The following is a 72,089-nucleotide window of genomic DNA, read 5'->3' on the forward strand; positions in this document are numbered from 1 at the left end:
GTGGTGGGATGCAGGTTCCATCCCTGGCCAGCACAGTGAGTTAAGGATCCAGCATGGCTGTAGCTGTGGTGTAGGTCACAACTTCGGCTTGCATCTGATCCCTGGCCTGGGAACTCCATGTGCTGCAGGTAGGCCAAAACATGAAAAAAATAAAAAGGAGAAGAAGTTAAGAAAATAACTCTGTGAACTTGGCTCCTCTGAACCACAACGAAATTACTTTTTTTTTTCCAAACCAGCATTAAATTGTCATAGCCCAATGGCTCCCATGATTATGTAAAATAATTGAGTTATGTTGGCTCAATCTAGTAAAATAAACTTCTTATGCAAAATGTATTGATTAATAAAAGATGAGCATTTCAAATTCCACTGTCCTTGCCCATCTAAATCCTAATAATTTTTATTTATTTTACTCACACAAAGCTTTTTTTTTTTTCATTTTAGTTTTTGAAATGTAATTACGGTCTAGTACCCTCATGGACAGTTGTAAGACAGCAATGCTGGTCACGTCTTTTCCAGTTATGATTTTCCAAAAGCATTTCATTAAAATGAGTTTTGCACAAGGGTTCACCCAATGAATTGAATCTTTGACAACAGCATAATGGGCCACCTGCACCCTATGCTGGAAAGTTCTGGAAAACATCCTTGTCCCTGGAGGATGGGGAGACAGGGCTCAGAGGGTGAGGAATACAGAAATAACCTCAGGACAGAAAGAGCCCCTGAGTTCTTTTTAAAGAATGCTTTAAACTTTCTGATTTTTGATTGCAAAAAATAATGAAACCTTTGGTGTCCTAGAAAGAGCTTGGGTGCAAGAAAATGGCTTCAGAAGTACCCATTTGTGAGGTTTCTTTTCTAACAGGGTAGTCGTTTGGCCAGATGCAATATTCCTAAACACCCACCTGGCCCAGTGCTTCCTGGGAAACTCCTTAGAGCAGGAGTCACCGGGGAAACCTCTGGGCAGAGGGCAGTGCCTCTTAGGAAAAGATCATTTCAGTGAATAAAAGCTTCTGTGGGAGCAAATGGTTTACGTGTGACCTCTTAGAGTGTGTGCTGCGTGCCCAGAAAACGGAGTGAGAGAACCGTAAGATGATATTCATTTTCCCTCTAGTTTAAAAATCTTTTGCAGTCGATTGCATCTCTAGACTCCGGCTTTGTCATTCTCAGGATAACGCTTGGTTTCATTCTTGGTTGCACACTCCCCACCATCCAAGTTGGGTGATTTTCACCCTTCTATTTTTGCATCCTTGCGACAACAAGCCCCTGGTGGGGAACCACGCTTCTGGTGAGAAAATGCAGGTACAAAATTGTATTTTCTCCTCTCTTACGAGAAGAATGGGGGCAAACACGCATCTGCATTGCTTTTTCAAAATGAGTGTGTTGGGGGAGTTCCCATTGTGGCTCAGTGGGTTAAGAACCTGATGGAGTCTTTGTGAGGATTCAGGTTCAATCCCTGGTCTCACTCAGTGGGTTAAGGATCTGGCATTGCAGATGCGGCTCAGATCCTATGGGCTGTGGCTGTGGTGCAGTCTGGCAGCTGCAGCTCTGATTTGACCCCCAGACTGAGGACTTCCATATGCTGCAGGTGCAGCCCTAAGAAGAAAAAAAAAATGAATGTGTTGGGGTTGCAAGAGATTTATCCAAGGACTATAGGGCAGAAGCCCAGCAATGCGTCCTGTAGCTTCACAACTGGCATGGGAAGTCAGGTCATTTCCACAGCTTTGCTGTCTGTTACAGGATAAACTCAGAGAGGACTCGGGACAGTAAATTAATGATGCAAAGTGGGAGGTTAACACAATTTGCTATAAAGTGCAGTTTGCTACATAGGCGATCAAACATATTTTTCCACGACAGTTATCTTAACAAACATCCCTTCCCCTCACAAATATTCATCATCTCAGTGTTCTAAGTCAGTGGTCCCGCTACAATTGAAACAACCCTTTTTAATATCCAGGAAACCTCTTTGCTCTTCTCTAGAAAGGATTTCAGTTAATCTCGATTTTATGATAATAATACACCTGGTTAAGTTTCAGCGTTGATTTCATGGTAACTGGAGTATAAATATTCAGGAACGTGTCCCTTATCTCTACAACATGATGTCAACTACAGCTTATAGTTGGCCCTCTCCAAACACCTGAGTCACAAGTTGCCTCAGTATCCGAGGCTTTTAGAGGTTGGCTTTCACCCTAACTTCTAGCCAAACTGAATTAAAGGATATGGAGCAAGCTCATCATTTTCAGTTTCCCCAAAACACTGAACACAATCTTCAGACTAATCTTTCTGAAAATGTCACTCATACCCTGGCATAATGCTGGTCTTTGTCTTGCCATTGATCCGATGCCTCTGTCCTCATAAAAGAACATTAAAAACACAGATTTGAGGAGTTCCCGTCGTGGCGCAGTGGTTAACGAATCCGACTAGGAACCATGAGGTTGCGGGTTCAATCCCTGCCCTTGCTCAGTGGGTTAATGATCCAGCGTTGCCATGAGCTGTGCTGTAGGTTGCAGATGCAGCTCGGATCCTGCGTTGCTGTGGCTCTGGCGTAGGCTGGCAGCTACAGCTCCGATTCGACCCCTTGCCCGGGAACCTCCCTATGCCACAGGAGCGGCCCAAGAAATGGCAAAAAGACAAAAACAAAAAAAACCCCACAGATTTGAGATTCCCAAGGCCCTTCTCCCCACCCAGTCCCCAACATCTACCATGTGGTGGGCCACTAAACATATTTAATGCTCAATTTCTTCATCTGTAAAACAACAGTAGTAACTACATGGTAGGGTGGGTGAGAAGATTGGAAGATTAAGGAGATGGAAGAAAGTTCTTAGCAAATCATGTGGGATTTGATCATTTTTGTTTGTTTGTTTTTGTTTTGTTTTTTTTTTTAATGGTTTCACCTGCAGCATATGGAAATTCCTGGGCCAGGGACAGAATCTGAGCCACAGTTATGATCTACGCTGCAGCTTCAGCAATGCCAGATCCTTTAATCCACTGCACTGGGCTGAGGATCAAGCCTGTGGCTCTGCAGCAACCTGAGCCTCTGCAGTCAGATTCTTAACCCAATGTGCCACAGCTGGAACTCCCATAATAATATTTTTACTTCTGGCACATAGACATTTGTAATACAGGACAAAACACTCATAGCCGGCAAATTCAGATTTTTGCTGGAGAAACAAATGAGAACTTTCATTTTATTTTTAATCGGTCCAATGAAAAATAAGAAGGAAGGGATAGTATTTTTTTGGGGGGGGACTTTATTTGCATATGTCTATTGTTTGTTTGGGCTTTTTTTAGGGCCACATGTGCAGCATATGGAAGTCCCCAGGCTAAAGGCTGAATCAGAGCTGCAGCTGCTGACCTACACCATGCCACAGTAATGCCAGATCCGAGCTGTGTTTGCGACCTATACCATAGCTCATGGCAACGCTGGATCCTTAACCCACTGAGCAAGGCCAGGGAACGAACCCTCCTTCTCATGGATACCAGTCAGGTTCGTAACTGCTGAGCCACAACAGGAACACCATGTCTATTATTTTTTAAATTGACATTTATCTCTGAAAATTGTCTCACAGTTGAAGAAATAATAATATGAACAGGCTCGACATGGGGATCTTAATATTTTTAATCAATTTAATATTCTGAAAAGAATTGTTATTCATGCTGCAAAGGTCTGTTTTTCAATAGCTGAATTTGATTAGGCTAAAAGCTTTTTAAAGGTTGATTATGAAAGTTTTGCCTCTTAATATATTGCTAAAAGCAGTGGGAAAAAAAAAAAAAGGATTGATGTGCCTTTTCAAAAGCTATTAGAAAAGCTAAAATTTACCCAGCTCTGTCTGTAACCACATCCATACCTGATTCTAGCATCATCTCATGGTAATCTGAAGCTTTTAATCATAAGTCATTGAAAATCCCATCAACCACCACTAACCTCTATGACCTCATTGGTGCTGAGAACATAAAACATGTTTCTACATAGGAGTCATTTTTATTTATTTATTTTTATTTACTTATTTTATTTATTTATTTATTTATTCCACTTTTCAGGGCTGCACCTGAAGCATATGGAGGTTCCCAGGCTAGGGGTCTAATTGGGGCTACAGCTGCCGGCCTACACCACAGCCACAGCAACACCAGATCTGAGCCTTGTCTGCAACCTGAACCACAGCTTATGGTCCTTAACCCACTGAGCGAGGCCAGGGATCGAACCCACAACCTCATGGTTCCTAGTTGGATCCATTTCTGATGCGCCATGACGGGAACTCCTATAGGAGTCATCTTTCAGTTTCTGTGATCTCTTGAGCTTCCTCAAGGACTTGACTTAAACCAGAGAATACCATTCATAAGAACATGGTTTAAAAGTTGCTCAAAAACAAACAGAAAAAACAGCAAACTCACAGAAAAAGAGATCAGATTTGGGGTTACCAGAGACAGGGTGTGGAGGGGAGAGGCAATTAGGTGAAAGCATTATAAGATAAATACTGCTAGAGATATAATGTATAACTTGATAAATACAGTTAACACTGCTGTATGTTACATATGAAAGTTAAGAATAAATCCTAAGAGTTCTCATCACCAGGAAAATCTTTTTTTTTCCCCTATTTCTTTAATTTTGTATCTGGGTTAGATGATGTTCTTTTGAGTTCTATATCTCACTACAACTGGAAAAAATGCAAAAAAAGCAAATAAAATTTAAAAAATACTCTGTAAAATTGCATTGGATTATCAAAAAAAAAAAATGTTAAGGGTTGATGTGGTTTAATTTTTGTTTTTTGTTTTTTCGTTTTTACCACTGCACCTGAGGCATATGGACCCCAGGCTAGGGGTCAAATCAGAGCTGCAGCTGCAGGCCTAGCCACAGCCACAGCAACACCAGATCTGAACCCCATCTGCAATCTATGCAGATTGCAGCAATGCTGGATACTTAATCTATTGAGCAAGGCCAGGGATCAAACCTGTATCCTCAGAGATAACATTGGGTCCTTAATGTGCTGAGTCACAACAGGAACTCCTGTGTGGTTTAATTTTAATGTGATCACATTCTTTTGGAGAGAAAATGTCCCATGCTGAGGATGCTCAGAGACAAGTGATTCCACATTGATTGGCAGTAAGCAGAGGTGTTTCTGTCTGCGAGGAGGATGTCTTTATGTTCAGCTGGGGAGGCAAGACAGGACTCACAGAGGAGCTGGTCCTTTATAAACCACAAGTTTCTTTGGGTTAGGAATTGGATTCAACCAAGGGAACTCAAGGATTTCCTGATTATAAAGAATATTGCCCACAGAAATATGGAACAAAGAGAAACAAAGTAATTCTTCACTGTTCACTAAAGGTGAGGATTTGGAAGGCTGATAAGTGAATGAATGTGAGCAGAATAATGGAGTAAGGATTATAAATGCTTTGCATGTAGAAACTAAGGAAGTTTGGGGGTACTGATGATTTGCCAATTAGGCATTCTGGTCATTTGCAGATAATATAAATCTCCCTCCAAATAGGGCTTTATTTTTCTCTCACATATTGCGGAGGCTAAAGTAGGTAGTCGGGTTAGGGCAGTGGAATATATCCAGTAACTACACATGGCCTGTCTTTATCTTTTCTGGCTTTAAGTCTCAAGCTTATCTCAATATCACAAGATGGCTACTGGACACCAGCCATCACTTCAGTATTCCAGATAGAAAAGGGAGAAGATGAGAAAAGCCAAAGGATAGCCGCCATTTGAGTCTGATGTTTACTACAGTTTTCTTTGGATGTCTCATCTAACTTCATAACATTCATCTTCTTGGTCAGAATTGAGTCACAGAGCAAGAGAAATTGATACATGTGGTTTTTATTTGTTTGTAGGTGTTTAGATATAATTTTCCTGCTCCCCCAAGTTAGGACACTGTTAGTGAGGAAGAAAGAAGAAATAGATACTAGACAGAAAGATCTGATTTTAAGACCAGAAAGGTTCTGAGAGAGCCATGTGCAGTGTTTCACAGAATAATTCCAGTGCATCTCATCAACTTTTATCAATCAACACCAGATATTGAAGAATTCTGAAGTCTCTAAAACACAAACTACTTGGCAGAAAGAACACCTGTGGATTTGAGCATCAGCTACATGCCCAATACTGTGACTGGTAATGCATAAACATTGGTCCTCTTTTGTAAAAAATATTTTTTTTCTTTATAGGCCCACACACGCAGCACATGGAGGTTCCCAGGCTAGGGGCTGAATCGATGCTACAGCCAGATCCGAGCCACATCTGCCATCTATACCTTAGCTCCAGGCAATGCTGGATCCGTAACCCACTGAGCAAGGCCAGGGATTGAACCCACAACCTCATGGTTACTAGTTGGATTCATTTCTGTTGCGCCACAAGGGGAACTCCAGTTAAAAAAAAAAAAATTATTAGAGTAGTATTGTACAGTAGTATAGTTGGTTTACAATGTTTCTGCTTTATATCAAAGTGACCCACACTTGACACACACGTATATATGACTATATATACGTGTGTGTGTGTGTGTGTGTGTGTGTGTATTCTCTTTAGCATATGTTTTTAAAGCTAGTATGGTATCTGCCCTTGTGGAATGTAGCCCCCCCACAAAACCACCTCTTAATGGCTGATTTGTTAGAAACCACAAGAAGACACCCAGCTCAAGAAATTTCCAGCGTAGGAAAACGCCTGTGATTCACTTGAATAAAAGCCCACTGATTTCTAAGAATGAGTCTTGTGGCTGATGAGTCACAGTTTTCATCCATTAAAAAGACCCTCTCTGTCCATTTGACTCAATCCTTCCTTAATGAAAGCATCTTATCTCTCTTCTCCGGATATGAGACCATTTAATTGAACTGGCAGGGAATAAGAACTCCCAGAGTTAAAAGAAATTTTCAGTGGCTTCCTGAAAAAATGGATGCATCTTGAAGTCAGACTCGATTGTCATTTGGTGATATTGCCAAACACATTTCTGAGTGTCTATTTAGGGTTTTGAGATAGTCCATGAAATATTAAAAAATACAGCCAGACTGTGGGCATTTAGCATGGATCCTGGGATGGAATTTGGTACTGAAATTCTCATTAAGTTAATGGGAACTACGCCCACACAACAGTGAGGGTGTCTGGCTCCTGTTAGGAGGAAGGGTTACAATTATATTTTCCTATTATTATTTTTCTCTTCTTGAACTTGTAAATCAAAGCTGAGGTTTAAAACTTTCCAAAGCCAAGTCATGAAGGGTGGAAATATTTCCATTTCTAAGACCAATAATGTCTTTATTAGTTGGGAGTCATTTGTGTACTATGTCTTATAGTCAATCCTTGAAATGTATTCTTCCATTCCTCTGGGCACAGTCAGGAGTCTGTCTTAAGTAGCGACAGGTGGTCCCTCTGGACTTGAGTTAGGAGGGTTGTGAAAAATACTTAGAACCAGCAACTGTCAGCCCCTTCAGGCAGAACTCAACAGTGGGAGAACTCATCTGGAGCAACTCAATGCTGATTAAATCCAAAACCAACTCCTAAACATGGAGGTCTCAATCTGCTCTCTGGAAGGTATGTTTCCCCCCACAAGACCTGTTTCTTATTTTTTTTTTTTTTTTTTTTTTTTTGGTCTTTTTGCCTTTTCTTGGGCCGCTCCTGCAGCATATGGAGGTTCCCAGGCCAGGGGTCCAATTGGAGCTGAGCCACCAGCCTATACCAGAGACACAGCAATGCAGGATCCGAGCCACGTCTGCAACCTACACCACAGCTCACGGCAATGCTGGATCCTTAACCCACTGAGCAAGGCCAGGGATTGAACCCACAACCTCATGTTCCTAGTCGGATTGGTTAACTACTGCGCCACAACGGGAACTCCACATTCTCATGAATTTTTTTCCTTTTTTCTTTTTTTTTAGGGCCATACCTACAGCATATGGAAATTCCTGGGCTAGTGGTCAAATCGGAGCTACAGCTGCCAGCCTACATTACAGCCACGGCAACACCAGATGCAGGCCACCCTAAGCCACAGCTTGCTGCAACGCCAGATCCTTAACCCACTGAGCAAGGCTAGGGATCGAACCTGCAACCTCATGGTTCCTAGTCAGATTCGTTAACCACTGAGCCACGACGGGAACTCCGACCTGTTTCTTATCTACTTGCCTCATGCAGTGTTGAGCCACAAAACACTAAGAAAAAAGTGACTTTTTGCCACATTTAAAAATAAAGGTATTTGAGAGAGTTCCTTGGTGGCTCAGTGGGTTAAGGATCCAGTGTTGTTACTGCTGTGGCTTGGGTTGCTGCTGCGGTGTAGGTTCGATCCCTAGCCCTGGCACTTCCACATGCCAAAAATAAAATAAAATAAAAATATTAGGTAACAAGTGCTGCCAAGAGTGTGGAAAAAAGGGAACTCTCCTATACTGTCGGTGTAAATGTAAATTGGTGCAGCCACTATGGAAAGCAGGATGGAGGCTCCTCCAAAAACTAAAATGGAATTACCATATGACCCAGCAGTCCCACTCCTGGGCATAGATACTGATGAAACTATAATTTGAAAAGATCCTTGCAGCCCTCTGTTCATTGCTGCACTATTCACAATAGCTAAGACATGGAAACAACCTAAATGTGCATCCACAGATGAATGAATTAAGAAGATGTCATATATACACACCATATATATATGGAACAATTACTCAGCCATAAAAAAGAATGAACTAATGTCATTTGTAGCAACACGGATGGACCTAGAGATGATCATCCTAAGTGAAGTCAGAAAGAGAAAAATACCGTATGATATACTTTATATGTGGAATATGACACAAGTGAATTTATCTGTGAAACAGAAACAAACTCACAGACACAGAGAACAGACTTGTGGTTGCCAAGGGGGAGAGAGTGTTGGGGAGGGAAGGATTGGGAATTTGGGGTTAGCAGGTGCAAACTAGCCTACAGAGACTGGATAAACAACAGGGTCCTACTGTAGAGCACAGGGAATTATAGTCAATATCCCGTGATCAACAATAATGGGAAGAATATGAAATCATATATATATATAAGAATATAAATACATATGTGTATATAAAAGAATATAAGTATTTTATATATATATATATATACACACACACACACGAGCACTTTGCTGCCCAGCAGAAATTAATACAACAGTATAAATCAACTAAAATAAATTTTAAAAAAATAAAGATATTTGGCATCAAATTCCAGATTTCAGATACCCCTTGGTTAAGTCTGGGAAAAGTGGAACACACTTCATCATAGTAACAAACAAGAAGTTTCTTGAGCAGTGTCTGCATTTCCTGAGGTGGCCACAACAAATGACTAAAAACGTGGTGACCTAAAACAGTAGAACTTCATTTTCTCACTCTTCTGGAGGCCAGAACTCTGAAATCGAAGTGTCTGGGGGAAAAAAAAAAAAAAGTGTCTGCAGGACAAGCTCCCTGCTAAGGTCCCAAGGCTGAGTCCCTGCCATGACTCCTTTAGCTGCTGGTGGCTGCTGATGGTCCTTGGCTTGTGGCTGCATGCTTCCAGGCTCCACCTCTGTTTCCACGTGGCCTCCTTCCCTGTGCCTCTGCCTCTCCCAGCCCCCTCTTCAGTTGTCAGGACACCACTTGATGAATGTGGGGTCCACTCCAAATCCAAGACTGTCTCACCCGGAGAGCTTCACATAATTCTACCTATAAAAGTCCTATTTCCAAAGAACTATCACGGGCACTGCGGCTTAAGAGTGGGACCTACCTTTTTGAGAGACACTTTAGCCTACGGTGATAGAACGAGGGGTCTCCAATATCTCATAGTCACCCCCATTCTTTATTTGTTCCATCTCTGGCCATATGTACCTTGCCTATCTGGTCCCTGCTTACCTCTGTTTCCAATGTATCTTACAAAGGGCATGGTTTTGCACAGTCAAGATTAAAAAAAAAAAAAAATTGCTCTGGACCAAGCAAAAAAGGCAAGGAAGACTTTATTCCACACGATGGTGATGGGCAGAGAGACCGGAACTCAGAGCTCAACTTCACTGAAACAAGGAGTGGAAAGGTTTTTAAGAGCCGAGGAAGGGGGATCCTCAGTCATCTGTGTTTGCTAATTGACTTTACACAAGGATATGTGGGCTTTTCCTTGTCTTCACGGTAGGAGGGAGGGACACAGCTCAGAGGAAGCCTCCCACTCAAGTGTGGCTTCTTCCCTCCCACAGAGGCAGAGAGCTTTATCTTGCTTGATGTTACCTTTCAAAGGGCTGGCTCCCAGCTCCTTGAGAAAGATGTTCTTCTTCAGATGAAAAAATGAAAAGGGACTTAAAAAAAAGATCTACATCTCAAAGGAGCAGAGAAAGAATTTCCAATTACAAATTTTCTAAAGTCAATGCTCTAAGAAAAGAGATGTGGTGGGGAGGGGCCAAGAGGCAAGAAGAGCCTCTGTAACGTTCAGTCAATCAGAGGGAAACATTAAGGCCATCTTGATCCGAGCTGACCCATCTTACCTGGCCCTTGACAGTGCATGGATTCAATTAGATGATTTCCAATTTCTAACAGCAAGTTCCAAGACACTTTGGAGTCCCATGTCTTTCATCTCTAAAATAGAACAATAAAGTTACTTAACCCATAGGGCTGTTACTTATCTTATAGTGCATAAGATCCTATAGTAAAGCATGGTGGGGACATGGGTGTGTGGGCATGTGGCATCCAGATGCCTCTGGGTCATTTCAACATGACAGTTATACTCCTTTTTTACTTGGCCTCCTTTGAAGATGGAAGGGATCATTCAACCAATTGAGGGCAATAAAACTATCTCTGTGCAACATTTCTTGGTAAGCTTTCGTTTTTGGATAAAAGGGAACACATGACTGGCATCACTTCCTTTTGCCTCTTTTTTGCCTGGATTAGGATGTGATGGCTGGAGACACGGCAGTCATCTTGCAACCAAGCAGGAAAAAAGATTGCAAATGGATTTCCCTGAATTTTTTTGACTGCTAAATTAATTCCAAAGACTTCTAGATATTTTATTAGGTGATAAAAAAATAAACCTCTAAGTTGTAAGCCACTGTGATTAATTTTACTGTTACTCGCAGATCAACTCATGTCTGCTTGATAGGAGATATCACAATGGTTTTCACATATTTCAGTGGGTTATACCTTGTTATGAACATGTCTTCTACTATATTGAAAGGTCTTGGAGATCTTAGTTTCTGCCCTCAAGAAGATTGCAGGGAGTGCCCATTGTAGCTCAGTGAGTTAAGAACCCAATAAGTATCCATGAAGATGACCCAAGTCTTATGTACTTCTGAATTCTTCAGAGAGAAAAGGAGAAAGAATTTCTGTTATATACTTGAAAAGAAAGCCTTAAGAATATCTACAATTTTCCCCAAAATTATTTAAAAGAAAAAATTCATCAACACTGACTGTGCCTAGTTCTGAGCATTGAAGATCTAAAAAACAAAACAAAAATCATAATCTCTGCCCTCAAGAAGATTACAGGGAGTGTTCATTGTAACTCAGCGGGTTAAGAACCCAACCAGTAGCCATGAGGACACAGGTTCTATCCCCGGCCTTGCTCACTAGATTAAAGGATCCAGCATTTCCACAAGCTGTGGTGTAAGTCATAGATGCACCTCAGATCTGGCATTGCTGTGGCTGTGGTGTAAGCTGGCAGCTGCAGCTCCAATTCGACCTCTGGCCTGGGAATTTCCATATGCTGCAGAAACAAAGGAAGGAAGGAAGAAGGGAAGGAAGGAAGGAAAAGGAAAAGAAAAATGAAAAGGAAGAGAAAAAGGAAAAAGAAATGTCTTAACTCCTTCGTCTTGGAGTATACTTCAGGGGAAGATGTGTTAATTCTGGGGCTGGGACTCTAGGTCCTGTCATGGGTGCCAGAGCCCAGCTTTCACAGCTGGAGAGCTCAGGATACCATGAGCCTCTTCCATTAACATCCGCCAAAGAGGAGCGATCCAGGCAAAGGCTGTGGTTGGCTCCACTTATCTTTGCTGAAATATTTATGCAGATTTCATTTTATGCAAATGAACCCCTTCCCTCTTGGCCCCTTGGAGTCTGCGAAGGCCGCCATATTGCCACGGTGCCTGGAATTTCTGGTTGGAAAATGAATTATTTTAGAATTAAACACAGTCCATTCAAAGGCTCCTCCTCCCACAAGGCTGATGCTTTCTGTCGCTTTCTCAGAATTCACAACGATGCTGCCTTCGGATGTACTGTCCTCTCCATAATAGCTCTGGGTTCTAGGTCAAACCACCCAATCTAAAGCATGCCTTTTTCATTTCATCCCATGATTGCTTCCTTTAGACTTCATGAGTTAATATTCCTTCCAGAGCTAACTGTGTCAACTGGGTCATTTAAAACGTTGGTTGTTTTCTATTCTTCAAGGGACAAAGCAATCATAAATGGGGTAGATTTGGAGGAGATTTTTTTCTGAGTGAGCTGTAAGGCGGGGAACATGCTTAAATGATCCTTTTTGTAAATATTTTTCTGCTCCAGTATTTCCCCTTTGGGTCATTAATCATAAATTTGATTTCAAAATCTGTAAGTTTGTTTCTGTTTTATCAATAAGCTCTTTTGTATCATTTTTATTAAATTCCACATTGTAAGTAGTACCATATGATATTTGCCTTCCTTGAGAACAGAACTTTAGTGAATCTGCTAGCTCCACAGTGTCTGGAACAGAGTTTGATGCATCACAGTGTCTCTCAACTTATTACTTGAATAAAACAAACGGAGAAGTAAATCCTACATCTTGTACTTTTAAACCCCATTCTATAGAGTCAACATTTCCCCATGCATCTGTTGCCGAAATATTGGCTGCCTCTATACACTGATGCCAAATAGAAATGAGGAGACAGACTTGAAAGAAACAGAGAAAAGCAGCTCGAATTGCTAGGCAAAGAGGAGACAGGTCAGGCTAGTGTCTCAAGAACTCTGGCCCCCCTACCCCACCTTGGAGGGGATAGGAAGGAGTCACAGCGTTTGAGGATCGGGGCGTGGTCAGCTCAGGAACTTTCTCCTGATTGGTGGGTAGTGAGGTCACTGGGAGTCAGCGTCATCAACCTTCTGGTTCCAAGGAGTCTGGGGTCTACACGTTTGTGGGCAGCATCCAGTTGACTTCTTCCACCCAGTGGGGCTTCAGCGCCTGCAAAACAGCTCTAAGGACATGGCTCAGCATAGTATCTGTAATCTTTGAAAAAGAACTAATTAAAGGTCCTTGACTTTGTCGAATGGCTAAACTGTCTTGCTTGACTGTTTTCCTTTTTCTCTCTATTTTTTCACTTCTCTGATTACATTGGTTCTTTGATTAAAATTTTTCTATAGATAAAAAGGCAGGTGGAGGACATGAGTGGGGAGGTTCACTCTGGGAAGCCCTCCCAGAGTCCTTACCCATCCTCTAAGAAATTTAAACAAGAATGATACTGTGGGTGTTGATCCTAGCCAATGAAACCCTTTATCTTCAGTTTCCTTATTTCTGGAAAAATAAGAAGGAATCCATATCTCCTTTAGCACACATTTATGATGAGGCTGACGTGTGATTAACCACATGGCAACCATTTGACCACCATTAAGTATTCCAGAAATGTCAGTTGCGGTCACTATTTCCATCCAGGCTGTTTTTGTGCGAGTTATAACTTTTCTTGACTCTGGCCTAGAACCCAAAGGCAAAGGCCCTAAGCAGTTCTCGCAGAATGGAAAAATGAGAAATATTTATGTCAGTTATATTTGTCCCTTTAGCATCTCTTGGCAGTGGAGTATATGGCTATATTGGTCATATTGGCTCAGTTTGTTCTTACTAATTGCATACTTAATGTACATGGTCCAAGGACAATGTCCTTGGGGTTGGATGATTTCTAACTGCCCTCCAAAACTATTCTTTGCCTCAGTGGCCCCCTGCACAACTCTGAATCCTGGAGGCTGAAGGATTAGCTTGGGCTTCTGGGTAGGTGTCCCTCCCCTCCCCCCTCTCTTCCCTTTCTCTTCCCCCTTCCTTTCCTTCCCCTTCTCTCCCCTCCCTTCCCTTATCTTTTTAGGGCTGCATCTGCTGCATATGGAGGTTCCCAGGCTAGGAGTTGAATCAGAGCTACAGCTGCTGGCCTATACCACAGCCACAACAATGCAAGATCTGAACCACATCTGCAACCTATACCACAGCTCATGGCAATTCCAGATCCTTAACCCACTGAGCAAGGCCAGAGATCAAACCCACATCCTCATCGATACTAGCTGGCTTCTTAATCTGCTGGACCACAATGGGAACTTCTGGTTAGATTTTCTAATGGGAGGCATTGGGGTTTGGAGGTCAAGACGAGAGAGCGGTCAAGGCCCTCATTCTCTTCCTACTCATCCATGATTTAGCATCATCCATGTTCCTTTCCCAGAAGCCACAGTTCCCACGGGATGAGAGCTTCTTGTTGCTCCAGGTCTCACTGCCCTGGAAACTGCTCTCTCCTCTTGGCCCTTTGGTTGGGGTTGGGGGTGGGGAGTAGTGTCATGGCTTTCCTCAGATGCTAGTTCCTGAGGAGCTGGGGCACCCCTATTGACTTATCCTGACCAATTCATTTAAATACTACCTTTCTTGGAGTTCCAGTTGTGGCACAGTGGGTTAAGAAACTAGTATTGAAACAGAAGAAAGGGTGGGGGAAAAACTGTAATTGTAATGTATACATGTAAGGATAACCTGACCCCCTTGCTGTACAGTGGGAAAATAAAAAAAAAAAAAAAGAAACTAGTATTGTCTCTGTGAGGATGTAGGTTCCATCCCTGGCTTTGCTCAGCAGGGCTAGGGGTTGAATCATAGTTGCAGCTGCCAGCCTACACCATAGCCAGGGCAACACCAGATTCCAGCTGCATCTGTGACCTATGCCGCAGCTTGCAGCAATACTGGATCCTTAACCCCCTGAGTGAGGCCAGGGATTGACCCTTCATCCTCACAGATACTATGTTGTGTTCTTAACCGCTGAGCCACAGTGAGAACTCCAGGACTTTGTTGGTGGAGGAGGACTTTTCTTATCCAAATGTGGGCAGTGGGATGGAGCACATGGTCTCATTTTCATCAGGGGCCATTAATTGTCAGAATGCATGTTCAATGTCACTAGCTGAGAGCCTCCAGCTCACACAGTGAGGCCTTCAATTAATCCACCAAAAAGCTCTTTGGGCCACAGACGTCCATGTACTTGTTATGGTGTGATTACTGCACCGGCTCCAATTTTCTCTTTCCCAGATGATGTGAAAGCAGGCGGGAGCAGGAATGATTTAGGCACAACGGAGTGCATTACGCAAGCACATTTCCACGTTAATAGGAGCAATAAAAGACTTCACAGCCATATTTACTCCCAAGCCTTTCCATATTTTAGAATAAAGGCAGGGGATCAAAGCAGTTGGTATATATAGCTCACTTATTATTGCTCAAAGCTCTCTGAGCCTGCCTGCAGGATGATGGGCTCTGGGGGAAAAGACACACACAAAAAAAATGGAAATGGCTACTGTCACCAGTCAGGAATTTTGTTTTTTAATTATGAGCTATATGGGACAGCAAATCAGGTTGATAACAATAGCTCTTTTGGATTGTATGTCCTCACACTTTTAGAGCTAAGAATAGCACTCATTTATTTAGGAATGAGCAGAGATTTGTATTAATATAATGTGTGTTTTAATCGATTGAGTCTATAAGAACCCTAGCAGATAGGTCCTGTTTCAGTCCCAACTTGCAGACAAGGAAACTGAGACACAAGAGTGTTATTTAGGAGTTCTCTTGTGGCACATTGGGTTAATGATCAGTTTGTCTCTCTGTGGAGGTGCTGGTTCAATACCCCCCCATCCCTACTCCTGACTCTCCCTCCCCCCACCCCCACCCTGGTACAGTGGGTTAAGTATCCAGTGCTGCTGCAGCTGTGGTATAGGTTGCAGCTAAGGCTCGGATTTTATCCCTGGCCTAGGAACCTCCATATGCTGTGGGAGCAGCCGAACAAATAAAAGAAAATAATTAATTGATTTTAAAAAAGAAAAAAAAAAAGATTATTTAACTTGAATGGAGTTAAGCCACTGGAAGTTGAACACAACTTTACAAAACAGGCTCCAAAACAAAGACGCCTCTGTGCTTGTCAAAATGCAGTCTCTATTCTATTCAGGCCATTACATTCTCTACTCAATGGTTCAGCTTTTGTTTTGCTTTGTTTTTCCACTTGGCTCACATGAAAACCTCTGGATGTGCCAGCCCTAAAAGCTGGATTATGCTGTGGCCATTTATCAAACCCAACACAGAGTCTTATGCTGTCCTGAGTGACAACATCACTGGATCTCAACATCAGTGACCTGACCAAAGAAAAAGGACCAGCAGGTGTCAGAAGTAACTTACCATGACTTTTGTCCCAGGCTTCCTAAAGAGGTCTGGAGTTAGCAGATTGAGTTTCCCGTGAGAGTTATAGCACCCCACCTGCCACTGGAACACCTCTCCCCATAACCAGGTCAACCTCCCACAGGTGACTCCAGGAAACAATGGTACCCAGAGTTCTGGCAGGGACAAAACTGAATCTACAGCATCAAACACATAGCTTACCTGAATAATGGAAATAAATTAAAGAGAAGTTGTTATTACTAATGATAAGTGTGTGTGTGTGTGTGTGTATGCACAGTTTCACACAGTTGTGAATACACAGGCTGTAGAGTTAGACTAACAGCCTTAATGTAATTCTAATAGTATTAGTATTATCATCCACATTTTATATAAGGTCAACAACTCTGGGTAGGATTCTCCATAAGTTCCATTTCCTTGTAAAACAACCCTTTAAGACCAATGCAACTACGACATTTATGTTACTGAGTAAAAACTGTGCAGAAAGAGAAAACTGAAGCAAAGAGTAAAGGCTCTATCAGTTCACTCAGGTTGTCAATGGCAGAGCTTGCAGTTTGAACCCAGAGCAGTCTGAATCGAAAGCCTGAATTTCACAGTCTTGTATCCAGTAGGACCATCATGGAAAGCTGGTTTGGCCAATGAAAGAATGACTGAATGATTGAGAATTACACCTGCCACTTCCTGGGAACAAAGAAAGTACAGGGCTTCACGGCTCTGATAGGCAGATCAAATCATCCCCCTTTAATAGATGATGGTGTGGAGGCCAGGGGGCCGATCTTGAGCGAAGCCAGGTATCAGCGGAACTAGGATTTAGAGCCCAGATTTTCCTAAAAGAGGCAGAAGAGAGAGGCCACATCTATGACTTGGTGATCAGCTTATATTTCTTCTGGATGCCCATGAAGAACAAGAGCCACAGAAATACCATCCCAGAGGGACAGTCCGAAACCATAGCAGAGAGGCGATGGGAGTGACAGATTAAAGGCGACCACACAGAATCCAAGGATGTGCATGGGGGACACTCGACCAGATCAGTGAACATCAGGGAATGAGTCCAGCATGGACCCGGAGGACCCAGGCTGCCTCTGCCTGTGCAAGGGTTCTGGAGGGGCAAAGACGTTGTCTCCCATGAATAGGAAAATTGTGCAGAGTAATGTCCAACAGAAAGGGAGGGAGAGGGAGATCGAGATGGGGAAAGAAATCCAAAAAGACCTTTCTTAAAAAAAAGGAATATGTGGAGTTCCTGTCACGGTGCAGCAGAAACAAATCCAACCAGCATGCATGAGGATTCCGGTTCGATCCCAGGCCTTGCTCAGTGGGTCAGGGATCCAGTGTTGCCATGAGCTGTGGTGTAGGTCACAGACATGGCTTGGATCTCGAGTTGCTCTGGCTGTGGCTGTGGTGTAGGCCAGCAGCTACAGCTCTGACTCGACTCCTAGCCTAGGAACCTCCATATGCCACAGATGTGGCCCTAAAAATAAGCAAAAAAGATAAAAGAAAAAAAAAACGAAAAGGAATGTCTGTGAATGTGTGTGTATATATATTATATATATAATATGTACATATATATAAACTGTGTCACTTTGTATAGCAGAAATTAGCACAACAGTGTAAATCAACTACAGTTTAATAAAATAAGTAAATTAATTTTTTTTCAAAAGACCCAAAGACCTTCCTTCCATCAGAGTCTCTCTGGGAAAGGAAAGTTATCGTACCCAGACGCAAACCCCTGTTTCTGTGGTTTAAGTGTGTCTGCGTGGTGAGGGGGGAAAAAATCTGACTCCATATCTGCTTCTTGTACTGTAACCTTTGTATTCTATTGCTTTTGATACAAGTTAATCACTAAAGGGATGTTGCCTATATGCTTAGATATTTTACATCTCTGGGAACCTTGCCTCCCAGGTAATAAGCATTAAGCTAAAATACATTTGCTTAGCCCATAGGAAACCTCCTGACCTGTGAATGACTGCAGGAAGGAAGAAATTAACACAGCCCCTCTGGAGGCTGACCAGAACCAGAAATGTTTCACTTTCGGCCTTCCCCTTTCAGTTTCAAAGAATCCTGAATTCTGACTCAGGCAAGATTGTTCTTTGGGACTTTAGTCCATCACCTTCTTGGTCTGCTGGCTTTCCAAATAAAGTCACTATTCCTTGCCCCAATACCTCATCTCTCGATTTAATTGGCCTGGCAGGCAGTGAGCAGGGTGAGCTTGGACTTGGTAAAAATCCCCTCATGCAGAATCGATCTCTCTCTCCAAAGGATGAACAGCATCTAAAGAAAGGTAAGGCACTGGCCTTTCCAGTAGGTGAAAGGATAATACAGATGTTTTTCCTGTTAGCCCAACCTTATCTTCGTAGGGATTTCATCTCCTGAGGCACTTATCCCAGGGGCCCAAGCCCAACAGATTTCCAGTTGAAGTCTCTGCTTAAAAAAAAAGAAAGAAAAGAAAAGAAAGAAAGAAAATGAGCCAGGTAGCTTTTTTTCTCCAGTCTCTTGAAATTGGAAGGACTGACAATGAACTCTGAAGGGTGCTTTCTCCCCTTGTCCCATTTTCAGAAGCATAGTTACTTTGTTGGTAATGATACTTAACCTGCAAACTCTAAGTATGTGTCTCATTTTGTGCCATAATGAGAAATCAAAGCGTATTTCAAGTAGCTTAGAAATAAGAATGTGTACTTCAGGGGCCCTAAGTGGCCAGAGATAAATAGAGATGCTGTTTCTCACACTTTTTACCCAAGGAGAATAAAGAATACATGTTATTCCTTGTTTGAAAATATTTATCCTTTATTTGGTATTTTTAAATGTGCTAAAAGCAGTCATTTAACCCACGTATGCTGAGCATCTTCTGTGAACCAGAGATGGTGCCTGGGCCTGTGATGCAGGGGAACTAAGTGTCTCGTTTCCCATTAGGAGCTATGTCATCCAGGGGGGTGACACCCAAGCTTCCATATGCCTCAGCTGCGGGAATAAAATTACAAAAAATTTTAAAATGTATTTTTAGTGTACATTGGCCTTTTCTAGGGCTGCACTTGCGGCATATGGAGGTTCCCAGGCTAGGGGTCTAATTGGAGCTGTAGCTGCCAAGCCTACACCAGAGCCACAGCAATGCGGGATCTGAGCCGTGACTGCAAAAACATATACATATTTTAAAGTAAAATGTATAAGGAGTTTCCTGGTGGCTCAGTGTGTTAAGGATCCAGTGTTGTCATTGCTGTGGCTTAGGTCACTGCTGTTGCTTGAATTAAATCCCTGGCCCATGAACTTTTGCATGCCATGCACACAGCCCAAAACTAGATTAAAAATGCCCTTGAAAAAAATGTAGAAAAACAAACAAACAGGGGGTCATTCTGGTCAAGAAGCAGTTGACTGGAAATGAGCCCAGGCTGGTCCCCTTACTGGGGCATGTACACCTCCTTTGTCTAATTAGAGTCCTCAAGGGACAACTTCACCTGTCTATGTCACTTCTCTGGTGGCTTTGGAATTTGAGATGGTGACTCTTGATAGAAGCGATTACACAGGTAGTTAGGTGATCACCCCTGTAATCTGCACCAGGTCAGGGGACTCTGGGAGATTCAGTGATGGAGGATCTTGCCTGTCTCAGGTTCTGGTCCCTCAGAGCCTCTCCAGGTCAGATGGAGACACAACATCCAGCCACTCCCTCAAAAAGATACATGCACCGTGATGTTCATACAGCACTATTCGCAACAGCCATGACACAGAAACAACCTAGATGTCCATTGACAGATGAATGGATTAAGAAGATATGGCGTGGGAGCGGCCCAAAGAAATAGCAAAAAGACAAAAAAAAAAAAAAAAAAAAAAGAGGATATGGTCCTTATATGCAATGGAATACTACTCAGCCATAAAAAATGAAATAATGCCATTTGTAGCAACATGGATGCAACTAGAGATTACCATACTAAGTGAAGTTAGGAAGAGAAAGACAAATACAATATGCTATCGCATATATGTCGGATCTAAAATGTGGCACAAATGAGCCTATCTACAAAACAAAAACAGATCAAGGCCAAGGAGAGTAGACTTGGTGTTGCCAGGGGGGCAGGGGAGAGTGGGATAGATGGGGAGTTTGGGGTTGGTGGGAGCAAACTGTTACACTTGGAATGGATGGGCAATGAGGCCCTACTGTATAGCACAGGGAACTGTGTATGACTGGTGCTGTACAACAGAAACTGAAGAAGCACTGTAAATCAACTCTATTTTAATAATAACAATAATACCAACACAGGCAGGGGAAGCTTCTTTTCCTTGCTGTGCTTTACAGATTGTGGCGATTTCAAGCTCTAATAAATAAGTTTTTTTTTCTTTGCTGGTTGACGTACATGTTTTTCTGGCAAGTGCGTTTGTTTCCAGGAGCTGACATGCTTCAAGGATTGTTGCACAAGAGCTGGATGAAACATTCTAGTTACTGCGTGGGGGGCAAAGGAAAAGAGGTTGTTAAAATCTGGGGAGCATGTGCCCGTGACTAAGAATAATGTAAATCCTGGCATTATAACTCTAAGCAGGGTGCAGAACCATTACAGTATTCAATTATTTTGATGGTGGGAGGCAAATGTTTCCAGGTCTGAAATACTGGTCTACTTGACATTGGGCAAATGATGTGACGTTTTTATGGAGCGATGCCCATTTGCGAAGGTGGGAATTCAAGTCTTTCAGCCTGGCCTTTGCCTGCTCTGAGTACCTCCATTAATGCTCTTAGTTCTAATATCAGTGGTCATGTTTAATACTGTATAAAGGGGAAAAGCTTTCTGGAGAGAGGTTGCAAAGCCAGGGAAGACCACATAAGAAGAAAACCTGCATTTCTTTCTAACTCTGAATATCAAATTGGAAAAAAGTTACCTGATCTTCCTTAGGTTTAGTCCAGTCCTTAGATGTGTCTTAGCTACATTTTAACCTTCTCTCTTAAACTTCATCAATGACAATTAAGCAACAAGGACAGAGGTCCTAGGATTTGTCTTCCAAAGCCATATGTGATCTTATAGTTTGCATATAAAAAAATGTCTTCCTGGAGTTCCCATTGTGGTGCAGTGGAGACAGATTCGACTGGGAGCCATGGGGTTGCAGGTCCATCCCTGGCCTCGCTCAGTGGGTTGAGGATCTCGCGTTGCTGTGGCCTGTGATGTGGGCCTGGGATGAGGCTCGGATCTGGCATTGCTGTGGCTCTGGCGTGGGCCAGCAGCTGTAGCTCCAATTTGACCCCTAGCCTGAGAACCTCCATATGTCATGGGTGTGGCCCTATAAAGACAAGAGCCAAAAAAAAAAAAAAAAAAAAAGAAAAGAAAAGAAAAAAAAAAAAGTCTGCCTTATGAAGACCTAAATAGACATTTCTCCAAGGAGGACATGGGAAGGTCAAAAAACACAGGAAAAGATACCCACCATTGCTAATTATTAGAGACAGGCAAATCAGAACTACAGTGAGGTATCACCTCACACCAGTCAGAATGGTGATCATTAAAGTCTACAAATAGCAAATGCTGGAGAGGATGTGGAGAAAAGGGACCCCTCCTACACTGTGGGTGGGGGTGTCAATTGGTACAACCACTATGCAAAACAGTATAGAAGTTCCCTAAAAAGCTAAAAATAGAGTTGCCATAGGATCCAGCAATCCCACCCCTCAGTATATATCTGAAAAAGATAAAAATTCTAATCAAAAAACACATACACCCCTGTGTTCAGAGCAGCACTGTTTACAATAGACAAGTCGTGGAAGCAAACTAAAAGTCCATTGACAGATGAATGGATGAAGAAGATGTGGTACATATACATAGTAGAATACTACTCAGCCATAAAAAGAATGAAATCATGCCATTTGCAGCAACATGGGTGGACCCAGAGATGATCATACTAAGTGAAGAAAGTCAGACACAGAAAGACAAATACCATATGATACCACTAGTATGTGACATCTTAAATATGGTTCAAATGAACTTATTTGCAAAACAGAAACATACTCACAGACATGGAAAATGAAACTTATGGTTACCAAAGAGGAAAGGAGGGAGGGCTTTGGGCTTTAGGGGTTTGGGATTAACAGATACACACTACTATATATAAAATAAATAAACATCTAGATCCTCTTGTGTAGCACAGAAAACTATATTCAATATCTTGTAATAACCTACAGTGAAAAAGAACCTGTACATCTTTTTCTGATATATGTATATATAAAACTGAATCGCTTTGCTGTACACCTGAAAGTAACACATTGCAATCAACTGTACAATTAAAAGAAAAATTTTAAGTCCGCCTTGTAACAGTAACTGACATTTGTCAGACAACTTCCTTGTGTCAGGCACCCAGCCAGGCACTTCACATAGAGTATGCCATTCGCTCTTCATCAGACTGAATTGATAATAATAGCTAACATTCATCTACAGCAGAGGTCAGCAAACTGCAGTCCTTGTGTCCCAGCAGCTCCCTGGCTGTTTTGTGAATAAAGTTTTATTGGAACAAACAGTGTTCACTGATCTATGCATTGTCTGTGGCTATTTTCCTGACAAAAGGGCAGAGTTCAGGGAGTAACTCTGTCCCCTTGTCTCAAGGACTAAAAATATTTTAATCCCTGACCCCTTACAGAGACAAGTTCACTGATCCTTGATCTAGGGCCAGGTCTTAAACACAAAAAGAAGATTAATTCATCTAATCCTCGCCACAGCTTAGTGAGGCAGACGTTATGTTCTCAGAGAAAATGAAGGCTATAAGGAGTTAATTTTCTCAAGGTTAAAGAATTTGCAAATCATAGAGTGCGGGATCAAATCTGCATCTCTTTACTTGACAACCCCTGATCTCTGTAGCACACAATTTGACTATCATCTGTAATCTGCAGCCCAAATTAATTTCCTAGCCCTGCACTTTTTCACGAAATCCATGTGCATATATCTTTTTTTTTTTTTTTTTTCTTTTCTACAACAGATTCCATCCTTGGCCTGGTGCAGTGGGTTAAAGGATCCCATGTTTCTGCAGCTTCAATCCCTGGCCTAGGAGCTTCTGTATGCTGTGAATGTGGCCATAAAAAAAGTTTGATAAACCCAAGCTCGGCTTATCAGACTCAATTTAGGATAGATTTACAAAGAGATCCTGCTGAATAGCATTGAGAACTGTGTCTAGATACTCATGTTGCAACAGAAGAAAGGGTGGGGGAAAAACTGTAATTGTAATGTATACATGTAAGGATAACCTGACCCCCTTGCTGTACAGTGGGGAAAAAAAAAAAAAAAAGTTTGAATTGGAGTTACTTAGTGGCCTAGGGTTACGAATCCAGCACTGTCACTGCTGTGGTTCAGGTTGCTGCTGTAGTTCGGGTTCCAGCCCCAGCCCTGGAAGTTCCACATGTGGCTAAGAAAAAGGAAAAAAAAAATTTTTTAATTTTTTTATTATTTTATTTTTAGGGTCTGCAATGCCAGACCCTTAACCCACTGAGCGAGGCCAGGGATGGAACCTGCATCCTCATGGATACTAGTCAGGTTTGTAACCAGTTCACCCACAACAGGAACTCCCCCCAAAAAAGTTCGTATTTTGATGTGTGACTTTTAGAGTATACATGAGATATTTTCACCTCAAATATTTTTTTTTTCAATTTTTTGGATTGGTGAGGGACCACCAGCCATAAGAGGCATGTTAAAAAATTGAAGTATAATTGACATTAAACATTATATTAGTTTCATGCATACAGCAGAATGATTTGACATTTGTATGTATTGCTCAGCGATCACCAAAATAGGCCTAGTCACCTCACATAGTTAAAAAGTTTTTTTCTTCTGATGAGAAATTTTAGTATCTACTCTTTAGCAACTTTAAAATTTGTAACACAGCGTTATTAACTAGAATTACTATGTTGTATGTTACATGGCTTCCTTATTTAGAGGTTTGTGCTTTTTGATCTCCTTTCCTCATTTCTCCCACCCCCATCCTCATCTTTAGAAACTGCCAACCTATTCTCTATATCTTTGAGGTTTTATTTTATTTGTTTGTTTTGGACCACATCTGCAGCATATGGAATTTCCCAGGCCAGGGATTGAACTCACACCACAGCAGTGACCCGAGCCACTGCAGTGACAGCACCAGGTCTTTAACCTATTGAGCCACCAGGGAACTCCTGAGATTTTATTTTTTTAAGTTCCACACATCAGAGAGATCATATTGTGTTTTTCCTTCTCTGACTTACATGATGCCCTCAAGATTCATCCAAGTTGCTATAAATCCCAAGATTTCCTTCTTTCTCATGGATGAGTAATAGTCCACTGTATATATATGCCACATTTTCTTTATCCCTTCATCAGTCAGTAGATACTTGGGTTGTTTCCATGTTTTATCTACTGTAAATAATGCTACTGTGAACATAAGGGTGCATGTATCTTTCTGAATTAATGTTTTTATTTTCTTCCAATAAATACCCAGAAATAGAATTGCTGGATCATGTAATAGTGCTTTTTAAATTTTCTGAGGAATCTCCATACTCTGTTCCATCGCGACTATGCCAATTTACATTCCCACCAACAGTGCGCAAGCATTCCCTTTTCTCCATATCCTTGTCAATATTTTCCTGTCTTTTTTTTTTTTTTTTTTTTTTTTTTTTCCTAATGGCTGAACCCAAGGCATATGGAATTTCCCAGGCCAGGGGTTGGATTAGAGCTGCAGCTGTGACCTATGCCACAGCCACAGCCACACCGAATCTGAGACATATCTGCAACTTATACCACAGCCTGTGGCAATGCCAGGTCCTTGACCCACTGAGTGAGGCCAGGGCTTGAACCCACATCCTCTTGGACACTGCATTGGGTTCTTAACCTGCTGAGTCATAATGAGAAAACTCCACTTTCCTGTCTTTTTGATAATAACCTTTGTGATAGGTGTGAGGTGAGAGTTCCCCGTACTTCTGATTTGCATTCCCCTGATGATTAGTAATGTTGAACATGTTTTCATGTGTCTATTGACCATCTGTACATCTTCTTTAGAAAGATGTCTATTCAGGTCCTCCACCCATTTTTTAACTGGGTGTTCAGTGGGGTTTTTTGTTGTTGCTGTTGAGTTGTATGAGTTCTTTGTGTATTTTGGATATTAATCCCATAGCAGATATGTGATTTGCAAAGATTTTTTTCCCATTCCATGAGTTGCCTTTTCATTTTGTTGATGGTTTCCTTTGCCATATGGAAGCCTTTTAGTTTGATGCAGTCCCATGAGGGAGGGACCACTGGTTTCTTATACTCATAACAAACAGTTAATATCCTCCAAACCTGAGAAGCCAATACTTGGGGGCATTTGACTCCAAGTCTCTATGTTTTAATGTTCAGACTTCTCCTCTCGTGGTATTAGACCATAATGCCGCCCAAGAAAACCCATGGCTGACAACCCCCATTCCAGCTGGGGAATTTGGGTCAAATTCTTCACAAAGCAGCATGTTTCATTTCTGACATCCAGTGATTCATCTGACCACCTCACCAGGAGTGCCATCATGGCTGATTCTAGCATAGGTGGACATCTAATTAAATCCATTGATTCAATTTGTGTGTGACTGAGTTATTGATGTGGATGTGAATTAACTTATTTGTCTGCAGCCAAAGGCCAGTAACAGAATCTGGAGGGAAATGATGTCCAGATAACCCTCAGCATGAGAGAGTGTGGCTAACATAGACGCTTGCTCACATGATCCCCTAGGAACTAAGAATCAGTGGAAGATTTCTGGTGCATTAACCCCACCCATGAACAATCTCAGTAACACTTTCTATCAGGGTATGAGTTAACTATAAAATAAGGAAGAAAGAAATGATGTGAAATCTTCTTATGGATGATACCATTTGGAATTCTAGGACAGGAATGTGTTTTGTGCTTTTGAGTCTAAACATGTCCACAGTTCCAGGCAACAACTGATGAATTAAATGTAACACACTGAAAAATAACGGGTGTGGATATTATCCCAAGTGAAATAAGCCAGTCATCAAACCAAATACTGTATGATTCTCTTTACAAGAGTGCCTGGAGAAGTCAAATTCATGGAGACGGAAATTAGTATAGGTTTTGCCCCAGGGGTGGGGCTGGAAGAGGGCAGAGGAGTTAATGTTTAATGGGAAAAGAGTTTCAGTTTGGCAAGATGAAAGCAGTTCTGGACATTGGTTGTACAACCATCTGTATGTACTTAATACTACTGAACTGGGCACTTAAAAATGGACAGACGATGAGTTTTTTTAAATTTTATTGAAGTTTAGTTGATTTAATGTTTTGCTAATTTCTGCTGTACAGCAAAGTGATTCAATTACATATGTTCTATTAATATATAATGTATATATACTCTAATATTCTTTTCCATTATGGTTTATCACAGGCTATTGAATAGAGTTCCCTGTGTTCTACTGTACTAGATTTTTCCATTCTATATATAATAGGTTGCATCTGCTAACCCCAATCTACCCCTCCCCCTTTCCCCTTGGCAACCATAAATCTATTCTCTATGTCTGTGAATCTGTTTCTTTTGTTTGTTAATTTGTTTTTTCTTTTTAGGGTTGTACCCATGGCATATGGAAATTCCAAGGCTAGGGGTCAAATTGGAGCTGCAACTGCTGGCCTACATCACAGACACAGCAATGCCAATTTGAGCCACATCTGTGACCCTCACCACAGCCTGCAGCAATGCCAGATCCTCAACCCAGTGAGTGAGGCCAGAGATTGAACTCACATCCTCATGGAGACTACGTTGGGTTCTCAACCCACTGAGCCACAATGGGAACTCCATGAGTCTACTTTTCATCTCATAGATAATGTTGATTTGTGTCATATTCTACATTCCATATATAAGCGATACTATGCAAAGGTGATGAATTTCATGCTATGTGTGTTCTACCACAATTGAAAAGGGTTAATTAGTGCTTAAAGCAAACAACCAATAAATCTGAAGACATTAGAAGCGGTTAAAAATTGTTCTGTACAGGGAATTAATGGTTTACCCAACAGTGGGAAGTACTGGGCAAGCAAAGTCCTGTTGTTACTGAACCAAGTCTGGGTCCTCTCACCTGAGCACAGTAAAGCCAATTTACTGACATTGAGTGGTGTTGAAGGAAAGTACAGTGTTTATTGAAGGGCACCAAGTAAGGTGAATAGGCATCTCATGCTCAAAAGACCCAAATTCTCTGATGGCTTTCGGGGAAGAGTTCTTAAAGACAGGATGGGGGAGAGGGTTGTGGTCTGTGTGATCAGCTTGTGAACATTCCTCTAATTGGCTGCTGTTGAGTTAATAGGGAGTGGACATCATTAACCTGGTTCTAACCAGTCTGCAATCTACATGCTTGTGGTCAGCATGCTGTTAACCTAGTTTAGACCCTAAGGTTTACTATTTCCTTTTCTTTTTTTCTTTTTAGGGCTACATCTGTGGCATATGAAAGTTTCCAGGCCAGGGGTCGAATAAGAGCTACAGTTGAGGCCTATGCTACAGCCCACAGCAACATGCAATCTGAGCTGCATCTGTAACTACTCCACAGCTTGTGGCAACACCAGATCCTTAACCCACTGAGTGAGGCCAGGGATCAAACCCACATCCTCATGGATGCTAGTCATGTTTTTTACCACTGAGCCACAATGAGAACTCCAGGTTTACTATTTTCTGTGGTATACATTCTTAATTAGAGTTCTCTCCATGTGGTGGGAACCTGCTTTTCCAGTTTTATATCTATCCAGTCATAAGTTTGGTTAAAAAAGAACTCACTTCCTCAGTTTCCCATTAATATTCTGGAGCCATGTTTGGCCTAGGACCGAACTGGGTCAAGTTTCCAGGTGAACTGATAGTGACAGTGAAAAATGAAATGTGCTCATTCCTTAGACCTGAGTCACAGGCTGCTTTCTCTGAGCTGAGGAAGACATCAGGCCCATCTAAACACATGGTTGGACAGCAGAGAAAGGGGGCACCCTCCTTGGAATTTGGGGCACAGTAGCAGAAGAGATGCTATTTCCTGAGCAGACAAAAACAGTAGCTAACTACATCGTTGCAATTGTTTCCTTTCAATTGTAAGGATATATTCTTACAGGTGAAGTAAAGGTTCAAAGTGTAAATATACTTTCAAGCTTTCTGATGCAAGTGCTAATTGCCTTGCAAAACAAAATGTGCCTGTTTATTTGGATACTTACCCCAGGGTGACTTTTTTTTTTTCAGTAACGTAAGATGTTAAAGCCATAAAAGTGGAATTTATAAGATTACTTAGAGTCTGCCAAGTTGAGTTTTGATAACAGAAGACTTTCTGTATAGGTGTTAGCCTGATACTGTTCACCAATTCAAGACTCAACTGCAGATGTAATGAAACCCTGATATTTATTTAGCTTTCAGACAGAGAGACATGAGGAAGGAAGAAAGGAAGAAAGAAAGGGAGGGAGGGAGGAAGGAAGAAGAAGAAGGAGAAGAAGAAGAAGACAGAGAAGAGAAAAAAAAAAAAAGAAAAAGAGATGAGAGAGAGAACAGGAATAAACTGATCATCTTTGGAGAAGATAGAACTTTCTCCTTGAACAGATATGTCTCCATTGTCCTGTTCTAGTACTAATAATGGTCCAGGATAATAGCCGCGGTTTTCCATTCTCAGTGGTAGGAAAATCAATATTGAGTTTTAAAAAAATGTTTTCTGAAAGGTAGCAATAAAGTCAAATAGAAGAAAATTGAAACTGGAAGGGAATAAGAACATTCAAGGTGATTGCTTCAATGTCAAATTTACCACAGCAAGAAATATCACCGTGGTTCCATGATCAAATTAAGAAACTCTCTAGATCTTTCTCAATTTCCAAACCACCTTGCCCACCCAGCCTATGCTCCCTATGATTTGAAATATCTCTGTTTGAAAGATCTCTCAAAGAGTTCTTGCAGGCAGCTCTCTCACTGTTGGGACTTTTCTGAGTGTGGCTGAGAAGGGACAAAGAGATGGTCCCCCAATGGTAATTCTCAGATCAATGTGGAAGTTGATTTCCCAGGAGTTCCTCTGTTCCAGAAAGCAGCTCTCCTGGTGTAATCCCTAAGTGTGTGGATTAAATATCACCACCTACAGAACTCTGTTTGTTAGTTGTAACTCTGAAATTTTCTTCACTATCTCTCTTTTCCCCTCACCCTGACCTTAAAACTTCTGCATTCACTGAATATGCATGCATGCATGCATCACTTGGTCTCCATAGCAACTGCATCAGACAGTCAGCAAAGTAAAGGGATTCAGCATCCATTTGTTTATGATGCTTTCACATAAATCAGGGTTTCTTGGGTCTATTGACAGGACAGCCCAGACAATTCTCCACCACCACCCCCCCCCATCGCTGTGCCCACAGTATGCACAAGTTCCCTAGCCAGGGATCGAACTCACATCATAGCAGTGACCCAAGCCATAGCAAGTACAATGCCAGATTTTTTTTTTTTTTTTTTGTCTTTTTGTCTTTTGTTGTTGTTGTTGTTGCTATCTCTTGGGCCGCTTCCGTGGCATATGGAGGTTCCCAGGCTAGGGGTTGAATTGGAGCTGTAGCCACCGGCCTACGCCAGAGCCACAGCAACGCGGGATCCGAGCCGCGTCTGCAACCTACACCACAGCTCACGGCAACGCCGGATTGTTAACCCACTGAGCAAGGGCGGGGACCGAACCCGCAACCTCATGGTTCCTAGTCGGATTCGTTAACCACTGCGCCACGACGGGAACTCCCCAATGCCACATTCTTAATCTGCTGAGCCACCAGGGGACTCCAGTGACCAACAGTTCTTCATTGTGGGGGCCGTCTTGCCTGCTGTAGGATGTTTAGCAGCTCTTCTTGTAGTGAATCCAAACAAGGGAGACTGCAAATTCCAACTCACTGTCAACCCCTGCCTCTAACACATGCCAGCAACTTGGCTGTAGACCACGTTGGGCAATTGCTTGCATTTTTTCAGCCTCGATACTCCTGTACATCCATGAAAATGATGATACAATGCGCCTTTATCATTTTTGAAGGTCCCATGCAATAACTTAGATCAAACTGTTAACACAGTACCTGGCACAGGTGAGTGCCCAATCATGTTGATTGTTTCTGTTACTTTTATGCACAATAGCGTTACCAAATGCAATTACCAATTACCATGCTAATCTATGATCTATGTTGGGAAAAACACAGCTGATGAAAAGAAGGCATCCTTCTTCCATGTTTTGAAACCAAGCAGGGTCCTGTGGGGCTCCTGGGCAAAAGCCTTTCCAGTGTCCCACTTTTCTTGTTTTTACAAAATAGGCTTCAGCCTCCATGACCTTCCCTGAGTTCCAAAGGGCAGGTTCAAATGGCAGCTAATCAGGGAAGGGAGAGGATGCAGAGACCAAGGAGGGGCAGTCAAGAGACAACAATGCAGCCTTGGGGCAGGGTCCTTGTTCCCCCTCAAGGAACATACATAACAATATCTTTGAACTCTTCTGCAAAACTAAATCCCCCAATAAATAGAAGTTGTTAACCACTTGATGAAGCATTCTTCATTCCAGAAAGGAGGATCCCCAGAACCAGTGCCGGGGTCACTAAACACTAGTTTTGAAGAATGCAAAATTGGGAGTTCCCTTTGTGGCTCAGCAGAAATGGATCTGAGGACAAAGGTTCAAGCCCTCAGTTAAGTTAACCCACTTAACTCACTCAGGGGGTTACAGATCTGGTATTGCCATGAATGTGGTGTAGGCAGCAGATGTAGCTTGGATCTGGCATTGCTGTGGCTGTGGTGTAGGCCGGCAGCTACAACTCTGATTTGACTCCTAGCCTGAGAACCTCCATCTGCTGCAGGTAGGGCCCTAAAAAGACAAAACAAACAAACAAACAAAAAAGAACACAAGCTTGCACCTACCCTGATCCTTATCTGCTGCCCTATTTTCTACCAACCTCTGAGACCATCTCCTAATCTCTCCCAGAGGAGCACACAGTCCTTAAGACATTAGCCTGCTGTGACTCTCCTTTGCCTGACAAAGCAATAAAAGCTATCTTTTTCTCCTTCACCCAAAACTCTTGTCTCCACATTTCTATTAGGCTCCAGTGGACAGAGTCTGAGTTTCCGAGACAGTCTGAGGACAGGAAGAAACCCATTAAGCCAGTTAAAATGGCTCCAAGCAAGCTCTCTGCCGACATTCCAGGCCAAATGATAAGGCAGCCAGTTACAACTAGGGACTCCAAATATAAGATGTTCCCTGGAGCGTTAGCAACAAAATACCTACATCAACTCCCAATCCTGAAACAAAGGATTCCACAATTACATCTATGAAAGCATTTCAGAGGGAAGTGCACCAAAATACTATCTAAAATAAACATTTGCAAAGATAAAGGGAGTAAATAGCATCAGGAGAATGAAAAAGCTCAGGGAAAAAAAAATAACCCTGCTCTAATTCCCACTGGCACATTTTCCTCCTGGTGTGGCAGGCATCTTTGTTTCAATGAGCATGAACGATGGAGAAAATAGATAACGGATCCAAGGCTGTAAAAAATCAGGGCAACCAACAGACAGGGTCCTCTCTCAGCACATATTTTCCTAAATGAGCCAGTTCCCACCAGTCCTGAAACTATAAAAGGGTTCTGCAGTGGGAACTTGCAAGTTGAATATGGCTCGGAAACCCACAAAGCACATGCGTCCCTTCCAGAAAGCCACAGAGCAATGCACATCATGCAATACATGAAAACCAGAGCCACTTGGACCTATGTTCCCTTAGACTCTGCAGAAGATTACATCCCTGAGCAATAAACACAGCTGAATTTGCTCTCAAGAGTGGTTTTTCTCACCATCCAGTCTCAGTGAAACACAGGATAAGTTCTCAAGCTGAGTTAAGGATTTTGGCTGCTACTATTGAATCCTGGGAACAATTGCTATTTATATAAGAGTACCTTGGTTTGGCTCATATTCTAAGGATCTAACCTGCAGTACTGATGAGATCCTCATAGGAGCCTGGTATGTATGTGCGCGCACGCGTACACATGTGTGTGGTATATTCTTAGCCCTTTTCCACAGACAAAATACTCAGGTTCACAGAGGGGGTAAATTCAATAACTGAATAGAACCACGGAAGCCAGAATACAACTGAAGCTTGCCCACTCCAAATTCTATGCTCCTAACCCCACCACAGATGCTCCCATTTGTTCCCAAAAAATCCATTTATTGCACCAAAATTTTTATATTTGGTGAGTAGAGGGAAAGCTACACCCTTTGATGTCCATTTGTCTTTGAACATTCTGATGGAAATGGGAACAGAATCCATGGTGACCAGCCCTATTCTTTTCAACAAAGGTTATGAACTGATGGCCACCCCGCCCAGTGCATTCTGCAAACACACTGTGCCTGGAGAATAGAATGTAGAAAAATGTTTAATCGGTACCTGACAAAGGAAAATAACCAAAAAATCCACATAAAAGTCTCAGGTTCTGTTTTTAAATCCCCATTTCTGTTTTAAATTTACCTTTTTAAATTGAAATGTAGATGATCAACAATGTTGTATCAGGTTTCAGTGTAATGTTTCAGGCCACACTCATGTCATGTGGAAGTTCCCAGGCTAGAGGTCCCAGGCCAGCCTACGCCACAGCCACAGCAAGTGGGATCCAAGCCACGTCTGCGACCTACACTACAGCTCACGGCAACGCTGGATCTTTTACCCACTGAGCCAGGCCAGGGATTGAACCTGTGTCCTCATGGGTACTAGTCAGGTTTGTTTCCACTGAGCCACGACGGAAACTCCCCGTTCTTTTTCTTTTTCATTATTGTTTATCACAGGATGTTGAGTGTGGTTCCCTGTGCTCTACAGAGGTCTTGTTACATTCTTCAAGAATGTTATTTCATTCTTCATATCCACTCCTTCAATACAGAAACTGAAAAATGAATAATGATGAATTTTTAAATAATGGGGGAAATTAGTCATCAAGACCTGGGGTTGGAGTTCCCGTCATGGTTCCATGGTTAACAAACCTAACATCCATGAGGACTAGGGTTTGATCCCTGGCCTTGCTCAGTGGGTTAAGGATCCGGCATTGCCGTGAGCTGTGGTGTAGTTTGCATACACGGCTCAGAACCAGTGTTGCTGCGGCTGTGGCGTGGGCCAGCAGCTACAGCTCCAATTGGACCCCTAACCTGGGACCCTCCATAGGCCATGAGTACAGCCCTAAAAAGCACCCCCCCGAAAAAAAAAAAAAAAGAAAAGAAAAAAAAAAAAAGACTTGGGGTTAACGAGTCAGTACAGAATTAAAAATAACAGCTATAGTATTTACCAAAGTAGTAAAACATTGATCCTTTCCAAAAATTTGATTTGTACCCTATAATGACTCCAAGATCAAAAACGTTTCATCTGACCATGAACCAAAGTAAAAATTTTTGGATTAAAATTAAAAAAATGAAGTCTCAAGTTCTGGCTTTTTGTGAAACATTGGCTTGTTTGGAAATTCTGGAAACACATTGGAACTTGGCAAAGATAATCTGCGAGTGAGTGACCCCAGCCCCTCTAGAGCTCTCTTTACCTGCGTCCACCACCATCTGTTCCCAGAGTTCCAGTGCTGGTGGCTCCCCTTTCAGAAGCTTTTCATCCTTCCCCTTGTAGGTCCAGGGGCAAAAGACAGCAGCTAAAATAAAAAGAATTTCTATCAGAGAAACAGATGAGCTTGGCTAATGAAGGGGATGAGAATAAGAGCCATAATGAGCTACTGTGTCATAATGGAGCATAAATTACATTGTCAGTGCTATTTACAATTTTAGGTGGCACAGAACCTTACACTTATGTCTATTTAATTATTACATTCAGAGTTTTTTTTTTTTTAATAAGGATTTCTCATTGTGGCCAAATAGCCCATTTAGAAGCTTCTATTATACATGGGATTCAAAACTAGCTCTAAAATGTTCATCATCATAGATTCAGAATTGTGGCCACCTATCTAAAGATTGGCAAATTCCTGCAGAGATATTCAAGTGTTTAGAAATAAAGCATAATGACTATGACCGAGTCTCTGTGTAGTTATAGAAATAGGGAGGTAAATTCAAATATCATGGAGGTCAGTTCAGCATATTCCCACCAAGAAAAGTTAAACAAACAAAACAAAAAAAAAATTTGGAAAGAAAATGCACTTGGAAATGTTTTCAAGAAAATCCCTCCTGAGTTGTTGTGTTTGTTTGTTTTTTTTTGCTTTTTTGTTTGTTTGATTGGTTGTCTTTAAAAACAAAACAAAACATAACTCACAGATATTTCTTTACATGTAATAAAAACACATACCTCTTTTGAAAAAAATGATTGTAATGCCATTATCATTCTTAAATACAATAAAAATATGTCCTTAAAATCATCATATATCTTGTCAGGGTTTGAACTGTCCACTCACATGAGCCTGTTTTTAAACCTCTAGTAAATAACAAGTAGATGACTTTTTTCCCCCGTAGATGAGAATGGCAGATTTTCTATCCACTTTCTTTCCACCAAACTTAGCAAATACCATAATTACATTTATCTTTGCTGTACTAGCCACAGCTGCTCATTCCATCATGACAGTAGAGCTTGATTTCCTGCAGAAGTCAAGCTAAATCACTAAATTATGGAGACAAAACCAGGTTTAGCTTGGTTTAAAAAACAAATTATGTTACCGGTCTTGTGAAAATTTCCAGCAGTGCACTGGGAGAAGTGAAATCTGCTTTTAAAAGAAGGAAAGTGAACTTGAAGCTTCAAGCTGCAGTAGCAGAGGTGGGACCCCCAGCCACTGGGGTGAGAAAGTGAACATTAGCATCTTCTTACCCTATAATAGTCCCAAAGAATCCTGGACTTGTTTGAAATGCAACTACTACCCCTGATGCAAATAGAGGAAGCCAACTATCTTAAATACAACTGCCAAAGATCAACCTATGATGGCTTCATTTGTTTCCAGAAAAAAACTGTCAAGCAAAAGTCATACTAGGGGGAATTCTTGCCAGAGTAACAGATACAGAAATGCCTATATTGCTTCTCTGATGCAGGTTGATCCCCCTGTGGCTTCAGTAAAGCTTCTTCTGTGCCTTCCTTGATCCAAATGAAAGTTATTAGATGGGAGTTCCCGTTTTAGCTCAGTGAATTAGGAACCCAACACAGTATCCAAGAGGATGCAGTTTCAATCCCTGGCCTTTCTCAGAGTGTTAAGGATCCACAGGCCTCGGCGTAGGTCTCAGATGTGGCTTGGATCTTGAGTTGCTATGGCTGTGGTGTAGGCTGGCAGCTGTGGCTCTGATTCAACCTCTAGCCTGGGAACCTCCATATGCCACAGAGGTGGCCCTAAAAAGAGAAAGAAGGAAAGAAATAACAAAGGAAGAAGGAAAGAAAGAAGAGAGAGAAGAAAGAAAGAAAGAGAGGGAAGGAAGAAAGAAAGAAAGAAGGAAGGAAAGAAAGAAAGAAAGAAAGAAAGAAAGAAAGAAAGAAAGAAAGAAAGAAAGAAAGAAAGAAAGAAAGAAAGAAAGAAAGAAAGAAAGAAAGAAGAAAGAAAGAAATTTAGTTATTAGAAATAAAAAAATAAAGACAAAGACACCATCAAACACTTTTTACGTTCTGTGAGTATTTTGGAATTGAAGAACTTCAAACCTGCCTCATAAAGGGTCTTGATGATTCTAGGTCAGGCAGTCAACATGTAGATCTACATATTAACAGTATACATATATTTAAATCAAACCTACAAAGGTACACTTTGCATACAACATATTCAATCATTTGATCCAAATGGGCCTTGGAACTGATGCCCAGTTTTCTTGGATTTACAAGACTCCCCCTCATTCTTCTTGAGTTTTCTTTCTCCCACCTTTGAAGTCCCTCTAAGTGCCCTCCCCAGGCTGGTGAGTGTGTCCTGCAGAAAGGAGCCATCTGGCAAAGTAAGAAGACAAAGTCCACACCCTGTCATTGGTGGAGGGTCCATCCCATAGGTTCCAGTTTTAGGAAGCAGATTTTGCTTTTGTTGTTGTTTGGGGCAGAGAATGGACCTCATAGAACTGATTAGATGGGTACCCCCTGCAGACTCAGGGGGAAACAGAGCCATGGGGATGAAGCAGTGGTTGGTCCTGTGTGTGGAGATCCCACGTGGACCACCAGTCATTCTTGGAAACAACTGCCATGTTGTGAGGAAGCCTAAGCAGCTGGGAGGTGAGACTCTGGGAAATGAGATCCCCACCCACACCCCATATAATTGTGAATTGGGTCATGTGACAAGACCATATGTAGGAACTTGCAGCCATGGGACTGTGTCCTTTTTTTTTTTGGTCTTTTTAGGGCCTCACCCCAGCATATGGAAGTTCCTAGGTGAGGAGTCAAATCAGAGCTGCACCCGCTGGCCTACACCACAACCACAGCAGCTCCAGATCCAAGTTGTGTCTGCACCACAGCTCAAGGCAGCACTGGATCCTTTAACTCACTCATCAAGGTCAGGGATCACACCCACATCCTCATGGACACTCTGTCAAGTTCTTAACCAGCTGAGCTACAATGAGATCTCCCAGTAGTGTGTCCTCTTGAAGGTGGATCCCTTCCAGCTATCCTGCTCCTGAGCACATATCCAGACAAAATTACATGCACTCATATGTTCACAGCAACACTATTCACAATAGCCAAGACATAGAAACAACCTGTATGTCCATCAACACATGAACGGATTAAGAAGATGTTGTATATATACATGATGGAATATGACTCAGCCATAAAAAAGAACAAAATATTGCTATTTGTAGCAATATGGATGGTCCTAAAGATTCTCATACTAAATGAAGTAAGTCAGAGAGAGAAAGACAAATATACCACAAGATATCATGTATATGTGGACTCTAAAATGTGGCACAAATGAACCTATCTACAAAACAGAAACGGACTCACAGACATGGAGAACAGACTTGTGGTTGCCAAGGGGGAGGGAGAAGGAGTGGAATGGACTGAGAGTTTGGGGTTAGTAGATGTAAACTATTCCATTTAGAATGGATAAGCAATGAGGTTCTACTGTATAGATTTAATCTCCTGTGATAGAACATGATGGAAGATAATATAAGAAAAGGAATGTGTATATATGTATGCCTGGGTCACTTTATTGTACAGCAGAAATTGACACAACACTGTAAATCAACTATAATACAAATTAAAAAAAAAAAAGTGGATGCCCTGACCCCAGTCACAGCATCACAGCTGACACCATAAGGCATAGTGAAGATTCAGGAGCAAAAATATCATTGATGTTATTTTAGGCAACTATATTGGGGGGAGGAGATTGTCCTACAGGGATAGATAGATAATAATTCACCAAACACCTTGGGAGGAAAAGCAGTGTAGAAGGCTCTACTTATCTAACAGGATCGTCTCTTCATGTTCTTTATTCAAACTTTGGATATTCCACAGCTCTTTAATACCTCCAAAGAGATGTTGCATTTTGTGTATCTTAAATAGGTACTTAGTTGTCGTCAGGGGCAGAGGTAGTAATCAACGATGAGTTGGCTTGTCTTGACTGGGAATGGATATATACCAGGTATACTGGACATTGGGTTTTCTAAAAATTTCCCAACCACTCACAGAAGAGTTGGCCTCTTATTGCTGCAAGATAAATTATCTTGAAGTCATCTCCCATTTTTGTTTCCCTGTGTCCATTCTTAGCAATATACAGCATGTAATGTCACTAAAATTATTTTAAAAATTTTAAGTCTGGACCACACTTAACAGCTGAAAAAAGAAAGGAGGTTATAAAAAATGAGTAAGATTTACTCTCAAAGAATTTTCATTCTGGCTTGGGAGACAAAGATAACCCACATTAATGAAGCAGAGACTAATCCCAAACAATTATATGTGATTTAGAATGTTATTATGCTAAGTGCAGAAACATATGCCAAAAACAATAAGAACTACATCTACCATGGCACACTGTGGAATTAGCCAAACTGTAACTGACAACCACATTAGCAATTACAAATAAAATTTACTGGGAAAACTGAAATGAAAATACATCTACCAGCAAGTGAATTTCACTCCTATAACTTTGGTAATAGGGCACATTTGCATATTTTAAACACCATTGAGACTTTCATATAAATACATAAGGGTACACCTTGGGCTCATCATTTTGGTGGAAATAGAAGGTTTGCTTTAGCAATCTCAATGGCGCACGCCTGTATCTGATCTTGGAATTACGTTGAGTAATGAATTTATGTTTTGGGTGGGTTTTTTTTGGTTGTTGTTTTTGTTTTTTTAGGACTGTACCCACGGCGTATGGAGTCAAATGCCCAGGCTAGGGGTCAAATTGGAGCTGCAGCTGAGGCCCACACCACAGCCACAACAATGCCATATCTGAGCCACATACCTATGCTGCAACTTGTGGCAACACCAGATCCTTAATCCACCGAATGAGGCCAGGGACTGAACATTCATCCTCATGCATATTAGTCGGGTTCTTAACCCGCTGAGCCACAACAGGAACACCTTGAATTTATGGTTTTGATGTAAATATCTTGGCTGTTTTGGTCCGTCCTTGGGTGGCTCCGTGGGGAGGGGTACCTACTTCTACCCCTCTGGGAACCCCATCCCCTGGCAGCTTCACCCACGTCTAATCGCCCACCCCGCCCCACCTTGGTGCACACTGGATTTAGTGAATCTCTCCCAGTGAACAGAATACAACAAAGAGGTGAGATTTCTCTTCTGAGATGAGGTTACAAAAAAAGACAGCAGCTATTATTTGAGGTGTACCCACTTGGCTTCTGCAGAGGAAACAGCTGTCACAGGGCAGCCTGGTGAAAGGGCTGCCAAGGCAGAGGACTGAGAGTTGTCAAGGACCATGGGCCTTAGCTTGTAAGTTGAGTTTCGGATCATTGCAACCCCATCTGACACCTTGACTGCAACCTCACAAGAGTCTTTGAGCCAGAACCACTCCAGAAAAACTCGTTTACAGACAATCTCTCTCTCTCTCTTTTTTTTTTTTTTTTCATTTTTACAGCCACAACAGCAGTATATGGAAGTTCCTGGGCCAGGGGTGAATTCTGAGCTACAGCTGCTGGCCTACGACACAGCCACAGAAATGCCAGATCCAAGCCACATCTGTGACCTACACCACAGCTCACGGCAACGCTGGATCATTAACCCACTGAGCAAGGCCAGGGATCATACCTGAATCTTCACAGAGGCTACACCATCGTGGCTTAACCCACTGAGCCACAACAGGAACTCCCACTTTTAAACTCTTTACTCACAGAAACTGTAAGATAAAAAATGTTTGTTTTCAGTTACTAAGTTTGGGCACTACAATAAATAACAAGTACCATGAGATAATTTACTTGAAGCAATTGTTCTATGCTTTATTTCCAGTGACTTATAATTTCTTTGGAGCAGAAGGTTGACGTTGATTTTATCAGGAAAGATTTTTGGAAGGCTGAAATTTCTTTCTTTTTTTTCTTTGTAGGGCTGCACCTGAGGCATAAGGAAATCCCTGGATTAGGGGTCAAATCCAAGCTACAACCAAGGTTTACACCATAGCTGCAGCAATGCTGGATCCGAGCTGCATCTGCAACCTACACCACAGCTCAGGCAATGCCAAATCCTTAACCTGCTGAGTGAGGTCAGGATTCGAACTTGAGTCCTTGGGCACTTAACCCGCAAAACCACAACAGGAACTCCTGGAAGGCTGAAATTTCACAAGTTCCAAGATACACTGGAAAATAAAAAATTACCAACATCTCTATGGAAAAGACACATTATAATTTTGCTCCATGGTCCACAACCCTGGCTGAGCCTCCAAAGTACATGAGAAGCACATGAAACACACTTACGTGTGCTTCAGATTCATTAGATTTCTGGTGGGATCCAAGAATGTGGGCATTAAACATTTCCCAAGATAATGCGACAATCTGTCAGCTTGGGAGTCTTTGATTAACAATGAGTTCACTGACCAGGTCATTATACGTTATGGTTTTGTCCAAAAGTTTTCTTGATATGGGGTGACTATAATATCCACTCTATACCTCAAGATAGACCCTAGAAACTTCTGTCAAGACGGATTCACTCCTTGGAATTCCCGCCGTGGCACAGCAGAAATGAATCTGACTAGGAACCACGAGGTTGCGGGTTTGATCCCTGGCCTCACTCAGTGCGTTAAGGATCCAGCGTTGCCGTGAGCTGTGGTGTAGGTCAAAGACATGGCTCGGATATGGCGGCGGCTACCTGATTCAACCCCTAGCTTGAGAACCTCCACATGCCGTGGGTGTGGCCCTAAAAAGCAAAAAAAAAAGAGGGATTTACTCCTTTCATATTGGAAGAGGCTCTTGCATTAGCTTAATTTATAACCTGTTATAAATTAATATAATTACTTATATTAATATACATACTGTTTGGAGAAAACACAGGAACAGTAATTAACTTCAATTAATGACAGTTTTAGATACTTGAGACATTCCCGGGGATCATTCATTAAAGGAGAAAGAAGAAGGAGTTCCCGCTGTGCCTCAGCAGGTTAAGGATTCAGCATTGGCACTGCAGCAACTCCAGTGACTGCTGAAGTGCAATTATATCCCTGACCTGGAAACTTCCTCAGGCAGCAGGTGGGGGAAAAAAAAAAAAAAAAAAGCAGACCTTTGAATTTTTTGTCCTCATGCCCAAAAGTTTATACATGCTGTAATTTGAGGTGTACCCTCTTGTCTTCTCCAAAGTAAATGAGCTGTCATGAGGCAGCTTGGTGGAGAGGCTGGGTACTGAACCAGTGTCTGCACAGGAACCCAAGCTGCTGCAGTTGGATACTTCTTTTTTTTTTCTGCTTTTTAGGGCTGGACCTGCAGCATATGGAAGTTCCCAGGCTAAGGGTCTAATCGGAGCTACAGCTGCCTGCCTACGTCGCCACAGCAATGGGGGAATCCGAGCTGCATCTGCAACCCACACCACAGCTCGCTGGAACTCCAGATCCTCAACCCACTGAGCGAGGCCAGGGATCGAACCCTCATCCTCATGGATACTATTCGGATTTGTTTTCGCTTTGCCGCAACAGGAACTCCCTGCAGTTGGATTCTTAACCCACAGCACCATGGTGGGAACTCCTCTACTTTCCTATTGATGAAGACATTTTTGACCCAAGAAAGTCAGCTTTAAAGAAGGCATTCATATTTTATATACTCCATAATCAAAGGTGGTAAATTAATTTTAACTTGAGTTTCCACAACGGATATTGGGTAGCAGGCATCTATAATTGATTAAAGGGGAAAGTGTATAAAAGATCCTTTTAGGAATGAAAAAGAAAGCAGTATTACTTTTGAGAAATGAAACATGGTAAGAGACACAAGCATTCCCATCATGGCTTAGGGATAACAAACCTGACTAGTATTCATGAGGATGCAGGTTCGATCCCACGTTGCTGTGCCTGGGTAGTAGGCCTGCAGCTGCAGTTCTGATTCAACCCCTAGCCTGGGAATTTCCATATTCTGCACATGCAGCCCTAAAAACGATTGAAAAAAAAAAAAAAAGACATGATAAGAGACATATTCAGTGGGTTAAACTACCCCTGAAAGAAGAAGTTTGGTTCAGAGTTAATAATGAAGATCTTTTTTTTTTTTTTTTACTTTTCTCTGATTGACCTTTCGGGATATTCTATTGCTCATTTAGCTGACAAAGATGAAAAGAATTATAGAGCAAGCTAAGTACAGTCATTTCAAAGTAAATTGAGAGTTCTTCTCACTTATGGAAGTCTTTGCTCTTTTTAAAATAAGCATTTTAAGAAGATACGTGTAACAAGCACATTATAATTACAATTTTTTTTTCTGAATCTACTCTTGGGATCCTTTTGTATTTTTTTTAAACAACCCTTCAGTAGAAATGGAAACAAGTCCATGGACTTTGAAGTATTACATTTTTTTCTCTTGCTTATTGTAAGAGAGGAAATTTACACTAGTTAAATTGTGAATCTACTATCAAATACAGGAGTACATTTTAACAAAAATAATTTCTTTTTGTTTTTTGTCCTGATTGTAGAATGAAGGGATACATGGATAAACCTGAGTAAGAAAATGATTTTTATATATATATACACACACACTCACATATATTAAAAAACCATTTACATATGTATATGTATACACAAATACATGTATGTGTATATACACATGCAAATATGTATATATACATACATACACACATGCACATACGAATGTGTGTATACATATATGTACATGTGTATACAATTGCGTATATGTACACACATCCATATATACCTATGCATATGTATACATGCATGCACACACATATAGAAATAAGAAGTAATAAGAAAGTATATATTTTGGGAGTCCCCTTCATGGCTCAGTGGTTAATGAACCCAACTAGGATCCATGAGGGTGCCGGTTCGATCCAGCCCTGGCCTTGCTCAGTGGGTTAAGGATCCAGTGTTGCCGTGAGCTGGGGTGTGGGTCTCAGACACAGCTTAGGTCCTGTGTGCTGTGGCTGTGGCATAGGCCGGCAGCTATAGCTCCAATTCGACCCCTAGCCCGGGAACTTCCATATGCCACAGGTGTGGGCCTAAAAAACAACAAAAAGTCTATATTTCAACACATAATTTGTTTAAGAAATATCACTTCACATAGCAATATACATTTTGCATAATTTCACATATTACTAAAAATCAAGACTACCTTGGCTTTTTTTGTTTTCTTTTTTGTCCATTCTGGGGCACATGAAGTTCCCAGGCCAGGGATCAGATCCCAGCCTCAGTTGCGATCTATGCTGCTGTGGCAGCAATGCTGAATCCTTAACCCACTGTGCTGGGCTGGAGATTGAACCTGAGGCCCAGTGCTGCAGAATCGCTGCTGATCCCATGCACCTCAGTGGGAATTCCACTCCTTTCACTTTTTAAATTTTTCTAGCTTGCGTATTGGGAGAAGAGGACAATTGGGGTTAGTTGACTGGAAAATGTAATGGTCCAGACATTCATAGGCTTCTTACATATGACAGACTTTTTTATTTAATTTTTTTTTTCCTTTTTCTTTTTAGGGCTGCACCTGCGACATGGAAGTTCCCAGGCTAGGGATCGAATTGGAGCTGCAGCTGCCGGCTTATGCCACAGCCATGGCAAAGCAGGATCTGAGCTGCATCTGTGATCTATGCTGCAGCTTGCAACAATGCCAGATCCTTAACCCACTGAGCAAGGCCAAGGATTGAACCTGCATCCCCATGGATACTATGTTGGGTTCTTAAACCACTGAGCCACAGTGAGAACTCCTATTTCAAAATTCTTCGCTACTGTTTAGGAAAACCCAAACTCATTGGCTCACCATGACAGCACTTATTTTTTCCCTTGGATATTCCTCCTGCTCTGGGCTGGAAAGGACACACAGGTCTCTGTTCTCCTTGGCATCAGTGAGGCAGCTGAACCTGGGGTGGGGTCATCTGAAGGCTGCTCACACTTGCAACCAAGGGTGGAGGCGAGGGCTGCCCACCTACCCCTCTCAGCCTCCCAGGTGGCTACTTGGCTTCCTCAGAGCACAGTGGCCAGACTCGAAGAGGGAACATCCCAGGAGGTCCAGGCAGAGGTTGTATTGCCTTTTCTATCCTTACGTCAGAATTCCCAACTTCTAGCACATTCTATGACCAAAAGCATCCCCAAAGTCCCTCCACTCCAAAGGGAGAGGAAAAAAAGAATCCACATTTTAGGGTGAGCACATTGTGCCCATCTTTCAATTCAATCTGCCACATCAATAATGCCCAGGATTTTAAAGTTAACATGATCACATAAGCACAAATACACAGTGTTTTACCCGCATCCTATAATTTGTCCGTGGAGGTGGACACAGAAGGGAGACCCCATTATCATCCCCATTATCACAGGTGAAGAAAGGGCAATTTGAAGAGGTAAGTGGCATGACTTCTTTACACAGAGAGTAAGTGGCGGAGCTGACGTTGATACCAAAAATGTGCCTAAGAAATTTATTTTAGGGAGTCTCCATTGTGGCTCAGCAGGTTAAGGTCCTGACACTGTCTCTGGCAAGATGTGGGTTTGATCCCTGGCCTCGCTCAGAGTGGGTTAAGGATCCAGCATTGCCGCAAGCTGCAGTGCAGGTCACAGATGCGGCTCAGATCTTGTGTTGCTGTGGCTGTGGTGTAGGCCTCAGCTGTAGTTCCAATTTGACCCCTAGCCCAGAACTTCTGTATACCACAGATGTGGCTGTTACAAAAAGAAAAAAGAAAAAAAAATTATTTTAGGGTAAATAACAAGATCCTAGAATATAGCACAAGGAACTATATCCAATCTCCTGGGATAGGCCATGATGGAAAAGACTATTAAAAAAAGAATATATATATATACATACATATATATATATATATATATATATATATATATATATATATATAAACTGAGTCACTTTGCTATACAGCAGTAAATGGCACTGCATTGTCCATCAACTTCACTTTATTTTTATTTTTATTTTTTTTGTCTTTTTGCCATTTCTTGGGCCGCTCCCGTGGCATATGGAGGTTCCCAGGCTAGGGGTCGAATTGAAACTGTAGCCGCCAGCCTATGCCAGACCCACAAGCAACACAGGATCCAAGCCACATCTGCAACCTACGCCACAGCTCATGGCAATGCGGGATCCTTAACCCACTGAGCAAGGCCAGGGATCGAACTCGCAACCTCATGGTTCCTAATCGGATTCGTTAACCACTGAGCCACGATGGGAACTCCAACTTCACTTTAATAAAAGCATTTTTAAAGAAATTTACTTTATTCAGGTCAGAATGGAAGAGGAGAAATCGTTACCTTTTGTGTAATCAGTATCCATGTATAGATTTATCCCTTTTCTGTTTAAGACAAATCCACTGAATTCCCTTCCTGACATAGCCCGGAATTTGCATCCCTTAATTTCCTTAAGGACTTTCTCTTGACTCAACTGATGAACCTCCTGAATAGAGAAAACCAATGCATGTTCTAATGTCATGACTAGGTCAAGTCCTAACATTGAATATGTATAAACAGCGATCCTCCCCCCTACAGGTACTGGAATCGGCCCTTTAGCAGGTGAAGCAGTTCAAAAGCCTATAACGGGGTCATGTTTTTCAATGTCACATACCTCTGTGCCCTGAAGGTCAAGGATATGAAACGTGAGCCAGTCCTATCCAGGCACAGGATGATAACAGGGAGTCCTCAGCTTCTGCATCCCCAGGCTGCAGGACTGAGGTGACCCTTTGTGTTAGCATGTGTGTTTTAGAATTTCTATTTTTTGTTGAGTTGACATCTGGGGTCTTGCTGACTAGGGAGGCACTGCCTCTTTCAGGATTAGCTAATTCTAGAGACACAAAGAGCTTTACAATCTTTCCTTTGTAAACCAACTAAGCCAGAGCCCACCCCCAACCCTCCCTCCTCTACTTCTTTTTCTTTTGTTTATTTTAAGAGAGGAAATATACACTATTTATAAGTTGTGAAACTACTATCGAATACAGGAATACACTTTAACAAAATTAATTTTGGAGGGTTATTTTGGTTCTGATTATAGAATGAAAGGATACATGGATAAACCTAAAGTGAGAAAATGATTACATATATATATATATTTATGAGAATGTGTATATATGTTACACGAAGTTGTGTATATGTATATATGTGTGTGTATCTGAGTGTGTACGTATGTATATGTATATATGTGTACATATGTACATGTATATATGTGTGTATATGAATATGAATGTAAGTATATGTATATATGTGTATGAGTGTGAATGTACATATATGTATACATGTGCGTATATGAGTGTGAATGTACATATAGGTATATACGTGTGTATATGAGTGTGTACATATATGCATATGTGTGTATGAGTGTGTACATATATGTCTATGTGTATGTCTATGTGTATATATGTGTATATAATCATATGTGTGCACACGTATATGTATACACACATTCATACATACCTATAAATATTATATATCCCATTCACCAGTCCTAATCACCACAGGACCAGATACTGGGCAACTAAGATCTTAGAGCCCACTGAAATCATCCAAACTAGCCAATCCTAAACTTGCTTACCTGCAGTTGCCTGTTTCTTCCCACAGAAACCCCCATAAAGGCTCTTGCCCATATTTACCCCCCCTCCCTCTGCCTCCTGTCTGACCGTGGTGCTTCCCCATGTGGCCTCCTGACCTGCCATGCCCCCGTCTCTTGGGAACTGTAACAAACCATCTTTTCAAAGGCAGTCGTAACTTGATCTGTCGCCTCCTCATACCTGGGTCATAATACACTTACATTTGACAACACCCTTTTAACAGAAACCTCAGGTCAGTTGAGAGGTTCTTATAATTGTCCACAACTTTCTATAATAGAAAATAAAATAGAGCTGTGGAGCTCTGGGCATATAACCCTACATAATACTGAAAGGTTGTGACGTTCAAGGATTTTCCCTTTGTCTTTGACACCATAGGTCAGGATTTCGGGTGCAATGTAAGAATGTATTCTTACCAGCCCTGCAATCAAAATTGCCAACCAGAGTGCTGTCAGGCTCCATCCAGATGCCTTCTGATGAAGTCCCAGATTTCAGAAGAGAAGTGACCTTGGAGACCAGGCTAACTGGAAGATATTCCAAAGGCAATAGATGACCTTTGATTCCTCCACTGGCCTGACAGAGGCAGTCCCCAAGCTTTGATTTAATAGTGCCATTTTGCATTTGATAATGTTCCAACCAGCTGCAATGGATGTCTCAGGATTTCCAAAAAAGAGTTGGTGAATGTGATCTATTCGCCCACCCAACTATGTTCGTTCTAGCAAGAAATAAAGAAAAAAGGTTAAAAGAATTTCCATTAGGGAACATGCGACATAATAAATGGTGACAAATGCATTTTTCATTTGTGGAGAAAATAAATTAAAATCTTGAGTACCCGTGGCATGACCAGGATTAAGACATGCTTCCCTGTATGAGCCGTGGGGAATAAACTGGTTCCTGGAAGAGATGATAAATCCAGACTGTTCTCTGAATTCCAGGATGAATACAAACACATTTCTTTAGAAAGCTGATCTCAAAATTTCTATAAGAAAATGGTTTGGGCTTCACCTGCCCGCCAGGAAATTATAGATCTCAAAACAGCCTTTGTTTTTGCAACGATTTCTAGCTACCACGTTCGGTTACCTTAATTTCTCTCTTACTCAGTCAAAGGTTGGTTTGGCTAAAACTATTATTTAGCCCAAGTGTTGATAAAATTGGAATATAATTAGTAGGGAGTGAACCCTGGCACAGGCATTCTTCCAGAATAACTTCTTCGAAGTGGAATTTCTGTGTTGAAGAGGTTGCACGATCTTAAAGGCTGTCCCCATATTTCAATGATTTCCCTTGAGGTTGCATTCCTTGGCCATCAGGGAGCAGGGTATATGTTGGCCTGTTTCTCCCCACCTGTAGGTACCTCCTTGGGCAGAAGCCTCTCTCCACTCCTACCTGCCCCCTTGATTGCTTATTTGTAACACATCATCCCCAAGGCGCTAAACCCAAATAATGGTCAACTAAGTCCCCATAAGGAGGAGTCCCAGGTATGCAATATTTTAAAACCTCCCTCAGCTGCAGGCAAGGGGGCTGAGGCTCCTTCCAGGCTGCATGGGAATCCATGTGACACCTTGTCCCCTGGGAGAGCTTAAGAACATGAGAAAACCTCTACTCTCTTTCATCCAACAGACTTCTTTCTTTTTATCCCACTTCTGCCTAAGTTCATGTAAATGAAAGAGTTAGTAATTCTAAGAGGCTCATTTGTTTATCCCAGCAAGACAATGTCTATTAATGAAGAATATTTAGAAAACTAACAGGAGTTCCCATTGTGGCTCAGTGGGTTAAGAACCTGACATAGGGTCAGTGAGGATGCGGGTTCCATCCTGGGACTCACTCAGTGGGTAAAGGATCCAGAGTTGCTGCAAGGTGCAGCATAGGTCACAGATGAGGCTCGGATCCAGTGTTGTCATGGCTGAAGTATAGGCCAGCAACTGTAGCTCCGATTTGAACCCTAGCCTGGAAACTTCCATGTGCCACAGGTTTGGCCCTAAAAAGGAAAACAAACAAATAAAACAAAACAAATAAATCATAAATATTTTTAGGAGTTCCCTGGTGTTCTAGTGGTTAGGGATTCGGCATTGTTACTGCTGTAGCTTGGGTTTAATCCCTGGCCTGGATGCTTCTGCATGCTGTGGGCATGGCCAAAACAAACAAAATGACAAACAAAAATAGACAGTTTCAGACATTCCAGGTTAGCCAGAAGGGCAAAGAAGAAATAAAGTTGGCTGAGTTGCAAAAGGGTGGGTAATATTAAAGAAACATCAAATTATTGAAACTTCTAATAACATTATTGTTCACTTAAAGTGTTCATGGTTGCACGCTGGACCAACTTTCACAGTGGAATACACCTGTGTACCTTTATCCTGGGTCAGGACACATAATACAGACTGCCCCAGAAGCCTGTCCTTGGGCATCCTTCCTGACTCCAAGTGAGTGCCACATCCTTTATCAGCTACTTTGTTGTAGTCAAAATAGGCTGGGTTGTGCTCTGGTTGAGTCTCTACCTCCAAAAGCCTCATCCCCAAAGCCTCTTTCTCCCTTAAGCTGTGTCCAAATCAGGCAACTGCTAGAGGAGTGTGCGCCATATTGGTCCCACTCCGGTGCCTGGGCTATTACAGCAGCACCGTTTAGAGCATGGTGCTCATCATGGCAGGAAGAAAGAGAGCATGTGGTAAAGAATGTGGGTCCCTGCCAGGCTTATTTCCTTGGCTTCAACAAATCCAATGGCTGTACCAATTTCAAATGAGCTCAAAAGTGCAATCCCACCACTTGCCCAGAGAAGAGAGACCCAACTGAATGTGCGCCTTGGGCAACCATGCTCAAGCAGTCACCTCCAGCAGCCCATGATGCCTGGACCGAACTCCCTGCATCCCTCTGCTCACCTGATTTAGAAAGTGAACTTGTCATGGAGAAATGATGTTCTAAGATGGTGACAAAGCTATTAGTAGGCAAACAGTATTGATTTCTAGTGTCCTGGACTCACCAGGCTGTGCAGCTGCAGTCAGCACTGTCAGTTCCTTTGACCTTGTGTCTACTGAGAACATCAGAAATAATCTCCCGGGCTGTGATCCTCAAGGGGGTCCCAGCTGTGACAGCCAGGGGAAAGGTTGCCTCAGAGCTTGGGTCAAGGCTCTCATGGTGGAGAATATGTTTTGGGGATTTTGTGTGGTTTTGAAAGAGTGGAGCTCGTTGCATCTGTGAGTTTTTGCAAGCAAACGTGAGATGCATCTGATGAAGGAAGAGAACAATGGGAGTTTCTGCTAAAGGACATCCTCTCTCTTGTAACCAGCATGATTCATTTCTCTTGAAATTTAGTGCAATCCCTGCATGATCCCTTTTTCTCATCATCTAGCTCTGATTAATCAAGGGGAAACAATGGCAACAGCTGATCAATCAGTCCTGATAGGCTGCCCTGAAATTAAATAGAAAACAAAGGGATATAGAGAGGTGATCATGTTGCTGGTGGGAATAAGAGGCAGGCTTTACTGCACCACAACCCCAGGAGAGTTCTCTGAACTGTTGGTGGCTTTCAGGTGGCCCCCTTTTCCTAGTGTTGAAACTAAGTACATCATAAACCAAAGGAGTTGAAAGGTTCACATGGACTTTCAGCTTGGCTCTTCTTAAGCCCGTATTACAGCGACGGCCCAATGTGACATCACATTCTGTATCCTCTGCAGAACAGTGTGTGACATGGAGGACAGAGGGTTACTTATTAGCAACAGTGGGCTTTTATTTTTATTTTTTCATATTATTTTCCATGATGATTTATCACAGGATATAGAATAGAGTTCCCTGTGCTCTACAGTAGGACCTCGTTGTTTATCCCACAAGCACTAGTTTGCATCTATTAACCCCAAACTCCCAGTCCATCCTTCCCCCACTCCCACCCCTTGGCAACCACAAGTCTGTTCTCTGTGTGAGTCTGTTTCTGTTTCATAGATACGTTCATGTGTGTTGTATTTTAGATGCCATTCTAAAATGGCAGTGATGTCATATGGTATTTGTCTTTCTCTGTCTGACTTACTTCATTTAGTATATTAATGTCATGGTCCATCCATATTGCTGCAAATGGCATTATTTCATTCTTTTTATGGCCAAGTAATATTCCATTATATATATACACACACATACCACATCTTCTTTATCTAATCCTCTGTCGGTGGACACTTAGGTTGTTTCCACGTCCTGGCTGTTGTGAACAGTGCTGCTACAAACATAGGGATAACAGCAGGCTTTTAGACCTGTAGGGTTTTGTCCTAGCTCTCCAGGAGTGTCTGTTCACTGGTACACAATTTTGCTTTTGCTTTTTGGTGGACCAGCTGCTTGTCCATCAAGTCCTTTGCATCTATTCATTCTTCATTCCCTTTCTCCACATCTTAAATGCCCCATAATTTTTATACTCTCTGAAGCTCATTATATGTCATCATAAGGGAAACCCCTTTTCTCCAAGAAAATGATTGAAAATTGTAGGAGCAATTTGAACTTGTGAAATCAAAGCTGGATTCCAAATAAGTTGAGTTTTTGTTAAAAACAAAACAAAACAAAACTGAGAAAGTCCTGTTGAACTTGGTTACCCTTTTTCAGCAACATGATTCTGAAACAACCTTTTCTGAAAAACTAAAAAAGAGGAGTTCCCGTGGTGGCGCAGTGGTTAATGAATCCGACTAGGAACCATGAGGTTGCAGGTTCGGTCCCTGGCCTTGCTCAGTGGGTTAACAATCCGGCGTTGCCGTGAGCTGTGGTGTAGGTCGCAGACGCGGCTCGGATCCTGTGTTGCTGTGGCTCTGGCTTAGGCTGGGGGCTCCAGCTCCAATTCAACCCCTAGCCTGGGAACCTCCATATGCGTGGGAGCAGCCCAAAGAAATAGCAAAAAAAAAAAAAAAGATGAAAAACAAAAAAAGAAAGATTTTTCTTTTTCCTATAAGAGCTTTGGTTACATTACATTACACTGAACAACCAAAGTAAATCAGTTCTTTTATTTATTTTTTTATTTTATTTTGTTTTATTTTGCTTTTTTGGGCTCCACCTGCAACATATGGAAGTTCCCAGGCTAGGGGTCGAATTGGAGCTGCAGCTGCTGGCCTATGGTCTACAGCCTACACCACAGCCACAGTAATGCCAATTCATTCTTTTCTAGGCTCCCTGTCGCCTCTTCAAAGATCATCAAACAAAACAGTACAGTTGACCCTTGAATAACATGAAGGTGAGAAGATCTTAGCCTTCTTGCAGTGGAAAATCCGCAAATAATCTATGGTCTATAGTCTTCCATTTGCATCCAAGTTTCTTCCGTATCCACGGTTCCACATCTGCAGATTCAACCAAATCAAATTCAACAAACCACAGACCAGGTGGCCCTGTAGTATTTACTACTGAAGAACTTCCACATAAGTGGACCCTGGCGGTTCAGACCTGTGTTGTTCAAGGGTCAACTGCATATAGATTTCTGCATTAATGCAGCTTTTTCTTTGTTCTCATCTTCAATGTATTTCCAAATTAAGGAAGACACTCCTCTTGTCCTACACTTTGAAAATGTAACTTTACGGCAGGCTGATGTTTTAACATCCTTTATATGGCATTTGCAGGTACTTGTCTAAGAAGTCTTTCAATTTCAACAAAGTAAAAAAAAAAAAAAAAAAAAAATTCTTATGAAGAGCTTCTGCCTATGTTGAGGAAACTGAAAAGTGACCGAAAGCTTTCTATAAGAAACCCTCCATGTCATAGGTAAGCAAATCATACTCCTGTTTAGCAGTGTTGTGAACGAAGCATGTGGGGCTTTCAGCAGATCATGACTATTTTCTTTAACAAGAATTCATAGGCTGAGCGAAATTTGTCAAAATGTACACATGCCTATTGGCTGAATGTGCAAATAGCTGAGCAAAATCTAGTTTGTATTTAGGTATGATTTTTTAAAATCTTTTGCTTTTTGATGTGTGTGGTTTTATTAAATTCTTCAAGGAATTCAAGAAAACATTTTGAAACTCCATTTTTTTTTCTTTTTATGGCTGCACCTGTGGCATATGGAATTTCCTGGGCCAGTGGTCAAATAGGAGCTACAGCTGTGACCTACACTGCAGCTTGTAGCGATGCCAGATCCATAACCCACTGAATGAGGCCAGGGCTCAAACCTGCATCCTCAGAGACAATGTCAGGTCCTTAATCTGCTGAGCCACAATGGGAACTCCCTGAAACTTTATTTTTTCAAATCAAATAACTTAAGGTTGGAGGACAAATCACTTGATATACTGTAGGATGCACAGTCACTGGTAAGAATTGCTAGAATCAGCTCTATAAATAGGGGCCAAAGCTCTGCTATCAACACTGTTGCCCATAGGACAGGTTAGCTGCATTTTTTTTTTTTTTTTTTTTTTTTTTTTGTCTGCTGGCATTTCCTGCAAACCAGGTAGTGTGACTTAGCACTACAACACAGAAGCAATCAAAACAAAGCAAAAAAAAAAAAAAAAAAAAAAAAAACAATTCTAAAACAGGAAGTGTGACTTTGCTTACTTTCCCAGAGCAATCAAATATACAAATGCACGCAATCATACACAACTATAAGAATGACATTTAAGTATTTTAATTGACATGATAACACATTTTTTTAGAGAGATATTGCTGCAATAATGCTGCATATGAAGCAAGCCCCTAATCTCAGTTGCTTACAACCACAGCGCTGATTTTCCTTGCTTCCAATTCTCTGCATTAGCAGGGGCTGAGACGGGTCAGCGCTGCTGCACACGCACATATGTTGCTTATGTCCTTTGGACCAGAAGCTGCCCAGAACACGTTTTCTCACGGCATGAAGCACATGCTAGTCTTACCACACAGCACATGCAAGTTTTCGTTCATGTCAGCATTGCTAACATTCCATGCATGGGACCAAAACACATATAATAAAACCTCAAATCAATGGGTCAAGACTCTAGTGGGATGGCTTCCAAAACCATATGGGCCATGGGCATGGATATCTATTTCCTTTTTTTTTTTTTTTTTTTTTTTGCCTGTGCCTGTGGCACGTGGAAATTCCTGGGCCAGGGTCTGAACCCAAGCTACAGCAGTAACCTGAGCCTCTATAGTGACAACACTGGGTCCCTAACCTGCTGAACCTGCTGAGCCACAAGGGAACTGCTCTCTATTTCTTAATCTTAAAAGACTTAAAAATTAAAAACAAGATAATCCATCACAAGTGTTTACAACATTATTTTATTTAAGAACATTTTTTGTTTGGTTGGTTTTTTTTTGGTCATGCCTGCCACATGCCAAAGTTCCCAGGCCAGGGATCAAACCCAAGCCTTAGCTATGACAACATCAATTCCCTAAACACTACTCTACCAGGTAATTACTACAATGTCATTTTAAAGGAAAAATGTATAGGGAGTTTAATATCTTTTGTCTGTCTGTCTATCTATCTATCTGATGTGTGTGTGTGTGTGTGTGTGTGTGTGTGTATATATATATGTGTATATATATATATATATATATATACACTAGAATAAGGTTTAAAATAGAAATATATGGGAGTTCCTATTGTGGCACAGCAGAAATGAATCCAACTAGTATCCGTGAGGATGTGGGTTTGATCCCTGGCCTTGATTAGTGGGTGGGGATCTGGCATTGCCATGAGCTATTGCGTATATTGTAGATGTGGCTCAGATCCCTTGTTGCCATGGCTGTGATGTAGGTCGGCAGCTGTATCTCCAGTTGGACCACTAGCCTGGGAACTTCCATATGCCTGGAGTGTGGCCCTAAAAAGCAAAATAAATAAATAAATAAATAAACAAACAAACAAATAAAATAGACTTATATGAACATTAAAAGTGTTTGTCTCAGGAAGAATGAGTGTTTTGGTTCTATCTTTAGCTAATCTGTATTTGCAGATTTTTCTTGGTAGCAAAGCAAGCGAAACCATATTCTACATTTAAAGAGAGCAGTGGCCAGCTGGGCATTTCTCTCTGTGCCCTGAACGGGATCAAGTCCAGCCTGGTCTCACAGCAAAACTTCTTCTCTGGCTGAATGCTTCCAGGGCAGGCCTCCCAGACCCAGGCTTCTCCCCATCCAGTCCTGGATGTGGTCCCAGCCCTCAGGCTTCCTGCTCAGCCCAGAGTTGGTGCAGAGTGTCCCAGGGACAGGCCTGGTTTGGAAGCCTCTGCTCTCAGGCCAGCCTGGGAGTTGTTCATTGCCTTTTTCTGGAGCCAGGATGGTCAATATAAAGTTTGCCCTTATTCCTCAGATGTGGGAGCCCCTTGAAGTTCCCCCGCTTTGTTTACAGAAAAACATTAACAAGATGAATTATTCAGGAGTTCCCATTGTGACTCTTCAGCTGAAGAACCCAACTAGGATCCATGAGGATGTGTTTTTATTTTTATTATTATTATAGTTGATTTACAATGTTGTACCAATTTCTGCTGTACAGCAAAGTGACTTAGTCATACATACATGTACACACGTTCCTTTTTTTATATTATTTTCCATCATGTTCTATCCCAAGAGACTGGACAGAGTTCCCTTTGCTACATGTACCACAGGTCTGTTCTCTCTGTCTGCGAGTCTGTTTCTGTTTTGTAAATAGGTTCATTTGTGCCATATTTTATTTTATTTTATTTATTTATTTTTGTCTTTTTAGGGCCACACCCATGGTATTTGGGGGTTCCCAGGCTAGGGATCAAATTGGAGCTACAGCTGCTGGTCTACACCACAGCTCATGGCAATGCCGGATCCTTGACCCACTGAGCCAGGCCAGGGATCAAACCCACATCCTCATTGTTCCTAGTCAGGTTCATTTCGCTGTGCCACAATGGGAACTCCTGTGCCATATTTTAGATTCCACATATAAGTGATCTCATGTGGTACTTGTCCTTCTCTTTCTGATTCACTTCACTTAGTTCGAGAATCTCTAGTTGCATCCATGTCGCTGCAAATGGCATTATTTTGTTCTTTTAATGGCTGAATAGTATTCCATTGGATATATGTACCACATCTTCACATCTTCACATCTTTCTTTCTTTTTTTTTTTTTTTAGAGCCTCACCCGAGGCATGTGGAAGTTCCTGGGCCAGGGATCGAACCCATGCCCCAGCAGCAACTGAAATCACAGAAGTGAGAATGCCCTATCCTTAACCTCCTGAGCCACCAGGGAACTCCTTTTCATTCATTTTTTATATGTGACCATCCAGCTTTCAGGACAATGGTTTGCCTTGAACCTCAGTGCTTTCATGGATCTAAGAAAAGTCATTGATTTGCAGCTCTTTTTCCAGGTGTGTCTTGTTGTCAGTACAGAAGTGTTGGCTTTTAATCTCTCTCTCTCTCTTTTTTTCTTTTTCTTTTTTTTTTTTTTTTTTTTTGTCTTTTTGCCTTTTCTAGGGCCGCTCCCATGGCATATGGAGTTCCCAGGCTAGGGGTCTAATGAGCGCTGTAGCCACCAGCCTAAGCCAGAGCCACAGCAACGCCAGATCCAAGCCTTGTCTGTGACCTACACCACAGCTCACAGCAACGCCGGATCCTTAACCCACTGAGCAAGGCCAGGGATCGAACCTGCAACCTCATGCTTCCTAGTTGGATTCATTGACTACTGAGCCATGATGGGAACTCTGGATTTTAATCTCTTTACATGTTGGAGCTGACACCAGAAGTCCCCTTCCGGTAGTTTTTAAAGAAAATCTCTGTCCCATCAAGCTGGAGGAAAAGACATTTCTGGAGCAGGACAGGACGTAGAATGTGGACAGGGTCCTGGCAGTGCTGAAAACACACACAGTGCATGGCTCTCTCTACCCCCAGGGTTCATGGTCTGAAAGGGAGGAATAGTGTATATCCAGGTAGACAAAGGGTTGGTGTCTGCCCTAACTCTGAAATCTATTCCAGCTCCATATCCTGACCTCAAACTACATTTTAGCAGTGTCAGGGGTCTGATGATCACATAAATACAGTTTTCTGTGACCCAGGGGTACACCAAGAGCAGTGGGAATTCCTCATGAATAAAGACAAGCACAACCTAGTGCATTAAACCCATAGCAACAACAGACTAACAGTGAACCAAGAGCAAATAAAACTGACATCATTTCCTAATGATATGCTTTTGAATTGATTGTGTGTATAAATGTGTGTGTGTGTGTGTGTGTGTGTGTGTGTGTGTGTAGGAATTCACAGGATTTGAGTATATATTGAGAACTGCCAAACTTTCTAGTTTAACCCATTGTAAGTATTTTGGACACAAGTTCTGTCTGTAGTAATCATAACTTTGAAATACTAATATTCATGCAAGAGCTAGTATTTATGGTCTAGTGGTCAAGTATTATAACCATATTACTGAAGCCTATCAAAAAATCAATTTATGTTATGAGTCTTAATAATGAAAAAGCCATATTCCCTTTTCTTCTCTTTTGAAGAGAGGGGAAAAAAGCTCAAAAGACTTTCCTTCACAATATATCATTGTTCTGCACCATTTATTAGAAATGTCTGTTCCTATCGTCAAAGATCTTTCTTGAAGAGTTTATGTACACACCTCAAATATTTATAGCATTCAGGCTTGAGATGGCTTATTTCTATTTGCTTTTAATTTCCTTGTGTAACGTTTCAAATGGCACCGCAAGTCGTTATGAATGGTTTAGAGTTAAATTATGTAGAGGTACCATGTTGCTTCTGATTGCCTGCATTTGATGAAGTTATTAAAACGGCGGAAATATAAATTACCATAGCAACAAAAGCGTACCTCCGTAGCCTGGTTTGTAATTTTGTGCCTGAAGAAAAGTGTCCATCTCTTAGCAGCTTGGGCAGGATGCAGCATGAACACTTATTTGCTGACTCATGTGAGGTCCAGAAATCCATCAAAGCTGCCTATCAAATCCTTGGAATCATCGGTATTGATTAGCCTGGTCATTTTTTTTTCTAAGTTTCCATTCATTGGAAGGCCTGAGAATGTGCATAAGAAAATTCACATCCCTGGTATGTCCACATGCCAGCCATAAACTTCCCAAGATAGGACGGTATGGTCAGGAAAAGTCACCACCTTAAAAAGCATGTTTTCTTCCATTCATGAGTTTCTTCTCTCCCCATAAACAATGGCCTCTTTTCCTCCAAAGTAACACATGCCTATTAAGGGGAGGAAAAAGCAATTAAGAAAAAAAGTGGATGGAGTTCCTGTCGTGGCTCAGTGGTTAACGAATCCGACTAGGAACTATGAGGTTGTGGGTTTGATCCCTGGACTTGTTCAGTGAGTTAAGGATCCAGCATTGCCATGAGCTGTGGTGTAGGTTGCAGATGCAGCTTGGATCCCGCATTGCTGCGGCTCTGGCGTAGGCCAGCAGCTATAGCTCCGATTCGACCCCTAGCCTGGGAACCTCCATATGCCGTGGGAGCAGCCCAAGAAAAGGCAAAAAGACAAAAAAAAAAAAAAAAAGAAAAGAAAAGAAAAAAAGTGGATGAAAATACTACAAGTCCCATAAATAAAATATATGTCTGGAAAATACTCGAGACATCAGTATATTATGAGTTATCTTGTCTTTGACAGAGCATGTAATTTACTTATTGCTCATTTGTTTCAGTTGATAATAACCCAGAGATAAAAATAATAAAGAGGCACTTATATCCTTACATGATATTTTATAAGCTTAGCTGATATCAAGAGTGCATTTTTTTGTTTTGGTTTGGTTTTTTGTTTTTTTTGTTTGTTTGTTTGTTTGTTTTTGGCTGCACCCTGGCTCGTGGAAATTCCTGGGGCCAGGAATCAAACCCGAGCCACGAGCCACGAGCCACAGCCGTGACAATGCTGGATCTGTAACCACTAGGCCGCCAGGGAACTCCATATTCACATATATATATATTTTTTTATGTGGTAGAGAAGTAAATCTTTCCAGACCAAACCAGGAAAGTGTGTTTTGACTATAATATGATCCCCAACCCTTGGAAATGTTGAGAAGATCAAGAAGGGTTCAGAAGAATTCCTCACTAGCAAAAAAAAAAGGAAATAATGCACATTTTGACTTTCCTGATCTTTCTGCACATCAACCAGATACTGACTGAACTAGAATCAAGGCTACTCCGTGAACATTTCTCACATGATGATTTTTCACCTGTTAGATGATAGTGACCTGATCATCTAACCTTCAGGCACTTGTAAAAACAGGGCTGGAAGACAAAAGCCTGACTTCGCCGGGTCACAATGCAGCTAGCTGGATGTCCAGTCTTTTTTTTCTTTCTCTCTTTTTTAGCTGTAGCAGCAGCCTGTGAAAGTTCCCGGGCTAGGGGTCAAATCGGAGCTGTAGCTGAGGCTTATACCCCCACCACAGCAAGGCCAGATCTGAGGATAATGTGTGACCTATGCCACAACTTGTGGCATTGCCAGATCCTTAACCCACTGAGTGAGGCCAGAGAGCGAACCCACATCCTCACAGACTCTATGTCAGGTTCTTAACCCGATGAGCCACAACAGGAACTCCTGGATGCCCAATCTTGATTCAGGAACCCTACAGGACAGTGAACCTCCCCCATCCCATCCAGGGCTTAGACAAAGGGCTGGTGTAGCCACAGCCATGCAGGCGACCCCCCTCAGAGACTTTGCCTTCCTGATGGGGGAGAGACATCATTTCCTTGGCTTTAAAAGATCAGTATTTCCCTTGTCACTGCAGTGGCTTGGGTCAGTGCTGTGGTGTAGTTTGATCCCTAGCGCTGGAAAGTCCACATGCTGTGGGTGAGGCAAAAAAAAAAAAAAAAAAAAAAATCTGCATTTCTCCTTCCTTCAATCCCAGTGAGCCTACCAGGACTCTGTGCCAAATCAGGTCATCTGGAGATTTACCCCCTCTACTAGTTATTTTTTTTCCTTTAATGTCATCTATTTCCATGAATTAAGTCCTGGTAAGGCAGAATCAGGGACTAGGATTGCCTGGTAACAGGACCTATCTGGGAGGCTGAGGGAGGCGGTTTGGTGGGCAAGAACACAGGCGCTTGAGTTAGACAGATGTTTGATTGCCTCATCTGTAAATTTGGGATAACAATAATTAATAATAATATTAATAATAGATATCTCACAGAGTCATTGCCATCATTAAGTTGAATTGCTAATGCAAATTGATTAGCATAGCTTCTGGAACTGAATGAGCCCATTCTAAATGGAAGCTATTTTATCATCACCATCTCCATCATCGTCACCCAGAAAGGACTCCACAATCAATAATAGCATCAGTTATACTGGCAGTACGAAGCTTCTAGCCTAGCATGGCACTTTTAGGGGGTCAAGTAAAATGAATATCTCAAAGCAGATCCTTCTCCATGAAGTTGCTCGTCAGAGCCAGTGACAATTTGTGACAGCCTGTTGGCTTCTTTCTGCCCAGCTACCAGTCTGACTCCAATCCCTGGGCTCCACGCCGGTCTTTTTCTCCTAGTTACAGCCTGGCTTATGCTGGTAACCATGCCATCCTTTCTCCTATTTTAACCACATTCCCAGGCCTCTTTTTCCCATTATTTCACATCTCTTGCCTGTGGAACTTGAACAAGACACTTGAACAGAGTTCCACAAGAAAAGTCAAGAGCCTGCATCCAGAGGGAATAAGGTTTGATGATCCAGGGGTTAACCAGGTATGGAAGGCAAGTCAGCTGGGTTGTTTTTCTTTGATCAGTGTCCATGCCCCCTTCCCCAACTAAGGGGACACTGATTCCCTGGGAAGTCACCTGGTCTCTACTTTGAGGATTTGCCATTGGATAGGGACACTGACCTTCTAGCCATAAGCCCAAAGATCTGCCAATCAATGCATTCCACTCACCTGCCTGTCATGATTGGTCCTGGAATCATCATGTGACCCAAGATGGGCCAATGAGACTCAACCCTGGAATTTCACAGGAGTACCCAACTGTCTTGGCAGTATCTGCTACTTAGAGATTATGTGTAGAAAAACCATGAGTAGATCATGCTGGCACCTCTCTTACGTTATGCCCATGACTTTTTAAAAAAATGCACCTGCGGATGGTATTTGTGATACTTAGTTTTAATTGTCTAGTCCTCAAGGACCTTATAGAACCATCCCCCCTTCTAATTACCCAACTCTGAATCCTTTTAATGGGTAATCAGCGTATCAGTTGCTCCTGCTTGGGATTGTTTGTACCAAACCTTTTACATTATTTATGAGATTCAAATAAAAAATACAGTTTTCATTAAGTAACCGTTCTTTGAGGTGCTGCCTGCAACGCATTAACATAGAGCTGGATTTTAGATTTAAAATTCGTAAATGCCAACAAAGAGATGACCTAGTTAAGCGAGCCATTTTCCTCCACGAATGAAAAACTATTCAATAACAATAAATACAGGACAGAAGGTAGTCACCCCCACCCCTCCAATAAATGAAATCATCGTATAGACGATTGGATGGGAAGATGTTCAAAGCTTTTGTTGTAAGGAAGGGGATTTTCAGGGTATTTGAATACTTGCTGGTGAAAGCAATCAGCTTTGCATTGTCAGAGGTGTCCTGCTTCAACAATAACCTCCCGAATCAAGCTGTCACAGGGTTGTTGAATGAGGAAAGGGCCACTCAGAGCCCCATGTTCACATGGAAGGAAGTGTGAAATACTGCAGAACACAGAAGAAACAATTTAGTGCATGGAACAGTCTCTGGTGAGTTTGATTCTTGGCTCTCCCATCTTTTTTTTTTTTTTCTTTTTATAGCCTCGCCTGTGGCATATGGAAGTTCTTGGGGCCAAGGATTGAATCCAAGCGGCACCCACCTGCCTACACCACAGCCACAGCAACGCCAGATCTGAGCTGCCTCTGCAGCCTACGCTGAAGCTTGTGGCAATGCTGACTCCTTAACCCACTGAGCAAAACCTGGGATCAAACCTGCATCCTCATAGACATGATATCGGGTTCTTGACCTCATGAGCTACATTGGGAATGCCCCATCTATTTTTTAATGTGATCTCTGGTAAAGCACTTCACCAAAGTGAGTAAAGTTCCTCATCCATAAATTGGGGTAATGATGATCCCCACCTTAATGCTGATCCTCTTGTGAGGATTAAATGAGCTAATACGATAAAGTGCTGGGAACAGGATCAGGTGTGTAGGTTGTGTCTGTTCCTGTCCTCACCCATATTGTGCAACTGCCAGTTTGTCTCTGCCCCCCCACCCATGAACACGGGCCTCTGAGGTCAGCAGCTCTTTCAGCTGTAAAGCTGGGTCCATAGCCCAGAACCGAACCTCATTAAATATCTGTTAAATGTGTGAATGTTGTGAAGTTTGAGAAAGCTAACACTATAAGTTGCCTTAGACAGTTTATCTCAGAAAAACAATGCAATGTGCCTAGTAGATTCCTGAACTTCCCACATGACCTTGGCCAAGTCACTTCATTTCCAGAACATATTTCTCATCTGTATTGGATTCTCTTGAAGATGAATTAAGAGACAGTTATCCCATGCTGGTGGTTCTCAATGCTGCTGCATGTTAGAATTACCTGGTGACCTTCAAAAAAATACTGGTTCCAGCTACAGCTATGTACAGTATGATCCTAACTGTACGACATTTGGGAAAAGGCAAAACTATAGAAGTGGTAAAAAGATCAGTAATTTCTAGAGCTCAGGGGAGGGAGGGATGAATAGGAGAAGCACACAGGCTTTTCCAGGCAGTAAAACCATTCAGTGTGACACTGCAGTGGTGGATATAATTTATTATGTTTGTTAAATCCTATAGAACTAGACAGTCCAGTCAACTCTGATGGAGACCATGTGCTTTGGTTAATAATTACGTGTCAATGTCAGCTCAGCAATTGTAACACATGTACCTCGCTCAGGCAAGATGGTCATCACACATGAAGATGTTATAAGGAACTCTCTGCATTTCTTCTGCAGTTCTTCAAACTCAGAACTTCCCTCCAATTTATTAATTAAAAAATAGTGATTCTCAGAGTTCCCGCTGTGGCGCAGTGGTTAACGAAGCCACCTAGGAACCATGAAGTTGCGGGTTCGATCCCTGGCCTTGCTCAGTGGGTTAAGGATCTGGCATTGCCATGAGCTGTGGTGTAGGTCGAAGAGCAGCTTGGATCCCGCATTGCTGTGGCTGTGGCATAGGCCGGTGGCTACGGCTCCGATTAGACCCCTAGCCTGGAGGTCTCCATATGCCGCAGGAAGCAGCCCTAGAAGAGACAAAAAGACAAAAAAAAAAAAAAAATATATATATATATATATATATATATATACACATACATATATTGATTCTCTCTTTCCACTGTCAGACATTGGTTTGGAGCAGAGTCTAGACTGTATTTTCAAGGTTCTCCCATGACTCTAATGCACCATGACGCCAAGAACTGCCTTCTCTGGAATGAAAGGTCTGCAGGGATTGATGGATGCCGTGGAAGGCAGTATCTGAGTGTAGGGTAACCAGCCCAGACTCTCTGAGTCTAAATGGTGATGGGTCTTCACTTGTCTCTTGCTGCATGTAGTGAGCTGGGTATTACTCAAAGCTGGATGCAATCTATAAACTCTGACCCATCATTCCCCTAACTAGACCATGAGTTCCTGCAGGGCAGTGTGACACGATATGTGTTGTCTGTGGTCCCTGCAGTGTCTGGCATGTGCTCAGAGGGAGCAGGCCACTGTACTCACCTGGTGATTGGTTTGGTAGATCTGGTTGAGTTATGGAAGACACACAACCCCCATCCAATATAGAGTCTCAAAATAGAGTGAGACTCAACAGTATCAGGAAAGGTTTCACCCACTAGCTCACCTCCCTCACACCCATCAAGGCTCCAAGATGTGGCTGTAACTCTTCTTCTTCTTCCTTTTTTATTTATTTTTGGCTGCCCCCGAGGAAGGGGGAAGTTCCCAGGACAGGGAGCCAATCCATGCCACAGCAGCAACTGTAGTCACAGCAGTAACAAATCTGGATCTTTAACCCCCTGAGCCACCTGGGAACACCTCTCCTTTTTGAGATTCACAAAACTCGTTGAGCTTTTGTCTTTGAAATACGATTCCCTCCACATGGATATGGCAAAGGAGAGAAAAACTCAGCCTCAGAGCTGCCTACGTTTCCCTTATCTGATATTTCCAGAAAAGCCTGCCCCAATCTCATTTGCTGGAGGAAATTGAAAATGCATCTTCTTCACCTCAAGGGATGATCTTTAAGAGTGTCAGAGAATCTTTAACTAATCAGAGCATTTGAGCAGGAAAATGGGTCCTGAAGACAAAAACATCCTACCCAGCTCAGATGGTGTCTCGCAGTGTGTAAACTGGGATGGGCTGGGAAAAGAGCTAACTGACTGTCATGACATTTCTGTAACTGGACATGGAGGGGCAGGTGGAGGTGAGAATCCAGAGGGTCCACCGTGTTTTCTCACCAGTTGAGAGCGCTCAGCATCTCTCCTGGCCAGTGCAGGGTCCAAGGCTAATTAACCAATGTATAGACAAATGAAGAGGGCTGGCCTTGGGGAGACTCAACAGATGCACCCTGAAACAAAGATGCTCTTGCTCTGGAAATGCACATCCATTTCTGTTTGCACCCAGGCACATACATGGGGCATATATTTCAGCTCTAGGAATTAGGCAGGGCTCTCTCTTTGGATTGGGATGAGATAGAAACACATCCATGTGCCTAGATCTCTTCAGCCAGACACAGGCTGGGGCTGGGGAGGGTAGACACCCCTATATTCCTGGCCATGGGAGAAATGATCCATTCACACTCACCCATGGGTGAACGGAAATACAAAATAAGGCATCCGGGGATGTGGAGCTTGGCTGCCTGCACCATTTGGAGAAACTAAAATCAAACTATAGTCTATGCGTTCCTCTGGCAGAGGGTGCTGATGGTAAAAATGGTTGCATAAGTGAATGCACTGAGGTATGCATCATAATTGTGCCAAAAGTGAAATGTGTATTTGTTCCAGGCAAAGCATGGTGTTTAACTGCCAGGACAGCAACCTGAAAAACAAAGGAATATGCATCGAGATTTATCAATACATTTATTAAGAAATGATGAATCTGAATTATTCACCCTTTTTAAAAATCTTTTGTCTTTTTAGGGCTGCATCCATGGCATATGGAAGTTCCCAGGCTAACAATTGAATTGGAGCTGCATCTGCCAGCCTACGCCACAACCACAGCAACACCAGATCTGAGTAGAGTCTGCAACCTATGCTGCAGTTTGTGGCAACACCTTACCCAATGAGTGAGGCCAGGGATTGAACCCGCATCCTCATGGATACTAGTTGGGTTCTTAACCCACTGAATTATTCAGCCTTTCAATCCACATTTTATAGAAAGGCCAGTTTGTATTTAGAGACCATGTTATGGGTCAATTAAAACATGTCTCTCAAATCTAAGGGCTATGGTAGGGGCCAAAAAAGAGGAAAAGAAAAGTCTCAGAATAATGGAGAATTTTTTTTTTAGACTCTCTTGCACATGTAATAGACTGATAAGGGTTTTTCCAAGCACCTCAGAAGGTATAAAATAACTATGAAGTGTGTGATCTTTAAGAATTAGATGAAGACTGGGAGTTCCTGTCGAGGCGCAGCAGAAACAAATCCGACTAGGAACCATGAGGTTGTGGGTTCAATCCCTGGCTTCACTCAGTGGGTTAAGGATCCAGCGTTGCCATGAGCTGTGGTGTAGGTCGCAGACGCAGCTCGGATCCGGCATTGCTGTGGCTCTGGCGTAGGCCGGCAGCAACAGCTCCGATTAGACCCTTAGCCTGGGAACTTCCATGTGCCATGTGTGTGGCCCTAAAAAGACAAAAAGACCAAAAAAAAAAAAAAAAAAAAAATTAGATGAAGATTGGAGTTCCCATCGTGGCTCAGTGGAAACAAACTCAACTGGTATCCATGAGGACCCCTGACCTCACTCAGTGGATTAAGGATCCGGCATTGCCACAAGCTGTGGTGTAGATCACAAATGTGTCTTGGATCTGGCAATGCTGTGGCTGTGGTGCAGGCAGGCAGCTGCAGCTCCAGTTTGACCCCTATCCCGGGAACTTCCACATGCCTCAGGTGAGGCCCTTAAAAAAAAAAAAAAAAAGAATTAGATGAAGACTTCTTAGGGCATTTTTATTTTCTGTCTTCAGAATTTTATTTCACCCAGTCTATCCAACCATGGGTGATTTAGAGGTTCTTACACACACACACACACACACACACACACACACACACATATCTCTAAACATGTGTGTTGTATATACTGTTTAGATGCAAAATAATGGATGCACTTTATAGAAAATTTGGAAAACTTAAAGATTTTAAAAAAGAAATTGTGATGCCCTGTACCTTCATTCATAAAAAGAAACATCCTAGTGGGGAGTAGCACCCCCACTCTGAAACCCTAGCCTGGATCTGCCTTTTTTTTTTTAAGGGCTGCACCCACGGCATATGGAGGTTCCCAGGCTAAGGGTCCAATCGGAGCTGTGGCCGCTGGCCTACACCACAGCCACAGCAATGCTGGATCCAAGCCACATCTGCAGCCTACACCACAGCTCACAGCAACACCAGCTTCTAAACCCACTAAGCAAGGCCAGGGATAGAACCCAAATCTTCATGGATGCAAGTCGGGTTCGTTAACCACTGAGCCACGACAGGAACTCCCCATAGCCTGGATCTGAATCCCACTTCTCCTTGTCCTTTGAAAATTTAATTATAAAATGTATGTAAAAACATATTGGCTCTGGCACATAGCATATGCTCCATAAGTGAGATCTAAGGAAACACATACAAGGCATTTTCATAAAACGATGTTCCTTATGGGATTAGAGTGAAATGGTAGAAACGATCAAATATCCACCAATGAAATGATTAAATAACCTTACAGCATAGCAGTTCTATAGTAAGGCTCCCAGAAATTCCACTAGCTTGCAGTGTTTTTCTGTACCTTAACTTCTCTGACTATAAAATGGGAATAACTATATGATGTTGCACAGTTGGGGGGAGTTGAAGAGAAAAAACAGAGTTCCCATTGTGGCTCAGCAGGTTAAGTACCAGGCATTGTCTCTGTGAGGATGTGGGTTCCATCCCTGGCCTCGCTCAGTGGGTTAAGGATCCCACATTGTCACCTAGTTTGCAGGTGTGGCTCCACTCCGGTGTTGCCTTGGCTGTTGGGTAGGCCTCAACTGCAGCTCTGATTCAACCCTTGGCCCGGAAACTTCCATATGCCACAGGTACTGCCATAAAAAGGAAAAATAAAACAAAATAAAGAGAAAAAAACGTATATATATATATATTTTTTTGTCTTTTTAGGGCCGCATGTGTGGCATATGGAGGTTTCCAGGCTAGGGGTCTAATCGGAGCTCCAGCTGCCGGCCTACATCACAGCCATGGCAACACCGGATCTAAGATGCATCTGTGACTTACACCACAGCTTGTGACAATGCTGGATCCTTAACCCACTGATCAAGGCCAGGGACCATACCCGCAACCTCATGGTTCCTAATCAGATTCGTTTCCATTGTGCCACAACAGGAGCTCTGAGAACAAATATTAAACCATGGTTCTTGATACATCATAGATGTTCACTAACTATTAGCCCCTTCCATCCCCACCACCAATGTATTGACTCAACAATGTTCTCTTGGTTCCTTCCCTAGTAAAGTCTGTACATAAAAGACAGACTCTAAGGCTCTTTCAATTCATATTAATGAGCCCCAGAAGAAACATCATACCTCTCATCACTTTCATTTTGAAGATAACATTCTGGGAAGGTGGTGACTGAAACTCCATCACAGACTAGTAAAATAAAAGCTGATAAAAATTCAAGTCAATACTATCTATCTGTTAATCCCCAATTCCTAATTTATCCCGCCCCACCTCTTTCCCCTTCGGTAACCATTAGTTTGTTTTCTATATCTGTCGGTCTGATTCTGTTTTGTAAATAAGTTCATTTGTAACATGTTTTTAAGATTCTACATATAAATGCTTTGGGATTAACAGATTCTCTCTTTCTCTCTCTCTCTCTCTCTAGATATTTAAAATATATACATTTAAAACAAACAATATGTATTTAAATATATTTAAAAATTTATACATTTAAAATAGACAAAAAACTAGGACCTACTGCATAGCACAGGCACAGGGAACAATATCCAATATCTTCAATATCTTGTAATAACTTATACTAGAAAAGAATATGAACAAATATCTATGTGTGTATGTATAACTGAATCACTTTGCTGTGCACCTGAAATTAACACAACACTGTAAGTCAACTATACTTCCATTTAAAAAAAAATGTTTTTAATTCAAGTCCTTGACTTATTTCTAAGCCCTGAGTTCTCTTAGGACAGCTGTTGCAATTGGAAAGCTCTCCCATTCTCATTATATTGTAGTTGGAAACAACGTACCTATAGTTTAGAGAAGAAGAATTGTAACCAATACTTCCTGAATTCACAGAATTCAGAACAAAATACTCATGACTCCATTCCACAAGGACCCCAGTCATTACTCCACACTCTTTCCCATGGATTATGACTCTATTCGGCAGGGTTAGGGGAAACCAAAATGTGTTTAAACTTTGGAGTCAATATATATTTTTTCCTACTCAAAAAATTCAGCAAAGACTGGGGTTGGAGAAACAGCCCACACCTCGCTCCTCTTTGCCCCTAGCAGTGCCAGCCCCTCTAAAATGTGAGCTTCCCCGGAGCAGAAATCTCTCTCTGTTTGCGTTCTGGTTTTCCATCCGCAGCTGAGCCGGGAGTCAAGCCTCACACCCGTGCAAGGAGCAAAGGAAAAAAAATAACACATTTACTGTTGCCAACCTGAGAGTTGGCTGAATGTGTCGGGAGAGCCACGAATTCCAAGCAGCAGGGGCACCGTTCTCAGTTCTTCCAACCCTGTGTTCTAGAAGCCATGTGAGCTTTCACAATAGGAAAGAAAATATAAGTTCAGTCAGATCCTGGTCTGTTCAAAATAATCCACGACGGCACCCATTTCAACATTGCCTCTTAAGGAAAGTTTTGTATTGTTTTGTCTTTTTAGGGCCGCACCCACGGCATATAGAACTTCCCAGTCTAGGGGTTGAATCTGAGCTGCAGCTGCCAACCTACACCACAGCCACCCCAGATCCGAGCCCCATCTTCGACCTACACCACAGCTCAGGGCAATACCGGATCCTTAACCCAGTGAGCAAGGCCAGGGATTAAACCCGTGTCCTCATGGATACCAGTCAGGTTGGTTACCACTAAGCCACAACAGGAAATCCTTGTTTTGGTTTGGTTTGGTTTTTTGTCCTCCCGGTTTCTTGTCTGTTTCTGGCATTATAGGGTTTTTTTTTTGTGTGTGTGTGTGTTTTTGTGTGTGTGTATGTGTGGTTTTTGTTTTTGTTTTTGTTTTGTCCTGAATTTCATTTAAAAAAAAGAGAAGAAGAAAAAAAAGGAGGAGGAGGAGGGAGAGAGGGAAGGAGAAAGGAATGTATTTTAAGGAAAGAAGAAACTGACACATACATAGTACTCTTTGCGCAATTGATAATTAACAGGGAGCTACAAGGAAATATACCCATTATTCTGTAATAATCTGCATGGGATAAAAAGACCGGATATATGTATATGTGTACCTGATTCGCTTTGTTGTACACCTGAAACTAACACAACATTGTAAATCAACCATACTCCAATAAAATTTTTATAAATAAATGAAAAAAGGAGAAATTTTAAAATTTCATGTAATGGAGTTGAATATTCAGATTTTTGGGGGACAGCGATTCCACTTAAAAATAAAGCTGGAGTTGGGAGAGGGTGCTCAGTACTGGCACTTTTCTAATTGTTGCGAGTTGAGCAATAATCTTGTAATCTAATATGTATGTGTCTGGGATAAGTCCTATGATAAAACGAGAAATGCCAAGAAAACATGTATCAGAATAAAGGTGATTAGGAGTGATGCTGCTGGTGATGGCGGAGTGTTCTGATTCCAAAGAGATCCATGTCAGATGCTCTGAGACGCTGACCTTTGAAAAGGAGATCTGCAAGAAGTGAAGTGAGCCTGGGTTTCAGAGGGGAAACCGTTCCTGGCAGGGATCAGCCAGTGCCAAGTCCTCCAGGTGACTGAGGACTTTGCCTCTGAGGAATCCTTGTGCTGTTAGCCTTGGTGAGGCGGCCACAGAAAAACCTAAATTAGGAGGGCGGGAGAGGCTACCCACGGCTCAGCATTGCTGTCCTTCCCCCAGCTCATGGGAAACGCAGGCGATGGAGGCTGTTCCCAGGCATTAGGGAGTCGCCAGGGCTCTGCCTAGTGCTCTGCTCCCCACCCCCAAGACCCCTTGCCGTGCTCGCGATTTATTCAACAGCTCCGCTGCTGCGGTGCTCCCATCCCAATGCCCGTCGTCATTTAAAAAGCGTCTTCCCTGTTTCCTGTGAATAGAGACTCACATTTATTCTTCCTTCCACTGAATGTTGTATCATGGGTGGGGTAACAACGAGAGTGGTGCTCTCACTGGGTTCCTTCCGTCTGTTTCTCATCTGTCTCTGGGCCGAGGATCAGCATCTGTGTCACCTGCCCAGGCAGACGCTCCACTGCCCTAGCATCCGGAGAGAAGACACGGCCAAGACCAAGTCCTGGAGTGTCTCTCATCTCCCGGTGCTCCTTCTTAATCAGCATTAAGGCTGCGCTGCCAAGATTGATGGATTGCTTAGAAACGTCATGGATCCTCCGCTCGCGGTACTGAGTGCGCTGGCAGCTGCCACCTTGTCTTACCTGTGACCCACACGCGTCTTCCCAAAACGACCAAAAACAAACTTTCTCCGCCAATTCCACTTTCTTCTCCAAGTCGATCAGCAGTGTCAATCAAGTCTGTGTTAGGCGCTTTAAGGCATCTGCACAGCAGACTTTGTTTCCTGGAGGCAGGATGTCGCTGTGCAGCCCTGGGATAAATACCGCAGGGGCTGTTCCCCGGGGAGGAAGGGGGGCGGGCGGCAAAGGAAGGGGGGTAAGGGGAGGGGGAGGTCATGCAGGGCGTCAATGACCACTTTGGGGATTGTTTTTAAGGCTTTACTTTTTAGAGAAGTTTTCAGTTCACAACAAAATGCTTCCCCCATTTACACATCCCCCCACCAGACGTTAACAACTGAGGACCAACATTGATTCATCAGTACCGGCCAAGAACCAGAGCTTACATTAGGTTTCACTCTTCATGTTGTTCATTCTGTGGGTTTGGACGAATGTGTAGTGACATATATCCAACCTTATGATCCTAAACAGAATACTCCCACGGCCCTAAGAATCCTCTGTGCTCCGCCTGTTCATCCGCCTCTCCTCCCAACACCTTGTCAGCCACTGAACTTTTTACTGTCTGCATAGTTCTGCCTTTCCTGGAATGTCATAGAGTTGGAATCACACTTATGTAGCCTTTTCAGATCGGCTTCTTTCACTTAGTAATGTGCCTTTAATAGTCCTCCATGCCTTTTCATGGCTTGAAAGCCTGTTTATTTTTAGAGCTGGATAGTGCTCTACTGTTTGCATGCACCACAATTCATGTATCCAGTTACCTCCTAAAGGACATTTTGGTTTCTTCCATATTTTGGCAATTATGAATAAAGATGCTATCAACATCGGAGTTCCCGTCCTGACGCAGCAGAAACGAATCCAACTAGGAACCAGGACGTTTTGTGTTCCATTGCTGGCCTCTCTCAGTGGGTTAAGGATCTGGTGTTGTCCTGAGCTGTGGTGTAGTGTAGGTGGCAGACACGGCTCAGATCCTGTGTTGCTGTGGTGTAGGTTGGCAGCTGTAGCTCTGATTCAATCCCTAATTCCCCTGGGAACCTCCATATCCCACAGGTGTGGCCCTAAAAAGCAAAAAGAAAAAAAAAAAGATGCTATCAATATCTGTGTGCAGGTTTTTGTGTGGACATATGTTTTCAGTTCCTTTGGGTAAATAGCAAGAAGAACAATTGCTGGGTTTTATGCTAAGAGTATGTTTAGTTTTGTAAGAAACTTTAGTTTCCACAGTGATTGTGCCATTTTGCATTCCCACTAGCAACGGATGGGAGTTCCTATTGCTCCACATCCTCACCAGCGTTTGGTGCTGTCACCATTCCAGATTTTGGCCATTCTAATAGGTATGTAGAATTTTCTAATTGTTGTTTTAGTTCGCATTTCCCTGATGATCTGCAGTATGGAACATCTTTTCATATGCTTATTTTTCCATCTGTATATCTTCTTTGGAAAGTTGTTGGTTAATGTCATTGTTCCATTTTTTTCCCCTTCTTTTTTTGCCACTCCCACAGCATATGGAAGTTCCCAGGCCAGGGATTGAAACCGAGCTGTTGTGACCTACACCACAGCTGTGGCAACACCAGATCCTTAATCCACTATTCTGTGCCAGGAACGAAACCCCCATCTCTATGTCACCCAAACCTCTGCAGTGAGATTCCTAACCCACCGCGCCACAACAGCAACTTCTCTTTGTTCCATTTTTCAATTGGGTTCCTCAGTTTCTTATTGTAGGGTTTTTTTTTAAATGGTTTGTATATTAAGGGTAACTGTCTTTATCGGCTGTGTCTTTTGCAACTATTTTCTCCTAGTCTGTGGCTTGTCTTTTAATTCTCTTGATACTATATTTTATAGTAGAGCAAGTTTTAATTTTAACAAAGTCTAGCTTATCAATTTTTTTCTTTTAGGGTTAGTGCCTTTGAGGTTGCAGGGAAAAGTCATCACAAACCTAAGGTCATCTAGAGTTTCTCCTTCTAGAAGGGAATTTCCCCAATGTTTTCATCTCAGTAAATCAGAACTCGCTTGATCTATCATCAGCTCTATCTTTCAAACATGTCCTGACTCTGGAAACATCTCACCACCTCCACCTAAGCCACCCTGGTGCAAGCATCATCTTTCTTCAGGGTCATTGCCACAATATCCTCTGGGGACCACCACAATTTCACCTTTGCTCGTCTGTTGCCTCTTCTCAACAGAAAAG

Source organism: Sus scrofa, chromosome 14 (assembly GCF_000003025.6).
Source record: "Sus scrofa isolate TJ Tabasco breed Duroc chromosome 14, Sscrofa11.1, whole genome shotgun sequence".
Classification (NCBI taxonomy): Eukaryota; Metazoa; Chordata; class Mammalia; order Artiodactyla; family Suidae; genus Sus; species Sus scrofa.